This window comes from Clupea harengus, unplaced genomic scaffold (genome assembly GCF_900700415.2).
Source record: "Clupea harengus unplaced genomic scaffold, Ch_v2.0.2, whole genome shotgun sequence".
NCBI lineage: Eukaryota > Metazoa > Chordata > Actinopteri > Clupeiformes > Clupeidae > Clupea > Clupea harengus.
The window spans coordinates 1-57215 of NW_024879881.1; the positions used below are offsets into that span (position 1 = coordinate 1).

General features: G+C 40.2%; 4 protein-coding genes across 6 annotated transcripts; 3 read left to right on the plus strand and 1 right to left on the minus strand.

Annotated features, from left to right (window-relative positions):
• Positions 1 to 6: 6 nt before the first annotated feature.
• Positions 7 to 3522, plus strand: LOC122130612 (mitochondrial glutamate carrier 2-like; the record flags this gene model as incomplete). The annotated part of the gene is made up of 4 exons (XM_042705343.1): positions 7 to 101; positions 485 to 657; positions 1374 to 1449; positions 2687 to 3522. Coding segments are annotated over 4 exons (486 nt in total), but the record flags the coding sequence as incomplete, so codon positions are not given.
• Positions 3523 to 9823: 6301 nt separating this feature from the next.
• mpi (mannose phosphate isomerase) lies at positions 9824 to 18490 on the plus strand. The gene is made up of 8 exons (XM_042705344.1): positions 9824 to 9950; positions 13535 to 13662; positions 13918 to 14118; positions 14409 to 14550; positions 15986 to 16165; positions 16475 to 16648; positions 16755 to 16963; positions 17649 to 18490. The coding sequence occupies exons 1-8, from the start codon at positions 9935 to 9937 to the stop codon at positions 17865 to 17867; spliced, it is 1269 nt and encodes a 422-aa protein (XP_042561278.1). The 5' UTR covers positions 9824 to 9934; the 3' UTR covers positions 17868 to 18490.
• A 1365-nt stretch (positions 18491 to 19855) lies between these two features.
• Positions 19856 to 24460, minus strand: ciao2a (cytosolic iron-sulfur assembly component 2A). Its single transcript, XM_042705345.1, has 5 exons — positions 24267 to 24460; positions 23005 to 23169; positions 21124 to 21173; positions 20587 to 20632; positions 19856 to 20454 (listed from the first exon to the last, which is right to left on the minus strand). The coding sequence occupies exons 1-5, from the start codon at positions 24385 to 24387 to the stop codon at positions 20354 to 20356; spliced, it is 483 nt and encodes a 160-aa protein (XP_042561279.1). The 5' UTR covers positions 24388 to 24460; the 3' UTR covers positions 19856 to 20353.
• A 1698-nt stretch (positions 24461 to 26158) lies between these two features.
• spg11 (SPG11 vesicle trafficking associated, spatacsin) lies at positions 26159 to 55296 on the plus strand. 3 transcript variants are annotated; one of them, XM_042705348.1, is made up of 35 exons: positions 26159 to 26557; positions 26701 to 26888; positions 29600 to 29827; positions 30258 to 30435; positions 32744 to 32881; positions 32982 to 33358; positions 34340 to 34485; positions 34604 to 34736; positions 35369 to 35524; positions 37296 to 37471; positions 37661 to 37837; positions 37959 to 38030; positions 39398 to 39513; positions 39625 to 39800; positions 42726 to 42930; positions 43009 to 43209; positions 43295 to 43389; positions 44148 to 44293; positions 44988 to 45152; positions 45309 to 45375; positions 45485 to 45650; positions 47746 to 47954; positions 48074 to 48188; positions 48284 to 48443; positions 48607 to 48876; positions 49075 to 49275; positions 49792 to 49899; positions 50350 to 50515; positions 51278 to 51492; positions 51685 to 52399; positions 52855 to 52991; positions 53299 to 53503; positions 53915 to 54052; positions 54423 to 54556; positions 55002 to 55296. In XM_042705348.1, exons 1-35 carry the CDS (start codon positions 26328 to 26330, stop codon positions 55140 to 55142), a joined length of 6450 nt encoding a protein of 2149 aa, XP_042561282.1. In that variant the 5' UTR covers positions 26159 to 26327; the 3' UTR covers positions 55143 to 55296. The 3 variants fall into 3 exon arrangements, with proteins under 3 accessions (XP_042561282.1, XP_042561280.1, XP_042561281.1); XM_042705346.1 differs by having other exon boundaries at positions 52840 to 52991; positions 55002 to 55295; XM_042705347.1 differs by having other exon boundaries at positions 26160 to 26557; positions 49078 to 49275; positions 52840 to 52991; positions 55002 to 55295.
• The last annotated feature ends 1919 nt before the right edge of the window (positions 55297 to 57215 follow it).

Sequence of the window (57215 nt, forward strand, 5' to 3'; positions counted from 1 at the left end):
ACCCCGGGGCCACGGTCCTCTGCCACCAGCATCACCATCAAGCTTCTGAGGACTCAAGGCTTGGCTGGGCTTTACAGAGGAGCAGGGGCCACTCTACTCAGGTGCAGTCTTTTAAAGGCAACAGAATATTGCTGCTCTGGTATTACAACTTGCATTTCATTATCAACTATAAGGACATGTTATTACAACACGAAATACTTCACCTACAAAAAGATTAATCAGGAGTCTCCTTATTGAGTTACAATTTGAAAGTGACCTTATATATGTAAATAAGACTAATTTAACAAAACACATTTGCAAATCAGATGTTATCACAAACAAATATCCGTCCCCTGCATACACTTACCCACAAATAACCCCATTGTGTAATCTGTTATAGTTTTCTTAATTAGAGTAACCTGAAGTTAGTTATGGACAGAGTACAAACGAAACTTCTGCTGGGACACTGAAGCCCTGTCTTGCTGTGTTCTCTTTCTGTTTTCAGGGACGTCCCCTTCTCAATGATCTACTTTCCCCTGTTTGCTAACCTAAATAACCTTGGTCGAAGTGAGCCAGGTTGCCAGGGAGACGAACTAAAGCGAGCCCCCTTCCTGCACTCCTTCATGGCAGGCTGCATCGCCGGATCAGTCGCAGCTGTGGCCGTCACACCATTAGATGGTAGGAGGATAGAAGGGCCATGTGTGCTAACAATCCTTTGTGAAATATCAAAAGCTATTTAACATTCATGTTATTAACGCCAATTAAAGTGTACATTTCCATATGAGCCATGCCATGAAGGTGTCAAGTAGTTAAAAAACACAATAGAAATATGGTTGTTATTTCAATGCAAAGGATCTTGCAAAGAAAAGTGTATTGTTATCTGGTTGTTATTGTTATCTTTAAAGTATTGTGCAGAAATTCTCAATACCAAATATGTTTGTCATAGTGCTTTCAAGGAGAGGCAGTGCCGAGCTTTTTCTTATTATAGTGCTTACACAGAAAAGTTTGGCAAACTTTGCAATGGTGACTATTAGCCTGGAATCAAGTTAAAATAGCAGCATTTTCACTTTTGGGTGAACTATCCTATTAAAATAAAGGTTTAATTGAGCTGTAACTATCTTCCCGACTATTAACCGCACTGTATATTAACCGCATGACAGTATTTTATGTAGTTTATGTACTTACTTTTTTTTTTTTTATATATATATTTCTTGAACTAAAGGGAAAAAAAAAAAGACTCATAGATGTAATCAAATCAAATGTGTAGTTCTTCAGATACATTTATGAACTCTAAGGAAGAACTGTTTTTTGTTGTATTGCCAGACAGACAGTACATTTAATATTGATAGGTGTTTTCTGATGTACTGTTTATTTGTATCTTTTGTTATCAACAGTTATTAAAACTCGTATACAGACCTTGCAGAAGGGTGAGGGAGAAGACTCCTATCGTGGCATTCTAGACTGCATACGGTAGGTCTTCCGATTATACCTGGCTTATTTTCCAAGATATTTTTTCATTCTAAATCATAAATATTACGACTGGAATGAACAGCATAGCATATTCAAAAATGATTTAGGCCTAAAACCATCTCCCTTTGCACTCTTAAAGTTCATAATTTTACATCTATACACTCAAACAGCATTGGACTACATACTGTATCTGTTGTATTTGGGGGTACGTGGGTTCCAGTATGAGGTTGTTGTCGCTGGAGTTTGTGGGTAATGTGTGCCAGAAGTTAGAACAATGAGTGATGGAACGCTCTATCGTGACTATTTCTCCTTAACTTAACCCTTTTAGGACATCTCTCCGCCTCACTTCTTTTGTGAGAGATTTCATTGTTGACATAACAATATCAGTAAACCATATTATGTTCTGTAAAATCACCAGCAGTTGCATGTTTGTTACAGGAGTCACAGTGAACATTTTCACATATCCCTCATCCCTAACAAACTTTATATGGACAACCTGTGTACCAGTTATACAAATGGGCGTGGTGTGGATTCAAACGCTGTTTTTTTAAGCTTGCAGTTGGTTGCACAAGGTTGTACAAGTTCAACACAAGTTCCATCTTTGCCTAGTGTGTGGGATTACAAAGCAAAACTGCAGTGACCAACAAATGAGATTCCATAACTGACTTGTGCTAGAAGTCTAACTATGATCAACTGGCTAACTTATTTTAGCAGTTACGGTGTTAGCTTGTCAACGTTACCAACTGTGACTTTCTGTGTAGGCCTACTTTATCTTTATGATGTCCATCTTTCACCTCTTTGAGGCGCTCCAGGATCATTTAATCGAACAGAATACAGATCCTCAGCATACCACTAGAGACTTCCCCCCATTCATTTCAATGGGAAATAAGTGATAACAGTATTAGAATTAAATTGACCTATCAATTAGCTGCTCACAAGCATTAGGACAACCCTGTTAGTGCTGCAATGGAATCAATATTGTGAAAACCGTGGGAGTTGAAGCGGAACCGTCCGGAAGAATAAAAATGAAAATAAGGAAACCTAAGAAGAACACTATGCGAATCCTTGCGCAATCACATAATTATCCAAATCTAATCATCCCATTATTCCCTTGTTGTTGCTACCTTCATGTTCCATTACTTGAATATTTGAATTATTTTGTTTTCAACTCAAAATTTTGTGACAGTATTTCGAAATTCATCAGATTTGTATCAGTTTTCCATCTTTTTCTTTCCAGACGTGTCCTGATTCGAGAAGGGCCTACAGCTTTCCTAAAGGGAGCGACGTGTCGTGCACTGGTCATCGCCCCTCTCTTTGGCATTGCACAGGGTGTCTACTTTCTGGGTGTCGGTGAAGAGTTGCTCAGCCACCTGGGATAGCAACAGGAACACTCTTCCCAACCTTTCAAACTGTACGGTTCCTTCATGCAGTGAGGGGGGAGAAGAGGCCTGCCTACCTGAGTTACAGTAGAGATTCTTCCACTCACTGCATCAAAGGAGGCAAAGGATGGAGAGGGAGAAAGATAACTAAATGCTAACATATTTTCAGAACCAACACACTCATTGTGTCGTTTTTTTTTTAAACTGTAAGGGTTTACTAATAGGTCAAGGGTTCTGTATGCTCTGAATGCCCCGATCAGACAGCCTCCTGTCTCAGACAGGGAAGCATTTTATCTAAAGACAAATCTAAATTTAACAGAATGAATGAATGAATGATTGAATGAATGAATGACACCTCTGTAGTGCTTTTCTAGACACCCAAAGCGCTTTACACATACCACAGGGCACTGATATAGATACTACTAATGTGTAAGACCAACCTGGATGATGCAATGGCAGCTTATTATGCTGGTATGCTCACTATTCATTGGCTGCCCAATGGGGAGGAGAACAGACAGAGAACTAGCCAAAGGACTTTTTTTAAGTCCTCAACTTAAATGTTGAAAATATATAGCCGTTATAAAGACAGTAAATACTTAAGTTTAACTCACTCATTGTAGAGATTTCATCCCAATAGTTGTTTCTGCCCTTGTGAGGCCAGTGACTGTCCATAATGAGGCACCTTTCCACTGCAGGAACGTTTTCTGGTGGCTTTTTGGTTAAACGCGATGTGATTGGAACACAACAAGCGCCATTTTAAATACCAGCAAGAATGTTTTTTCTTACCAGATGTGATAACAGCAAGGGAATTATATCTTATTGAGTTAACATGTTGAGGTTACTGTCTCTAAATGAACACAACCAAAACATCAGATGAGATGTAGGATTTAATTATTCAACTGTGGTGCTGGTATCTTCATTTATCATGTAATTACAGCTGCCATGAAGCCATTTCATTGAGTGTTTACAGTAAAATGAAACTGTTAACCTCGACCTTGAGGTAGTCCTAACGTTATCTAAAAATAATCTGGTTTAGCTGTCTAATGTTGGTGCTGCTGCTGGAGAAATGTATTGTTATTTTGTCATGCTTGGAATTGAAGTTGTGATTGAAGAGCAAAATGAATAGGCCACATCAAAATGTCGATCTGGTAGTTCCAGCACAGCGGTGGAAAAGACAAAAAGGGCAGAGTAGTGGGCCATTGGAATCACTCTAAAGCTCCCCGAGTAACTCATGAGTTCCTGCAGTGGGCCATTGGAGTCACTCTAAAGTTCCCCGAGTAACTCATGAGTTCCTGCAGTGGGCCATTGGAATCACTCTAAAGTTCCCCGAGTAACTCATGAGTTCCTGCAGTGGGCCATTGGAGTCACTCTAAAGTTCCCCGAGTAACTCATGAGTTCCTGCAGTGGAAAGGCACCTATAGACTTCATCACCGATGCCCATGACTGTATGGTCTGCTTGTAATTCCATCAGTTTCAGACTCATTTCCCTTTACACAGACTTCTAGGTCACAGTGTATGGCCTTCTCTTTCTGTTGTCCAATTCTCTCATGGCTGAGGCTATTATACAATCTACGGTTTGTCAGTTAAATCATTTTAACGCTTTTTTGAAGGATTGCGCACAATAAAAAGAATGCATTAAAGCCTTACCACTGCCCCCCAACATTTTTAGTTTGTAAATCAAACAGCTAGCATCACCATGACACATTTCTAATTTTATAATGTTTTTGAGTAATTCTATTGCAGCTCATTCAACTCATATTGTTGGTTTTGTGTATCAAAATTCTTCACAAAATGTGTTGCTTAGGCAACTGCAAAAAAATAAAACAAATCATGAATTTTTAAATCTATCTGTTTTTTGAAAATCCACTTCACACTCCAGTCACACTGCATATAATCATCATAGGAAGACCATTATTAGAAGATGTATTGATTGAAAAGTGGGGCAGACTTGAATCAGAACCTTTCAAATCTTTGCTTTGCATATACCTGAGGTGTTTTCTAGAAAAGCTATTTTCTAACAATGAGGCCACTATCTACATATCCACATTACCTACATATTCACATTTGAAAAGTATTAATTGTTTGAAATTGATTACACAAACTGTTGTATGAAGAAGTTAACTCAGATCAAAGTATCTTACATTCCGGAACTATTCAGGAATTGATGCAGGCTGTTCATTATATGGCACACCAGGCAAGAGTAGGCTGAACTCCGGCCGATAAGCTCTTTAACCAGGCAAGAGTAGGCTGAACTCCGGCCGATAACCTCTTTAACCAGGCAAGAGTAGGCTGAACTCCGGCCGATAAGCTCTTTAACCATCATGATTGGGCTGAACTCCGGCCAATAAGCTCTTTAACCATCATGATTGGGCTGAACTCCGGCCGATAAGCTCTTCAACCATCATGATGGGGCTGAACTCCGGCCGATAAGCTCTTTAACCATCATGATGGGGCTGAACTCCGGCCGATAAGCTCTTTAACCATCATGATGGGGCTGAACTCCGGCCGATAAGCTTTTTAACCATCATGTTCTGTTCTCATCAGGTTACACTTGTTGTGGTCAGAATTGACCGGCCTGACATATATGTTAATGTAAACATTGTAAACATTTGATTTTTATCTATTTTGATTTAAACCTTTCTAAATATCCCTAATTTTCTTTATGACTTATATAACAATTATATATCATTTCTAGATTTTTAGCTTTTTCTTTTAATGATGTTGTACCACTCGGTTTTATTCAAAATAAGGAAAATTCACAAAATATTTTAACATACATGGAACTAGTGCAATAATCTCAGTATTATTAGTATTTTGTTTATTTGACAATGTATTGAAGAATGAACAACACACATTTCAAATATGCATAAAATATACATAATAAAATCTGCCATTTTACAGCATAATAACACTTGTGTCTTCGGTCAGTGTGATTTATGACGAAAAAGGCACACCTTTTCATATCAACACCCAACAGACTGCATTAAATGTGACATCTGACAACTTTGTTACATTTGTCTCTGGTGAAAATTATTTGGAAGTTTGAGTTTAAATGAAATGATTTGGAATAAAAAAGTTATATTATTTTCTTTATCCATTCAAGTAGGTAGGGTGAAAAGGGTATATAAATATAGCTTGTGGGGAATATAACTTTAGAAGAGTTGACATTAATGTATGGGAGGCAGGGAAACCACCAGAATGGAAACATAGCATTCAATCAATATGATATTATTAACAGAAACTACTTCTATTATATACACAATGAAGTGCTTACTCCTTCAGTCACTTAGGAAGTGACTGTAGCTTTCGACCAGGAGAAGATGTCATCAGGTGGTGACCAACTTTCATTGGACGTTTCGACCCTGAACCACAACGCCCTCGAGTTGGCGGGCCGGCAGTGATGGCCAGTCACTGCCCATCTTCTCCTGGTCCCCAGCTTCTCTCCTCCCTCCTATTCCAGAGCCAGCAAGAGGCTCTATCTGCGGCTTCCCCCAACCTACGGACAGCTGTCTTCCTCTCTCTTCCATTTATTCCCAGAGCTGTGAGTGTATTCCACACAGACTGTGCCGGGAAGCCCCTGCATCCGACCTCCACTGGGAATAGCCAGGCCTGCCATCCCTTGTCCCTGCATTGTTGGACAAGGTCCTGGTACTTGGTGGCTTTCCTCTCGTAGGCTTCACCGCATCCTTCTTCCCACGGGACGGTCAGTTCGATCAGGATGATCTTCTTGGCCTCTTCTGACCAAATGACCATGTCAGGCCTCAGGGAAGTTTGGACGACCTGGGGAAAGTGTAGTTTCCTTCCCAGGTCTACCCTCATCTCCCATGATGGTGCTGTCTGCAGTAGGCTCTTCTTGGTCTTCTTGGAGGATGATGGTTTCTCCCCCTCCCTGATGAACTGGATGGATGGTGTTATTCTCGATTGAGGCTGGTGCTTTTTCCGTCTCTCCTGCTCCAAGATGTCGGCTAGTGCTCTGAGGACCTTGTCGTGGCGCCACCGGTATCTCCCCTGGCTAAGAGCAGTCTTGCATACTAAAAAAGAAAGTAGGCTATAAATATTGCACTCACATATATATTCAGTAACAAATAAACAAAGGGCTTTTCTCTCCACCAAGCTCTGTTTGTCCTAGCCTATTAAAGTTGGAGCACCACTGCTCAAGGTAAAGCATTCACAAAAAAATTGCTGTAATTTCTACAGTAAAATGTACTTCTTCTGTCATTTTACAAAGTTTAACTGTATATCACAATGCACCCTGGGTCCAAAACAACTGCAGTAGCTGACAGGATTTCAGGCAAATTACAGGCAAGTTGTATTCTGACTGTAGGTGATCCGTACCTCAGTTAAATACTGTTGATATCGGATTGCGTTGCACAAGGTGGTTTGAAAGAGGCACTAGAGCATTTAATGACAGAAGCAGTGGAGTAACAGCGGTGTCCAGCCACTCATCCATAATACATAAGTTGAACGTGTTAGTTAAAGGGGACATATTATGAAAATTTCACCTTTTCAGTGCTTCTACACGAAGATTTGACAAAAACGCTGAAAAAAGACAACTCAGTCAGTTTGTTATGGGCTGTTTATGTCAGAAAATGTGTGATTCAGTGAGCCCTTCAGACTTTCTCCCCGCTGTGATGTCCCAGCAGGTGCTCATTAGAGGTAGACCACCACAGAGCCGTGTGGGGAGACAATGTGTCACTGTTGGCAAGCCAATGAGGCAGATCCAACCTTCCGTGAGTTGTCACAAGCTTTCATTGAAAATTACATGAAGTCAAACAATGTACAGACAGTTATTATACAACAAGGGAACCATACATAACATATAGGATAACTGTTGTCTCTAAATGGCCTCCATAATAAATAGAATAATGAAAATAATAGTGAAAAATGTGCAACAGGGTTACTGAAATATTTTAAAAACTAGACAAATCAAAGGTTTTTCAGGACCCAGTCCCATATGTGGATGAGGTGCTGAAGATCTCTCTGCTCAGTTTGCCAACCCAGACAAGCTGGAAGTGATAACCAGCTTCGTGTTAAGGTCAAATAAAGGGCAGGTCTGAACCCCTTCTGTTTAGTATGTGACATGTTAACAATTGACACATGTAAGATGAGTAAACAAAGTAAGACAGAGGGAACAGTCATTTATAGTATTTTCTTCCTTAGTCATTTTTGTACTAGAGAAATGACTGACAACTCATAAGCATCAAATAATTACTGCTATATTGCCCTTAGATCGAATGGCCCATAATCTGCTCTATAGATGTTGAATGCATTCTGTAAAGCGAACACATTCAAGCATACAGGTCCGAGGAAAAGAAGAAGATCAACCATGCATGCTGGTTGGTTCTGAAGCTGCATAGTCTTGTAACTATTGGTCGACCGATTAATCGGCATTTTGAGATAATCGGCATCAACCGATGCCTGCGTTCACGATGCCGATTATCAAAAAATGTCTGCAGACACATCTGCAAGTGTAACTGTGAAGCCTTTAATTGTTGGTGAGCATGTGGTCTGCCGCTGTTAAGCATGTTACATAACATAAACATATTTTCTTCATCGATGGAGCTCATATACATGCGCACGCCAGTGCAAAGTTTGCCAGCAGTAGAGTAACATTAATAGCCAGCTAGCAGAACTATTCTCAAGTGGGCAAAGCCAGCAGCACCTGCTGTCAGCTGAGGACAGGATTGATGAACCTCTCCTCTCATCTCAAGTCAACAATCTGCTATCGTAAGCGATTGATTTGATATAAGAAACCCAACGTTAGTTACAAACGGTTGCATTTCCTAATGGGCTAGAGATAGCTTCGCTTCAAAGAGTGGGTTTACGATAAAAGCAGTCCGAAAGCTAGCTTTATTGTTATCAGTTTACCAACAACGTTATGGGGAACGAATGTTATGGCCTTCTGGCTAACATAATGTTTCTGCACTTGTGTGTGTGTTTCTCTCCCTCTCTGCAGGTGTTTGTGTTTGTGTGTGTATGTGTGTTTGTCTGTGCTTCAATATATCAACCTAACTTGGCAGTGTTTAAAACCCTCTGGGGTCTTATCAGTCGTCTACGATTGCAAAAGCACCCGTTACTTTTACTTGTAACGGATGTATGTAGCGACTTAGTTTAAAAACTGTCCTGAAGCGATAAAATAGATAGTTTTATTTACTTATTTTATCCACTGTACAGACAACTCTACTGTTTTGGGGAATGAGATCGCTGGCAGCAATGTTGACTTTCTCTCGTCTAATCACAAGTTATTGGGTGGTGTGGAAAGAGCTGAACCACTGACGGTTGTAAAATGGCATATCGCCAATTTACAAACGGGATTGTAGAGATCTATGCTGTGTCCTGAGAATTTAGAAATCTACTGAAAGATGGAAGCGACCTTCAGAGAGTAAATAACATAGACATACTCTATAAATATATAGAGTTTATTTTTTTGATTACTTGTGGAAATTACTTTTTTTATTTATTTAAAATAGTAAGTAGAGTGCAAAGTGCATATCTACATAAGCAAACAGAGACAATGTAGACAATAACAGTATTAAATATATGTACATAAACCTACATGACATCGGCCTTATATATCGGCCATCGGCCGCCCTGTTCTCTAAATATCGGCATCGGCCATTGAAAAACCCATATCGGTTGACCACTACTTGTAACCTTGATCATTTGAAAGGGTAAGTGACATTAAATATAGAACAGATGATGACTGCATAATTACAATGTCATTCACAAATAATTAATTCTACCTTTGGTATCTCCTAGGGTTATGAATAAGGCACGAAATGACAACGAGTTCAAATGCAATCTGACTGGCCACCGCTAGGCGAAATTCCTCATTTGCATAGGATTCAACTTCTCCCACATTTTTTCGCTCGCATCGCCCAATTCGCTCGTCTATCGCTACGTCACAGTCACCTGCCTCCAGCAGAACCCAGATTTGGAGGAATGTAGTTCAACCCGGAAACCGTAGCAAAACGGTGCACACCGGTTTCAGATTGAACATGCCCTAGGTCTTGGGTCTCATTTAGCCCCTCCCCTGCCATTGGTCACGGAACGGGACACTCCACTCATTCCAAAGGCAACCTGGTTTGTTTGTATTTGCGGCAGTCATGGAGGATATAAGGGGTAAATGGCACGCTGTTACACTTTTCTTTGTAAAAATGATCTGTGTTTTTGTTAAACATGCCAGGAAAGGGAATAGGGGTGGTTGCTAAGGTGGAAGCTAACGCAGCTAATCTTATACGTTGTTTTTAATGTATTTTGACATTGGTTCCGGGAGATGATCATGATCCTGTTAACCATTTGAAGCTGTAGGATAACGTCATTCGATCCTTATGTAATTTTCATCCATTATAACTTATAGGATGTTTCCATCATACAACACTTCGATTCGTGATTTGTGCTTTGTGATTGCCTGTATTACCTAGCTACATGTACAGCAGCTGAACAAGGTTGTCGTATCTCGGCTTGCCGACTTCTAGTGCTGTTAGGTGGTGACGTTTTTTGCAGGTGATCGAGTGGATAATGGCCTCTTTTAGCTTCTGCTGTCACCTTGTCTCCTTTCATCACTTTATAGTGCGTTATGGAATCTCAACATGAATCTTTTAATTCTGTGGCTGGTTAAGCGATGTCATGTAGGGGAGGACAGGAATTTTCAAAAGTCGAACACACCACGCTGTCATCTAAAACAGTTAGTCTAAAATAGCCTGTTTTTACCGACATTCGTTTGTCTTAAAAGAAATAGTGGGGTTTTCGATGTCGCTAGAAGATGAATTAAGATGCTTTGCTCCATGTAGAACTGCATCTCCCGTAATGCCCTGGGTCTGTAGGCAGAGCACGTTCGGGATGAAGGCTATTGGCGATTCAGTAAAGCTCGCACAAACCCCCGCATACCCGTGTGTGTCTTATTTGAAAAGCACTACACAGCCTACGGTATTGCTCAATTGTGTAAATCACTTTGGAGGAAATGTGTATGTCTAAATGTAACGCAGCGCATAGTTATAACATTATTAGTTCAATATCGTGGAGGGGACTTGGCCTGCAAGCCACTATAACAACTTCCTGACAAGCTTTTGCTTGGTTGTCTCTTGACATTTAAAAGTCGCTTAGTTTTCGACATACTTGACTGACTTGACTGACTTGACAGACTTGATGGTCAGCTAGTCTGGAGGAGGGGTTGGAAAAGACAGTGAAGCCCAATCTTTTAATAGAGTGTGGGAGTGACGGTCGTCATTTTGCATGGAGAGGATTGAATAGATAACTATTAATAGATGAACTGTTAATAAATAACTGGTAATATGTTGCATTAAGCCTTCACCCAATAGCCTACGTCTGAGCCTAACTAAACACAATGGTCTATCTATGTTTCTTTGTTGATTGATTTATTATCTCGAAAGCATAAGTTGTTATTGCTTTTATAAAATGTAAAAAATGTAGACTAACTCCAAACATATAAAACATATATAAGAACAACGTGTGTTAGGCTGCATGATGTAGACTACACAATTATTGTGGTTGAAATAAGATAATGTTGTGAAGACACTTTCAAAAGTCAGAGGTTTCAAGGTCTCAAAGTTTCAGTTGCAAGAAAATGCGTTTTGAACCATTCACTGTCAGTACATCCAGTTGGGCTTGGAAAATATGCAGGAATTCTAGTATTGTTTTGTCCCTTTTCATTAAAATGAACATGACTGACAACATTAATTATAGTGACTATATAATAAATCATTGTGGGATACATCAACAGGTTGGCATTGCATGTCACAAATTGAGTGTTGAGTGTTTTCAGCACATTTTTATCTTAATCCTACACTATAGCATAAAATGATAGACTAATAAAAGGTTTTCAGTGACGCTGTTGCAAAAACCACATATCAGACACATGTATTTCTTTAATTTGAAAACTATTTACGCATCAGGAAACACAGTCATGTTTATCATGGTAGATTCTAGCATGTTCTGACAATTTCCAGCATGCATCATGTTAAATCGTATGAACCTATCGTTACTATCAACTTTTATAATTCCTTGTGAAAATGCAATTATATTTTCTATTCATTGTTAAGCTTATTTGAGTTGTACAAATATTAACATGGAAAACATGACATTTTCCAGTAAAATCCAGATCAATCTGTAATATTAGAACAAAGATTTTAGTCTTTTTGTAATGCTTTGGCTAAAGGTTTTCGCCTTTATTAAAGAAACACTATCCAACAATTTGCCACTCGTTGAGTTTTTTGTTTTTTTGTGGTATCAGTTACTATGTGCGATAAGTCTAGCGCCCCTGATGGTGAGCTGCAGTACTACTGTGCTACTCAGCCCATCCCTATGTGTTTCAATGACAAGTAGCCTATTTTTCACGTCACTTTTCTTGTCTAAACTGTCTTTCCATCTACAGTGTCTAATTCCAACAGTTAGTTTTCCCGATGCTGATATCTGCAATTTTTTTATTTCCCCACAGAAATTAGTCGTTAATACATTATTCTACTATATTGTAAGGAGGCGTGGATACACTTGGGAATTAAGTGATTGACAGCCTTCGCTGGAAGAGACCAGTTGCTGTACCTGTTGTTTTATCATTTCTTGTAACTGTTAAATGTAAAGGTTTTGACAGTCATGCCCTGTTGTGCTGTTTGAAAGTTTCTTCTTTCTTGCTGTTTTTTCTGTAAGTCAAATGTTTTAATGATGAGTTATTATCTCTCATTGCACTGCAGGAGCATTCCACACGAGTAGCTACGATTAAAGTAACACTATTCAACAATATGAAACTTTTTGAGGTATGGTTTTTATAGGCAATTAGTTTTTGGTACCATCCTCAAATTCATTTTGATAGCATATGGTCATGTGAAGGACAGATAAACACTTGTGTGTGTCTTTCTTACTAGCCATCCAGGATATGCCCTATGTAGTTCTGTGTACCGGGCTGGAACACCCTGCAAAAAGGGAAGAAAAGCTTACACAGCATGACCTTGCCAGCTATACTGCCAAAATACACCAGTTTGTGTGTTGGCAAGCTTCTAACAGTGTCAGCTGGGCTGTTGGTGGTGTTTGCAAGGTCTTTGCATGCCTTTTAGGTAGTTCGCTTGCTAGTTTTGGAACAGAACTCCTTATTGCTGCTTTAATGGGTAACATTTGCCAAAGCCCCAGTAGAGATGCGCGTATGTTAATATTTTAGCCGTAATGTCACACAAAAACCATGAGAGCAAATAATAAGGAATAGGAAAATAATTTCACTGACAGCACGACAGCCGTGGCCATCATGACCCCCCTCCTCTGGCTTTGGTGCCCTTGTGAATATCGCATGTTCCTCAGCCACTATGACCTTGGAGCCCTGCATGTTGAGCTTTCATTATTCATTATTTATACATTTTTCTGAGAAACCGATATATAACATTACTGACATTGCCATTGTAAACGTATCCGTTGCCTACTTTTACAAGCTAATTGGGAATGGCCTAAGACGCAAGAAAAATGCTGCTGGCATAGTTTTGATCTTATAAGCAATGTTATCTCGTATTCTTGTTAATCAAATTAGGTTTGAATTATGCGAAGGTCTATGATTAAATAGTGTGTTGGAGAAGAGAGCTGTTTTGCTGCGTGCAAATACAACATGCATTATGTGCTAATGGGCAGTTAAGCAGGCCTGCTTTAATGTTTTATGATTCAATCACAACAAACTTATTGCTGACTGATATTCATTTACTTTTCAGTATTTCCTTTGTCATGTGTGGTACAAAATTACGCCTGGGGAAAGGTTGGACTGGAAAGTGAAGTGGCCAAACTGGTGATTGGAGATGATCCCCAAGCAGTTATTGGACATGATCAACACTATGCTGAGGTTTGACTTTATCTTAGTTCATTCTTAATTAGTTATACTAATGACACTTTTTTCACTTTACGCAAAAGAATGTGCAGTGCCTGATAAGGATGAAATAACAATGGTGTCTCTCTCTACCTATCTCAATTTAAACCTGCTGAATGAAAAGAAAATACTGTTCAAAATATGTTTTTTCTTTTTGGTAGTGGCATAGAAGATGAGTAATTATGCTTAAAAAATGATTTTTGTCTTCACTCTTCTGGGGTGTGTTTTTAGCTCTGGATGGGTGCGCACCCAAAAGGGGATGCTTCCATTAAAGACAACAGGATACCACAGAGGACACTTGGACAGTGGATTGCAGAAAATCCAGCATGCCTGGGGTTGAAAGTCAAAGACACATTTCATGGACAGCTGCCATTTCTTTTTAAAGTCCTGTCTGTGAATACCGCATTATCAATTCAGGCTCACCCTAACAGAGTAAGTACAGAGGTATTGTAGATCAGTTTAATGCTTTCCATATGTTGTTTCTTCTGCTAAAGTTGCAGCGAGAGGCTGTATTTATAGGTGGTATGCACATATAAGTTCCATTTTAGGTTATAAATTAGTAACTTAGTAAAAGTCTGGTATTAATTGTAGACACTGTGGCTGTAGGTGCTGGTAAAACAATGCTATCTGACCATACTGGCAGGGGGAATATAATTTGGTCTTTTATCCTATGATGCTGGAATAACAACAACTGATCACCACTAACTCTTTGTTTGTTATAGGAGTTGGCTGTTCAGCTCCATACCCAGTTTCCAGAGCACTATCCCGACAGCAACCACAAGCCTGAGATGGCAATAGCAATAACACATTTTGAGGGTCTGTGCGGCTTTAGGCCAGTGGAAGAAATCTCAGCCTTTCTGAAAAGTAAGTATGCTTGACTACACATTATCAGAATTTTATTTATGATTCATTATGGGAACTATAATCATTTTAAGTACTTGGCAAATGCTTTTGTTCCAAAGCAACTTACAAAATATGATAAAAATAGTAAGAAATTATTCATGCGTGGTTTATGCACTGCCAAATAGTTTCGAACAAGTGATCCCGTCCATAGCGATTGTAATTGAATACAATTGAATGTAGGGGCTACTGTTGTTTTAGCTGCAATCATTACATGCCATTTGCAAGATGGCTGATATTTCATGAAGTTTAACAAATGTAGTCAATTTACTTACATGTCAACGATTGAGATGCACTCCACGTTCACATATTGTAATGTATTAATTGTGGGGAGGCACTTGGTTAAGATTCTGCAAAAGAAATAGTCTAAAATAAATAGTTTAAGTTGTGCTTAATTTTCAAATGTAACCGTTCAGTCGCTCGTAGTTCTTAAAACAGATAGGGTTGCATTGACTGTTCAGAACTCCAGCTCCATGTGCTGCCATACTGGAAACAACTTCCATTGAAGTCAACAGGTGTGGCGCTGTTCTGACCTCAGATCAAACTTCAAATAACTGCCACACTGGCAAGCTGACCTGTGACCTCTGACCTGGGAATTTCTGCCTTGCTTCCTTCCTAACTGCACTCATCTTCTTACGCGCGTTCCATAAATGATTGGCTGTTTACATGTCACGTGTGGCACATGGCAGAATCAAGGGCTGTTTCTGAGTCATGGAGGGACACCCTCAATGTTTGTTCATGCACCTGAACTTTTGACAATTCAATATGTGTGGTTCTGACACATTGCATTTAACCAGCTAAACTTATTGAACCTGTTACCTACCAGTTTTCTTATCGGTATTGAGGAAGTGTCTATTGCAGTACGTATTGTTATTGTTTTATCGCCCAGGCCTAATAGAGGGTGAACCTGACAAGACTTTGAGATAGAAGCCACATGCTCAACGAAATTAAATTGGTCATTGATCATAAATTGTGAAACTGAAGTTTTGGGCAGAAAGACAAGTACTGTGTCATCTGCATAGCAGTGGTAGGAGAACCAATGGGAGCGAATCTCGCCTAAGAAAGTGGTGTAAGTAGAAAATAGGAGAGGTCCTAAGGTACACTAATGGAGAGGTGGTAGATTTTGAATATTGTCCCTGCCAAGTCACACTGAACGAACGTCCAGTGAGGTATGATTCGGCTTTCCCCGAAATGCCCAGATTGGACAGTGTAGAGAGGAGGATGTCATGGTTCACTCAAGTCTTTTGAGTCTTCAGAACTTATGAATGAGCAGAGGCTCTTGCTACTCCCAGTGCCTCGTTATAATAAGAATATTGTAGTTAAGAAACAGATTGAATATTGAAGTTCATAATACATTCTAACAAGTTGGTTATTAAGGTTGGTTGTGTTTGTTTTTCAGCTGTTCCAGAGTTTCATACACTAGTTGGAAATGAAGCCTCAGAGGAACTACAGAACAATGTCAACAACTCGCACCGTGCTGCCAAGGCTTTGAAGATGTGCTTCACCAGAATGATGAACTGTGAGAAGAAAGTATTTGTTGATCAGCTCAACATGTTGGTAAAAAGAATCACTGATGATGGTGAATATTTATGTCTTTTTTCAAGCCTTGGATATGTACTAGGCTGCCAACTGTGTAATTTGCGTAGCTATTCAACACCATGCTACATTAACTGCTGTTGGTATCAGATTGCCCAAGACATCAGTTTTGGGAAAGGGGATAAAGAGAATACCCAGTTTCAGATGGGTCTGGTTGTAGTTGATGCAGAATACCAACATAAATTAAGCTCAATAGCATAAAAATGTTTGTGAATGGTGAACTTTGTACATCAGTACACGTTTTTCTAGTACGAATACATTTAATGTGTGAAATTACTTTTTTTGTGTCCAGAAGAGGCAGGTAAAGATACCTTGGGAAGTTACGGGAAGCTTTTACTGCGACTAAATTCTCAGTACCCAGGGGATATAGGATGCTTCTCCATCTTCTTTCTCAACCACATGATTCTGGAGCCGGGTCAAGCCATGTTCCTGGGGGCCAGTGAGCCACATGCCTACTTGAGTGGAGGTCTGTATTTAATAATAGCCCTGCAGACATGTCTCTTATTCTATCCTGGTGCATTGGATTGAAAGCTGCCAACTGAACTTCAACTGGTTCTCTTCTCTCCTAACAGACTGCATTGAGTGCATGGCCTGTTCAGATAATACTGTGCGTGCTGGATTAACCCCGAAATATATTGATGTCAACACACTGTGTGAGATGCTGAACTACACCCCGAGCCCAGCCAGCTCTAAGGTGTTCCCCTGCACGCAAGACTGCTCAGATCCCTTCGTCTACCTCTACGACCCTGCTGTTCCTGACTTCTCTGTTATGAGGATTGAGGTAAATAGACTATTGTTGTGAATTTACCTATTATTTACCTTTGTCCTTTGGTGATTGCAGGCCTCTCTCACAACACCGCGTCCAACATGTTGAACCATCAGAATTATCTGCTTTTGTGGTCCACAATTTTTGTGCTTGTTTGCTTGTTTTTTTGTCTGTATACCAGAGCTGAAAATGAGCAAATGAAGGTGAATTTGTGAAGTGACTGGGTGAATTTGATCAACCTACCTGCTTCATTTTGTGCAATATGTCCATTTGAATTAGTACATTTATTCTGCACCATCAGCAAAGTGTTTCTAATATTTTAACAAGAAACACATCAACTAATACCATGTAGCTCTGTAAAATGAAGTAAAGGGTTCATAAGTACTATATAATTTATAGATCCTTTGCATTGTAATTGTATCCTATATTGATGTACTATGGCTCACGACAGCAGGTATTCGTGAAATTTTTGTAATGATAGTGATAAAGGGGTTCTATAAGCCTCGATAAGCTTAAACATAGTTCAGTAGAAATACTCTGTATTTAGATGGCTTTCAGGTGCATTAATATTCAAGTACTGTAAACTCGTAATGAAAGCAGTGCTGTGGCCTAATAGCAAGATTTTGCTGTTTGGTTTGCTTAGTCAGTTTTGCATTTGTTTCCTTTAACACGTCTTGATATTCACTCTATTAATGAACAGATCCCAACCACTGTGAAGGACTACACCGTTAACCCCGTGGACAGTGCTAGCATCCTGCTGGTGGTCAGTGGTGAAGCCACCGCTACTGCTCCACCTTCCCAGACTGATCTGATCTTGAGGAAAGGCTCTGTGATCTTCATCTCAGCCAATGAGAGTGTCCTTCTGCGTGTGACTTCGACATGTGGAATAACAATGTACCGTGCATGCTGCCTTTTATAGCAAACCCTTAGTACAACATTTGTAACATTTAGAACTATAAATACATTAACACAATGTACTGTGCTCTTCTGAGTTAAAATGTCTATTGCCGTGTTAATGTTCTGGGCTGATATTTGATTATATAATTGGTGTCGGTGAAAAGTATAACTTTCCTCCGTTGTTTTGCACTACAGTATATTGAATCTTCAATGAAATTGCTTTCATGAACAGATTTTTTTTAGCATTGCCTTGTAATATGATTAAATCTGAAACATATAGCATCTGAGCATGTGCACGGAAATGGAACAGATTTCAGCCTTGTGTACATTTATACATGATCCAGAATACACTGATTTCTGTAACTCAACACATTCTATTTGACATGTGAAACTGAAGATAGTATCATTTCTTTCTTTCTTTGTTGGTAATTTGAGGCTGATGAACTGGAGAGCACATGAAGCACAAGAGTTCTCCAATCTAAAGATGTCATAAAACAATTAGGATGTACATAAGACATAAGACCCTATTCCCAGGTCCAAATTTCTTTTCTCTTTTCTTTCGTTTGAAGTACTTGGTTTAGTTGTCTGACTATTCCTTCATGTGTGTGGGTAAAACATAGAAATAAAATGTATTTTTAAAATGTACTTTTGTAGCACACATGTGCATGCACATTATGCTGTGATACTGCTTCATGTGTGAGGCTGATGACTAGGTGCCAAGGATAATCACAGCCATGCTGATATACATTGGTGAAGTAAAAGATCAAGTAACAAATAATATGACTCCGGGCACCAAGCGTTTACAATCAGTACTGCATTCCAAATTCAAAATGCTCCTCGCTACCACATTAGAGGAGATCTTTCCTTCCACATTAAGTGGACTGATGGGTCAGAGTTAGGTGGCCTATGGTTACTGCGCTCCTTTCCCTTGGAATGAAAATACCACCACAATACAATCACCATGTGTTTCTAGATATTTCAAAACATCGGGCATTCCTATACCTGGGCCCAAATGGACCTGTGTTGGTTTACCTCAGTAACTGTAAAGAAACTGAAAATGGCTGTTTTTACAAAAAATAGTGTGAACACAGTTCTATCTCTGTAGGAGTCCTGTCCATGTAGTCAGACACCTAATTACATTCTGAGCCTGTCAGTGGTGGAATACTCTGACCCGGAGCATGCCATTTTGTGGAGCTGGACCCAAAAAGATCTAAAAATCGGGCCCAGGTTGAAAACCAGTGAAGTTTCCCTTTTAAATGGTGAATTTGGGGAAAACAAATTGAGAATTTACAAATTAGGAGACTAACAGAGTCAAGGTATCGCATAGTAATTAATTGAAGCATTAAATGATGCGACTGGCAATTGTCAAATGACTACAAAATACTGGAATTTTCACTTGGATGTCAGTTCAACGTTTGTGAATTAAGCGAATTTAGTGTCAATCTTGCAGTTTCTGTCGTATATTTCTATCTCACTGATTGTTGCCGAGGTAGTAAACACCTGTGGCTCCTCCAGTGTGCCTGATAGCAGGACATTAGCATGCGTTAGCATGACGCGTTAGCTAGCTCTACTTGGGATCATCAATCAGCATCCATGTAGTAAGTGAAGTAAATAAATTAACACAATGCCACAAAACCCTGTTTTTGCTTTTTCATTATGGAGTATTGTGTGTAGATTGAAGAAAAAAATAATTGAATCCATTTGATCAGTTTGAAAGAAATTGATAGTGATTGTTGTGTCTTATAACATAACTATGTGTGTAATGTTTTGGAAAAATGAAAGGCTGAGACATAGCTTCTAGTTTTGCAGATTTGGTGTGGGGTTGCTCTTCGAGTGACTGGTTTCAGACTTGTTAGACTCAAGTGACATTTGTTTTATAAAAAACTAATGTATATGAGAAATGTTCATAGCACACATCTACCTTTTGAAACTCTACAGAACTACAGAATGTGTGTGGAAAAAGACAGGATTGGGTATGAAAAAGACAGGACATTTTCCAGTCACTCTGAATAAAGGTGGACGGTAATCTTTATTAAAATAGAATTTACACAATAAAAACCAATAAAATATAAATTACATTTCAGGAATATACTATATATGTAGCTTACTGCAGCAGCAGTTAAATCACAGGAAAACCTATGACAAAGCTTGATTTAAACGTTTTAATGTAATATACTGTTACAATAAGTCTGGGTGAAATCTGCATGTCAAAACTACAGAATTATTCCACCTCACTACACCATGGAATTTCACTTTTTAGGAATTTTCTTCTGCACTCCGCAGACTAGATTTGAAAATGTATTATGTAGCTAGAGGAGCAATGCTTCAATATCATTGCACGCCACAACCAGTATTTATTTAGATTTAAGCTCATTCATTTTGATATAATTTGAAGAAAAGAGGCAGCATCAGAGAAACAGAACATGCCTCTTGGGAACAGACAGAGCACAGACGCCTCACAGTTGATATGTGATTCCAGTGCTTAAAGACGTAACATGGACGGCAGCACTAGTCATCAGGCTCAATAACACACTGTTCCACAATTTCCTGCAGATTAGGATTTTCCATTGCAGCAGCCACCCTCTCTTTGTCATTGATTTGTTTGTTAACTGCAGTGGAACAAAAGTATAAATCCATGACTTAGATTCCGACCAGTTTCAAACAACACAGCATTTCTCATTAAGATATTTAGGATATTTATATTTAGTTAATATTCCAAAAATATTGAGGTGAGTACTTACTGTCCTCCTCAGTTGAGTGTGTTCCTTCAGAAATGTAAATTTCCAACTGTAAACAAATACATACATACATGTAAACAAATACATACATACATGTAAACAAATACATACATACATGGTAAAGGTGAAAGGCCATAGATTTCCAACTGTACATACATACATACATACATACAGACATACATACATACATACATACATACATACAGAAGTAAATGTACACAGATGGTGATGTGTGGCTTTTAGAACCAAAATACATTGAGCATCATTTCACTAAAATGCAATATCTGCAGGAACCCTCTTACTAATACCACATTGGATGTGATGGATGCTGGGGAGATGTTAGGATAGCATCTCTAACCAGCAGTTGTCATTTCAAGGTATAACACAGGTGGGTAGCTGGTCTATATAGTGCCTAATCCCATATTAAAATCACAGATTAAACATGGGTTACTAGTCTTAAAAAGCCCCCCCCCCCCCAATCATACATCTGTACACTAGATGCTTTCCTTGTAATCAAATGGAAGATTGCACAGTGCTCACCTTGTGTTTAAAGGGTAGGCATCGCTGTAGTTTGACTTGTAAACAGAGGCCTGGACAGGGTGAGAAGCAGGGAGAAAAGTCATTAAAGCTTCATCTACAAAATCCCTGTTTTCAAACAAAAATGTCAAACATTTGTTTTTGTTCATCCAAAGTCCAAACCAATAAAAAAAGGATCATATCCTGACAAAAAAATTGCTGGCCAACTAGATAAACAGCTAAACATATGACCAGCTCATTTGTGGCAGCAAGAAATACAAATCACATTTGACTTTGACATTCACTGACATTACTTTGGTGTTGAAGAGTGGGTGCTCTATTAAATAATGATTTGGCTGGACTGCAGTTCTCTGCACTTCAATCGGCTTCCATTGAATCGGCCACCAAACTGGATATGAATGGAACCTGGCCAGTTTCAAATGTCAAGGCCACTGCATGTAGGTCCTAGCCTAATGAAACTTTTGACTTGAGACCAATCAGAAAAATCATCATTATTTTTGTCAATATTGAGATCTTGATTGTTTAAAACAATTAGTCATTCAGTGTTTCCTGCAGGATTTGTTTTTCAACAGCGGTGTGGACACGAGCATTAGTAGCATCATCATCATCATCATCATCATCATCATCAATGCATATTGTTTATATTATTATGCCCAGACAAGTGTTATTTAAAATCATCTTTATTTAATGATGAATTAACGATGACCTACACTGATTAATTATGCACTGCCCCAAACCAAGCTGTTAAAGTAATTATTTCAGGACTGCAACACTTGGTAAATAAACTTAGCAACATTTCACACTAAACACCATGTCGGATGACTTATCAGATGAGATGCTTACGTTAGGCCTGGGATTTACTTTTTAGGCTAGTCTTTCAACTGATATGCTACTATAACTGAGAAAAACGTTGATCTTGTCTTGACTTTGAACAGGGAAGTAGTGGATAACACTCAGAAACTGGGTAGCTATATCCTGTACAAGCATTGTGTTTTGTCAGATTTGGACACTGAAACATGCATGAGAACCGTTTAAACTCAGCATTAATATCTCCTTGTCTAAGAAATTCCAACCTTACCAAAAGGTTTATATAATAGGCTACTCCTTTACTTAACTTCTGGCTGGCATTAGAATGTAACGGTATGTTTTGTCGTGAATATTAAACCGTGTCAAATTTCAGTAGTGGCGCTACTTACTTATGCTGAGTAGAGATGGCACATTAAGGAGATGATATATTTGACCTCAACAATAACCAAGGTGACTGAGTTTCACACAAGAGTTCTCATATGTCTCAGCTGCTCCAAATGCAGCATCAGGCTGTGTTCACATGTAACGCCTGTTTTGAAGCTGTCAATGTCTGTTTTACACAATAATATGGAGTAGACGATGTTTTGAAAAACATTGTTAGTGTTTTTTAACACCGTCACCAGCATTTTTGTCTACAGATCAGGGAGTCTTTTTCAGTTGAAAATGTTCAACTTCTCAGGAAAAAAACGACCTACTTTAACAGATGACAAGCGACAGATGACAAGCGGAATTTTTTTTGACAGATGACAAGCGAAAAATACGTTACATGTGAACACAGCCTCATTTCTAACCCTCTCAGCCACAGCCACACAGAATGAAGTAACAGAGATAAATACATTATCTTTACTAGCACCTAAACCACCCAGCTGCTGGCGGAAAAAGGACTGATGAACTCCCTTATGTTCTTTTCTAGATTATAATTCTATTGAAAACAGAATAACAACCACCCCTGTAATTGAACTGTGTTATATTACCTTTGACAACTCCTGCATGCACAGGTACAGATAGGTGCACTTAAAATGCTTAATTACGCTACAATCTTTAATAATGTTTTTCTGCGCAAAACACTGTACACACCTATCAACGTTGCCAGAGAGCAGTGGGGTACTGTAGGGGAGAACTTGATAATAATGAGGTATTCATCATCCCCAAGTTCCTGAACTTCAACGCATTTCTCAGACACGACCTCTAGTTCTTCTAGTGTGTTGGGTTTCTCTGGATCCCGAATGGTACGGATAACATCTACAAAAAGATCAAAGATTAGTTTATTCAAATTTCAATGCAACATGTTCTAAACTAGAAGTGATTTGTTCAGGTGTTTATACACAGTCCTGGCTCTGTAATTGAGAAACAAACACAGTGGCTCGGGCTGAGCCATTAACAATTCCAGCCCATCAATTGAGCACAGAAGGAGGGGGTGTAATTTAATTTGCTGTTAAGCTAAAATAACAGACTTTCGCCAGAATGGCATACTGTATCTTTAAACACAATCAAATTGCTCACACTGACACTAAGCTTAGGATGCCTCCAACAGCTAGTGGGAGAGGGCAAGCCAAAGTGGCTAATAATTCAAAATTCAAATTCGCCTATTGTGTTCCCAAAAAATGGCTACAGCCATGTTAACTTGAGAGAGTAACAGGTTAACACAGCTGACCATTATCTGTTGACAGTACAATCTATCCTCCTAACCATAAACACACAGCTGGTGTAAAGTCAAGCCAAGTTTTGTCCTCATTTTCATGGTCAACTATTTTTCTTTTGCAATGCCATGCCTTTATTATGCTTTAGATTTTCAGGCTTGACAAACTGTGACGGAACATCTACAACAGAAGCGCAATTTTATTGTTTTGGTGCTATATAAATGAAATTGAATTGAAGGAAGTAACACCCCTATACTGTACGGGCTCTGATGTAGTACATTCTTTTTCAGCGTTAGCATCTTGACATCTTGAAACACAACCAGAAAATGCTAACACTACAAACTTCCGGTCGACTCAATGCTCAACTCATGACACCTTATTTTAATTCATATCCAATGAGCTATCTTATCAAAATAACAATAATTTGCCATTTGCCAGCAACCATAAACACTGACAAATGGCAATGCAACTACGATTCCCCCCCCCATATAGAATGGCGCAATGTATAAACTAGTGTAGAGATAAGCCAAGTAGAGAGCAGCTAAAATCGGCCTATTACACATTAGATTTGACACATTAGATCACATTATATAGTGATCTCCATAGTGAGCGCGTCGTTTCAGAATGTGGATAGTTCAGTTGAGAGTTAACCTAACAAGCAACATTCGATAACGTAGGTAGTTTAAATGATGATTTTACCATAAACCTCTAACGCCTTTTCTTCCATATTTTTGGTCCCAGACACATTCTTCTTCACGGACAAGCCGGAGAACTGCAATAACTTGCTAACTGTCGCTGTCAGACCGGTTACAATTTCCATTTTCTAACACCGCCATGCTCAAACTAGACAGTTAGCGGTGTCCTTCTGGGCAAACCTAGACGGTCAAGATGGCCACCGAGATCTTTTCATCAAAATAAAAGTGCAGTTCTACACGGGTCTACAGAGACATGAGGGCAATCGCAATGGAAAAATGTTAGCTCTACAAAATAACGCTGTGCGATGAAAAAACTAAAGTAAAGAAACACACAGTATTTAGTGCTGAAGAAACACACAGTATTTAATGCTAAAGAAATACACAGTATTAAGTGCTAAAGAATCACAAAGTATTTAGTCTCTACTAACTCTGTAAATGGAAAACAAACTACTCAATACTCCCTAGTAAAAAAAATGACCCAAAAAGATGGGAAAATAGGGCCCACATTTAAAAAGTTTCCCTTGAAAGCTACAATGCTGCTAACAAAATATGTGTTGTCTGCCTAAATGTTATGCATTCCTCATTGACATCAGTAGAAATAATCTGAGCCTGGTGTGCATCATTTTTACCCCGATAATTACCCTGATCAGAAAGAAACGGACCTTATGTTTCCTGTAAAGTTTTGTCTTGCAACGTGTAGTTTGGTAGCCTGGATACCAGACCGAACTTAGCCCCGCCCACACATTTTTTGGTTGGGAAGTTCGGTCTGGCATTACTCCATTGAGGAGAAATTATCTGCGGACAGATATTGGCCGTACCAATCAAATTGTTAAGGCGGGCTTTATACGATGATGGACAGATGATCAACAGTAACGTAACCAACCACGTCACCAACACACGAGTTGAATTCGTTTTCAACAAACATGGCTGCCGCTGGAGAGCTGAAATGTATAGATTCGAGTCCATTTAGACATTGACAGTGCATTCATTTTGAAAGAGGAACAGAGAAACGCGATTAAGGCATTTGTCAATCGAAAAGATGTTTTTGCCTTCCTTCCTACAGGATCCGGTAAAAGTGTAATGTATCAGCTGCCCCTGGTCACATACTACGTTGTTCTGATTGGTTGTAGGTAACCAATTGAGCGAAGAGGCATTTTTTCTCCTGGTTCGGTTGAAACACGCCCCATAATCACAGCCCAATGGAGCGATATCAGACTCATATTCTGACTAGAATTATGAGTATGACATCGTCAGGCTAGTAGTTTGGCTGAGGGGACAAAACGCGTTTAATGCTATGTCACACGTCACCAAATCTGAACTAGGAGCTAGCTCGCTATTCTCAGTGCGTAGCTGGTTTGCTATGTCTTGTGTTGTACTAGCTTGCTGTTTGGTAATGGTCGAACAGTGAATTACATTCTGAAACCGTAGGGGCCGCCAAAAAAAAAAGCAGCAATAAGTAGTTCTGTTATGCTAACTACCTAAAATTCATGCACAAACCTTGCAAACACCACCAACAGCCCAATTGGCACTGATAGAAGCTTGCCAACACACTAACTGGTGTCTTTTGGCAGTATAGCCTGCAATGTCATGAATGTGAAAGCGTTTCTTCCATTTTTGCAGGGTGTTCCAGCCCGTAACACAGAGCTACATAGTGCATATCCTAGATTGCTAGTGGGAAAGACACAAGTGTTTATCTGTCCTTCACATGACCATGTGCTATCAAAACGAATTTGAGGATGGTACCAAAACAAGTTGCCTATTAAACCATACCTCAAAAAGTGTTAAATTGTTGCATAGTGTTGCTTTAATGGAGCTTTAAAAATAGATGGCTTTTATTTTGACAACAACATTGAGAACTCGTGATTCACACGGCATCATCCGACACATGACATATGTCGCATGATGAGCTTCCGTATCAGTTTGTTTTGAACACTGTTTTTCTAGACTTATACTGATTGCTCACTACTTTCTAACTTGGATTGAATAATTGCGTCTGGAAGGAGTTTCTGGTGTGTTTTTTGACCAAGGCCTACTACTAACGCAGTTATTTAATGAAGAGTACGCTATGTTTGGTTCACCACACTCGAAAAGAAATGTTGTGGTGGATGTTGCCCTTCTACCAGACAGTATATTCAGTATTCAGGTGAACGACATAGCGAAAGCCAAACTTGCTAAAAACCTGGACCAAAAAAGCCGTCCTTTGATTTGTTGTTTGAGTAGCAGTAGTAACATAACTCTAACAGATGTCTCTGAGAGTGGAACATCAATTACCATTTCGGCGGATACATTTTCAGAGTAAGTTGCACAAGTTGTGCAGTGACATGCTTCACTATGTAATGATTGTATAGTATATTGTCTATATGTATTGATTATTAGTCAACTCAATAGACATGATGGTGTTTTTTAATAAGTGAACGTCAACAATCTCTCGTTCTCAGTTTTGCATGGGAAGAAACGACAGTACAGAGAGGGTCCAATGATTTCTATCGACTTATGGCAGTGGGATCAAATTTTGACCTCAGACTATATACAGTCGACCCAGAAAACCTCGAGTCATTCTCTGGGGAGTCTGTCTCTGTGTGTTTACCACATACGCTCAGGAGGATGGTTGAGAGCAAAGACACGGGTGAGTATCACTGAACATTCAACATTTAGGTAACCTTAAGATTAAGATTCTTCATGTACCTCACTTGTAGGCTAAGGTGGTGACATTGGTGTGAGTGGCAGCTTGTGATGGGGATAGGCAGTATACAATACAGGGTGAGCCACTTCAACTTGTGCATGCTGCGTCTTCATAAACGTAATCACATCAACTCCAATACAATCCACCTGGAAAGTGACCTATTATATGATCTTGACACAAATAGATATTCTAACATCTGATCAATAATCAGCATCACAGAGTTAGAAGCCCCCCCCCCCAGCTGCCTCTTCTCCCATATTCCACCAGGCTCTCTTCACAGACACCTTCAGGGATGTACTTTGGAATTCTTGCAGACTTCCTCCCCCTTTTCCCACAGACTGTAATACGCTAGCAATCCCATATTGGTCTTGTTAAGTTGTATTAGCATTTTTATTCCAGTTTTTGGAGCCGTTTTATCTCATATGCTTTTCACAATATCGATTCCATTGGAGTGCTACCAGGCCTGTGATAATGCTTTGTAGTGTGCTTGTGTAACAGGAGTGTACTCTCCTTCTCTGCGTTGTGTTGTGTTTTAGTGATAATTGAGGTGACGCAGCAACCAGTCCTGGGTCTTGCTACAATTATTGCTCTTTGATTTTAAAGGAAAAGAAAGAAAGAAAAAACTATTCAGGCATGGAGTGAGCCAGACGCATCACAGCTCCTCTCCCAGTGGGAGAGTCGCAAAAGAGCACAACACGACACACAACTACAGTGGAAGTGAACTGCCAGAAATATACATAAAGTACATGGACAATACAACTGAAAAGTAAATGCAGAAAATGTGGCATACCTGATCCCAAAGATAAGAAAAGTCAGGCAGGGAGCAAGCTTGCTAAATAAAACAAGTAAACCACATCGAAATTCTAAGTATTTGCTCTGCACATAATTCTCATGCTAGTTACACTTAGCATTTGTAACGTTGCACCAGCTAACTAGCATCCCACCGCACCTGCTGCACTGCTAGTACGATGCAGTGCGGGAACCTAAAACTATTATAATAAAAAAAAAATAACATTAAACATACACATTTGTGCAGTTGGTCAAACATACATTATCCAGTGTGGTACACAAGATTACAATAGACACAAGATTACAACAGGGGGTAACATCAAAGCGTAAGGCCCTACAGAGGCATGGGGAAATGAGAATATACACACGCTGTATTTAACACTGACAGGGACCTCTGACCTGACCCAACTAGATTTCGTCTAGGCTGCCTTGTCAGAGGAGACATACAGCTAGCAAGAGCGCGCTCACACACCACCCTCGCTTCAGACCCTCTTTCCGCCCTTTGTCAGAGGCAGAGATGGGGACTGGTGGCTGGGCAGAGACTCTTGAGCGAGCCAGAGCTTGACCGAGACAGAAGACAGTGCTCAAGAGATTACTCAAACATGACACATACCAAATCAAAAAGAACTCAATAAATCAGTTTTCAGTGGTGCAGATAAATACTAAGTCGAAAAAAAACCCTGCTAAAAATGTAAAACGAACAAACAACAAGACATGGGCAAGGTCTCTGCTCCTGACCCCTGAGGTGGTCATGCTGGAGTGTCGGGTTGTCGTCTTGCTGCTTCTGTTGTCGTCCTTCTCTCCATCACTGTTTTTGTACAGTACATAATGGGCTGCCACTCCCAACTGGTTCCTTAGCCTTCTCTGTCCATGTTTAGATGTTCATGAATATGTGTATTACCATATGCATATCCTAATCACCGTAGGCGACTACCCTCAAAAGTCCTGGTTTGTCTCTCTATGCACGTCCCCCAAACCCTTGTGAACAGAATGTCCCCATGGCGAATATCTTGGGCTGCTGCCAGTTTGGGCGCCTTTTGGAAGACAGCCAGCATACTATCCACAGACTCATGCCTTGCTCTGTGTTCTAGGATATAACATGTTTAACTAGTAGATTTTCACAGGTAATATAGTTTCTAACATAATGATAGGTTTAAAGAATGATAACATACGTTTACCCATAATAATAGACACACAGGTCAGATACATAGGCTATTATATATGAACATGCCTAATACTTGATAATGGAGTTTACAGATTACGAGTGTGCAGGCATTCTTGACCACCTTGCAATATGCAATATGTCAATATTCATTTGGTTGCCAAAATGCAAAATAAACATGGAACACTTGAAGTTCATTGACCAGAATTATTATTTGAACAGTAATGATCAGTGTCCATCACCATGTAAACCGCTGAGTCTTATATTTTGGGCGTAATTTTCTCACTTTTTCACCTGGACCTTTTCACCAAAAGTCATATTCACTAGACATCAACAGGTCTCAGAGATGATATTTTTGCTAATCCAACGGGTGGTAGGAGAGTCAAACTTTCTTTCATAGGTCAAAGTGTTAGCATTCATGTAATTGCATTATGGTCTGCAATGAGTGCTGCAGTGCAATCACATTTGCACTTTCTTGTGGGAATGCATCTCTAGTTTTTGACACTCTTGGAATTATGAGAAAGCCAGCATAATGCAATCAGGCAATATTACATTAATAGGAAAGCGTTGAATCACTGTGCAGCTAACCAGTATAATAGGTAACAGCTCTTGGTATGTTTTGTGTGCTTGGTATTTGGGTTTGGAGAACACAGTGATAGTTATGTCATTTGTGCTTGATATGTGACTTAACATCTCATTGCAGGTCTGACTGATCTGGTGTCTGTGAGGTTGCTGTCTTTTGCTGACAGCAAGTGTTTTCTTCTGCTGAACTCACATGTTTTGGTGGAGTTGTTGTGGCAGAATGGATGTGTGGCGCCAGAGATGGCATCCTGCTGCAGCACCACTCTGCCACTTAACGCCTCCCAGAAATGTTCAGACTTCCAAATCTGTCAGGGAATACTCTTTGTTCTGACCAACTCTGGAGTCACTTGTATCCTTCTATTATTGTGACCAGTACTGTTTTGCTTTTCTCTATAGTGAAACAGAACATTTATATTCATTTATCCTGGCTGTGGTGCCCAGAAAAATGCATTATTTTGTCTTAACTAGTCTTAACTTTGTTGATATGTTTTACACATATTTCGATGATTAATTTTGTGTAACTGATTGTTATTACTGCTAGAGGCAGTGGTAGTCAAAATTAACATGATCAAGCAAGCTCATATATTGTCAGAGGAAGTAGTTACCACAAGCTCAAAGTAACAGGTTTGTAGGAGAAATCCATGTATTGTGCTTCTAGAGTATTCTGAAGCAATGTACTCACACCATTGTGCTAACAGTAATGTAATACAGTTCTGCCATGTTTAATGCTGTATTCATTAGAACAAGACACAGCGTTGTCTTTAACATCTTGCTCACAGATATGTTTGACAGCACTGAGGGACAGCAACTGGCCATTGTGGACTTTGCATCGTTCCACACAGATGCACTCCAGCCATCTGCTTTCTGCCTCCTGCAGATATCAGAAGATCTCAGCACAGCCGTTGCGGTGACCAGCCTTAACCTGGTTATAGCGGTTCACCTAAATGAATATTTCAGGTAATTAAGTCGAAAAATGTAATGGTGTCACAGCTTGAGGCAGAAGTTACTTGGAGCTCCTGTAATTCAATACTTGGTGAGCTCACATACTGATGAAAATGGAGGTGTGTCTATAAGTGTGTCCTCTATAAGGACGAATGTGTCTGCTAAATGAGTAAATGCAAATGTAAGAATTTTACTCACAGATGAATGTGTAAAAATGAAGTCGCTGTGTAGTGCTTCTATGGGGAGAACTCAAGTATACAGTATGTGCTTGAACATGCTAACTTTTGCTCACTTTTAATTAAGCTTCGGGCTTAGTTATTTTCTCAGACATGTTTCCACACTATAAAATGTTTGTCTCAATCAATAGAGATACAAACATTTAGGGTCTGCAATTCTAATCCTATACACTTTGCCAAATTCAGCAAATAGCCCCTTCCGGTCCTCTAGCTGTCTGTTCAGTGTATGCGCTCTAAATCCCTGTATTAGTACACAGTCCTGACTATCAATGGGAAACAAACATAGTGGCCTGGGCCGAGCCATAAACAAGCTAATTGAAGCTAATTTGGCAGTCGAAAACTACTACATTTACAGTGTAGCTCCTTCTGAAGCGTAATGACATCCTCAGTCTGGAGCTGATGCTAGCACAAAACAGAGGGGTGTCCCCGCTCATAACCCCTAGCACTGTGGGCCCTAATTTGATTGAGGTGCAACACATAAGTACTAAACCTGTTTTTATTACTGGGCAAATACATTTTTATTCATACCACACCCAAAGCCTTAGGCGAGGGCTGACCAAAACCTCATTTGGGTGGAATTGTGTAAATTGTTCATTTGAAATGTAACCTACTTAACCTAACAAACCTAAACCAACCTTAATTTTAAACCTTTGACAGCCACGTCTAATGTCTATTCAATTTGACCACTCAGTTATTGCATTGACAGGTTATTTAACTCAACAGAATATTGTACTAAATTACTTTGCATAGGCTAATCAGTTAGGCACAACTAAGCCCCTATTCCCACATACATTTAATAAAATAATCCAGTGTCATGCATCTAGGGCCTTTGGTAACGCACAACACAAAGTGAGACACAAACATAAGATTTTGGTTTGTATTTTATTACATTGTGATATACTCACTCATTTTGGATGAGCTAAAGCTAAATGCTTTCACTATCCTTTTCTAAAATAGCTTAACAGTACCGTATGTAGTAGCAATAGAAATGAAGATAGGCATACAGTGAGAAGGAGCAGTATTCTTCTGTCTGCAAGTAGGATATGTGCCAAAAAAGGTTTGTTTAGTTTTCACTACTCATTAGATATGTTTACAAAAGTCCTTTACAGTATATTGTAAAGAAATAATATCTCAGAATTTTCTTACCAAGCTTGAACTTAGTCTTGTGTAATGTTGCTGTGGTGGTTTGGCCTTCTGTCACATGCATTGGTGTCTCCTACTCCAACCACAGATCCGTCTAGTGCAGTTGTCATTTCATCATGCCTTCATGACTTCCCCTTGATAGCTATGATTAGCTCAGAACACACATAAGACACACAGCAGTCACGTGTGTCCTTTAACAACACACCCTCAAATGAATATGCACTGTTACCAGTACCATGCAGACCATTAAGGCAAATATCAATTCTGCTCAAACTCTCTTTTCCATTGTGTTGTGGACGCCTTGCCTTGCACTTTCAAATTAGGACCCTGTGTTGGATTTCTCCTTCCCTAAATAAGAAAGTTACATTGGGGTTGGTAGAAGCAGGTAGTCTGTTGAATAGCTCAATATACAGCAAGAAGTCTGTAACACTATGTTTCTCACCTCAGTAGATGCATTCAAATAGGCATACCACAAACACTGTGATATTGTACTCTTTACCCATCTTTTCAGAATTGCATTGTTATGGAACTCTAACGTTTCCATTTTTGACCATAAAAACTGCATTTTGCACTTTAATGGTTATGTTGATACTAATTGTGACAATTGTACGATAGAGTTAAATGGAGCTTTCATTTGAGATTCAAGATAAAATGGATCTCATTTTGCTCAGCGTGGCAGGCAAAGGGCAGAACGAGTGTTACGCAAAGAATTTTAGTGCACTGGTATTTTAGTTATTCTTTGTTTATCAGCTTTTACTAGGGTCTTTTTTTTTATATTCATTGATCTTTTCTCAAGTAATGACATCGGGAGCATTACAGTGTTGCACATATTTTATTTTCATATGAGACAATAAAGTTTAACATTAAAGTTGTGATACAGTGTAGATTTTTGCCTGATGAAGAGCATCAGGAAACTCCATACTGACCAAAATGTTCTTTTGTAGGACTTACCCAGATCACTTGCTTAGTCAGAAGGTTATCAGTCACCTTCCTCTCAAGCCTCAGGATGCAAGCGATCAAGAGGATCTCCTCAGTTCTTCTGACAGTCACTCTGTGCTGGACTTCACCTTCCACAGTGACTGGTAGAGTGTTTTACTTCTGTTACTGTTGTTTTAAATGAGATGATTGTCTTAGTTCCATAGCAGCTGAAATCACCTCCATGTTCTTTACTCTTATTGTCAGCTCCTGGGAGTCTCAGTTGACGTTGTTGAACACCAGAGCCAAGATACCCACTCCTGTGTTCCAGCAGAAACTCATTTCACCGTGGTACAAGGATTCGCCTCACATAGAGTGCAGACGAGCCACAGCAAAACTATCAAGGGAGAGTGAGAGACTATGGTGTGGGTTTGAGATTAAGGAGGTCCCAGCTGAAGCCACTCCGGTTATGCTTTCGGTTTCTAAGTTCTCAGCAGTTGTTACTGTTGTATCTCCATTCAACAAAAGCACCCTGGTGGCCTACATGGACCTGGAGAGCCAAGATATCACTTATCATTCCACAGACACAGCATGCCTGCCTGTCCAGCTCTGTTTTGGAGAGCAACATTGTCTACTGCTTAAAGGTAAGCTGACAGATCTAATCAACTCATCATCTTTCTAATCAACTGTCTGCTCACTGTGTTACTGTCAGTTATTTTCCAGGGCCTTCTGCTTCTTGAATGCAAGAATACTATAAACTATACCCATTTGTGCCTCAAATAAAACGAATTTGGTATATAAGCTTTTGGCCTTTTCTTTTTTTAAGTGGTTTTGGCAATTTGTTTTTAGTGACTTTGCATTTGTAAATTTGTGTTCTCTTTAGAATAGGGTGACCAGATATCCCGTTTTTCTCAGGACAGTCCAGTTTTTTTAGCACTTGTCCTTTGTTTCCCTCTTCCTTAAAGTTTAATAACGGGGTTAAGAGCAATAAGATAAGGGTTAGAATACAATTTACTCATGGAAACATCATTTATTGAAGGTCGAGAAGACATAGGTACCACACAGGGGTGTACACCTTCCCAAGTTTGCAAATTGGAATTTAATTTAACCGTTCATTTGTGAACCGGAATCGAATCAAATCAGGGCATATGTGCTAATACCCAGCCCCCTGGGTCACTAAAACCTGCTTGAGTCGATACGTCCACTCGCCTGTAGCTGCTAGTGCAAGTTCTGAAGTGGAGCATTTGCGTTTGTTTCAATCTCACACAATTACATACAATGCAGCAACCATCTGCCTGACCGAGATTTGATCCTGTATTTAAGGATAAGACACTATACCTCTGACTGCGATGCTATCAGGACACTGTTGTTGGTATATTTTGTGTTTTCTTCAGACATGGTTAGGTAGACTTTGCTGTCTTAACAGGATCTGGTTAAAATAGTAATTTTGTCATAATATACTACATATATATATATATTTTTGTAGCATGGCCTGAAAACTGTCTTTATGGTGGTTATGCTGTTAATGACAATTACAGCCATTTCACATGGGGACATTTTTGTATTGTTATTGGACATTTTATTCTGTTCTGTTAAATACATGTGTCTTCTGTAATGTTTTCTAGATTCAGGCCTTTCCCTGGTCCTGTTTCGTGTGTCCCAGGAGGAGCTCCTGAACAGGCTAATGATCTTTGGCAGTGCTGGCACCGTCGACTCCCTCTGCCACCTGAACGCCTGGTGCCGCTGCTCCATCCCCATCCATGCTCTGCAGGTCGGGGGGGCGATTCACACCTTATTCAGTCTTCTCAGTCTTCTCAGTGAGTCTCTGTGGCATCCCATTATCACCACAATGTTACAACACAAATGAGGCTGTTTTCCTTCTCTTTTAGGCAGGGCTGAAGAACCATCAGTTAGACACGGTTGACTTCTTCTTAAAAAGCAAGGAGAATATTCTTTTTCCACGTAGTGGATACAGCGCCCTTGAACAGACACCTGCGGTCTCCACCCATCTATATGTTAAGAGTAAGGAAAGCATCTATTCTTATGTCATGCATCCTCGAGCTGTAACATCTCTGAGATACTTGAGATACAAGCCTAATTTTTGGTGTGCAAGCAGTCCGGGTACTTTACAGTGTCATCCATGTGTCGGACACCTGCCATCTGTCATATCTGTCAAATGACAATGGCCTAAACATAGGTTTACCTGTAAAAACATTAAGGGTTAGGTCCAGAAGGGTCATAAAGATGGGTTTACCTGTACAAACATTAGGGGTAAGTCCAGAAGGATCATAAAGATGGGTTTACCTGTAAAAACATTAGGGGTAAGTCCAGAAGGATCATAAAGATGGGTTTACCTGTAGAAACATTAGGGTTAGGTCCAGAAGGATCATAAAGATTGACGTTTTTACAGGTAAACCTATGTTTAGGCCACTGGGTATACGGGTATACTGTAAAGTACTATAAAGTATCCAGACTGCTTGCACACCAGGATTGTATAAAATTTGACTGAATTGACTATTTGACTATTCAATTGGACAAATCTGAATTTGACAAAACTGCTAACGGCTACTGTTCTAAAATAGTTGATTTCACATGGAATAACCCATCTCCCTTTCTGTTTGTTTGTCTATATGGTGTGTATATATGTTGTTCAGATGTTCAGGAATTGTGCCCTGCCCTTGACCTTCTGTGTTCCGCAATCAGAGACACACATACAGAGTCTCAGAGCAAACAGTTTTCTGAACAACTGCTCAGTATCACCTACACCTTCCTCAGCACACAAGTTCGAAGCATTCTGTCTGCAACAGAAGGTAGGAAAGCTGTTCTTGTTATTCGTAATGTACTACATTTTTAAGTATGTTTTGTAAGATGCTTTGGATATATATATGTCTATTTAGTAACCTTAAGGAAAAATAATATTTAACATAACATCTAAAAGTGATCAAAATAGGATGAATAACAGAAAAATAAATGAAATGATAAAAAGCATAAATATGGATAACAGAACAGAATAAAACTGCCAAAACGATAAAAACACAGCAAAAGAAAAACAACTTAGGCAGTGACCAAAAAGCTAAAATAATGTGTCACCAAATTAAAATCCAGTGAAAGCCAGTGTATAAAAGTAAGTTTTCAATCTGGTAGAAGTGTCCAAACAGACAGCAGATCTCACATCAAAGGGGGAGACTATTCCATCATTTTAGACCAATGAGAGTAAAAGCTCGACCACCCTTTGTTTTAAAATCTGACCGTGGTTAAGCCAGTGAAAGTGCCTCCGAGGACCTTGATTGAATGTGTTGTGGTCAGAAGGTTAGAAATGTAGACTGGAGCTAGTCCCTTCACAGCCTTGAAAACAGACACGAAAATCATCAAATCAACCCTGAACCTTACTGGGAGGCAATGTAACATAATCTAAAAGGCTTTCTGAATATCTGGCCGAAATGCAATAAATAAAGTGAGCATAGAAAGGGGGCCATCTAACCCTGGGACTCCTCGTGAGGGGGGTGCAACATTTGAAGAGATGCCATCTGTATTGACCATAAATGTCCTATTAGATGCATAAGAGGCAAACCACGTGTTTCCCCCTTTACCTCAACTCAATACTCCAACTGCTCAAGCAACACTGGAGTACCAGAACTGAACAAACCTTAGAATTGTTTGTAACTTTCAAGGGGGCAGACTCAGGGCTGTCCAATGCACAGAAACCAGATTGATGCATATCAACGATCTCATTCTCATTCAAATAACTTTGTAATTGATTCAAAACTGCCTTTTTGAGTATTTTTGCTTGAAATGGGAGCTTTGAGATGGGTTTAAAATTGGAAGGAGGATCAGGATTCAGGTTCGGCTTCTTCAGCAAAGGATGGAAACACTGCATGTTTAAAAAAAGTGAAGGAGTCTGTAGGACAGGCAGTGGGTTTCACATGAGACACTAACTCAATAAGGCAGGAAAGTGATATTTTATTAAAATCATCCAGAGTGGAGGTGCCATTACATTATTACAGCCATTAGCTGCGGTTGGTGTTGATTATCTGATTTTGGAATATTTTCAAAAAAATAATTTCAAAAGTTATTACATAGGTTTGAAACTGGCTATAGTTAGAGAGCGTAGGGGTAATTGCAAAATTAGCAGGTGGGTTAACAAAGTTATTGATTGTAACTGTAGTACATGTACCTCTAAGCAAATTGTAAGTTCCAAAACTAAATCAAGAATAAGCACTGAAATTGCAGATTCAATTGTTTTGTAAGCCCCCTTTATAATTATTTATGTAGATAAGGGTTTCTGGGACACACTTTTGGTCATCCTCATGACAGTCTCTGTAGAATTGTAGTGTAATTGTAGATGTGTTCACTTTAGGGACTGTTGCATATATTTTAATTAGTCTTATTATTTTATTTATTAGTCAAAATGTTGAGGTAAGAATGGTATTCCGATTAGTAATGCAGTATCTACAAAGATGAGCAGTATATATGAGTAAAAGTCAAGTTTTGATGAGTCTGGGTAGGGTAAGGATCTGTAATGGTAAAGGCACCTAAATGTGAAAATTCTTGTAATAATTTTGTCCCCATCTCTGCTTACAGATTTGGATGAAAATATACAAGATTGTGTGAAAATGCTAGATGGGTACATATCTGAGTTGCGAAATTATATGAGGATGCTTCCTTGGGATCCAAAGGGTGAGAGTCTGGCCACCTTACCGCCGTCAGAAGAAGAAGAAGAAGAAGACATGGAAGAGATGTACAACCTACCTATAGAGGTACAGAAACTTACTGACACACTATTGAAAATGATTTGGGTTAGGAACAGAAAGAATACTTTCAAGTAAAGACAGGGTTTTCATCTACTCATCACTATGGTTTACTGTTAATACTATTTAAAGATGGAAAACATGGTTTTACTTGAATGGAACAGCAAAAGATTGTTTGTTTTGTGTCTGGCCCCTCAGGAGGTCGTCCAGCGTGCCGTTACAGCGTGCCAGATCCCCTGGGCACAAGCGTTTCTGAGACGGCAGGCCAGCCCTGAGTTGTGCCTCGAGGAGCTAAAGAAGAGAGGGCTGCTACAGGTCTTTCGTTGCCTCCAGATTAAAGATTTGGGCCAGGCCACATCTCTGCTCAGGAACATGGTGAGATGGGCACAGACTGAAGGGGTTTTTTCAGTGTCCTTAAACATAGCATACATATTAACTTAAGACTCCCTGTAGCCATTTTCCCAGGCCTTATCCCAAGCCTTTTGTTTGATCTTAGGGCTACTGTGTGAAGGAACAGCTCCACAGCATATGCCTCCACACAGAGGACAAGGCCCTACGATATTTTGTGGTAAGTTGTTGTAATGTTATCATAAATATATAAATGTTAACTTACAATGTAGAAATATACACTACTTTTCAAAAGTTTGGAATCACCCATCCATCAAATAAGGTTAAAAATAAATAGAAAATATATTTCAAGAGTTAAGTCAGAAATAATGCTTTCTGCTTGAAATTACAATTTTGAGCTTGAATCTTTGCTTTCCTCAGAGTGTCCTCCATTTGCAACGGTTACAACCTTTACAGCCCATATCATTAGTGCTTCAACACACACAGCCCATATCATTAGTGCTTCAACACACACAGCCCATATCATTAGTGCTTCAACACACACAGCCCATATCATTAGTGCTTCAACACACACAGCCCATATCATTAGTGCTTCAACACACACAGTCACCAGTAGCCTAATTCATTCAAAGTGAAAAAAAACAAGTAGAGGATACAATTTCAATGTAATTCATGTCGAATACCATATTTAACTGAGACGGACCTAACATGCTGTTGCAGTAGCCTAAAAGCTTAAGATCATTCTTTCGCACACAGTATGTAGTCCATGCTATTGAGGAAAGTAGTCATTTTGATTATTTAATTGAATATGTAGCCTCATGTTACGCATGTTTGGACATTTTATATTTTAGTCTGAAATACATGCTCCAGAATGTATGGGAGATTAAAACGCTTAATTGTTTTCAGGCTCAAAATCACATAGACTATCCTGATCAACAATGTAACAGTCAGTTCAAAGCCATGTGGTTGGGAATTTTCAAACAGCTCTACAATTATGTTTCAACAAATATATTTGTTTACAAATACAACAGAAGAAGCAGTTAATCCTTGCCCAGAACCCACGGCAATATTGCCATCTTCTTACATTGGAATCTCGTCTGACGCATTCAGTTTAAAGGCATTGCTCGACAACGCGGTCGGCTTTAACCAAACATTTCATTAATTAACTTCGGCCTGGCACTGCCCACTTAGTGCCTCTGATCACGCCTTTACCACTCACTTAACGCTTGTGCAACAGCACGCATGCGCTGCCATTTCTGCCAGCCGTTATCATCCTCAAAATACGGGCCAATGACTCCTAATGAAGAGTTATGTAACTTCATAAAATAAAAGGGCTGAAGTTGCTTCGCATTGCTGTACACTCAGAAAGGAGTTTCTAGCTAGCTGGCTCATACTGACAATGTGAATCTGAACTGTGTGGACTCTAGTGGCCAAATGCTACATTGTACTCCTTTTAAGGCCTTTAATGTTTCCAAAAAGAGTAAAACAAGTGTCTTTGAAAAGCAGGCATGGCAATGCAAAATATTTTGAGATTAAAATCACTGGTGAAGCTTTACAGGTGTTTCATAAGTTGTCATCACTCTGCAGGTTGAGGAGTTGGGGAGACACGGGTATTTGTCAGAAGAAGAGCTGCTAAGGATAGAGCTCCTCAGGAAGATTGAAGAGCCTACAGCACTCTCCTGTCAGCCACTGGAGAACAGGAGGTCGGGCAGAGCTGTTCCTTCCAGCATTTATTACATTTAGTGTTCAAACATTGCCACAGAAACTCTTTGTATAGATTTGAAGGTTACATTTACAATCAATGTTTTTTGCAGGGTTTTGGACACGGGGCATGTGGATCCAAAGTGTTCCGGTCTGCTGCAGCAGTTTGCATGTGAGCCCGCTGACCTGTCATCACACAACCTGTGTAGTCTACTGCGGCTGGATTGGGTCAAACACTGGGACGGCTACACCCAGAGATCAATCCTCTTGGCACAGAAGAAAGTCCTGAGTGAGTCACATCCCTCTCCTCTCCCTATCTACATGAGACATCAATATAGAATGGAATTAATATGTGTGTTTTCTTTAGTTGATTATGATGATTATTGGTCAATGAAGAGGCTAAAACGAATGAACTAACTAGTTAATGGCCAATAGACTTGCATTGGAAAGGCCAAAAACTGCATAGTTGGCACTGATAAAAGCTATCTAGCTTGCTAACTGATGTTTGGTGATGTTCTTACATTAGGGCAGTGTTTCCGACCTGAAGCACAAAACTACATTGTGAATTGCCTGGGTGGATTGTGGGAACAACAGATCTATTTATTCCCCAAAATGAATTTAAGGACATTATAAAATCTAGTTACACAGACCTTAAAGCCCCATTCGCTGAGCTTCCCCTAATGTTCCGGAGTGTAGCTCACTTTTACACCACTGTTGTAAATACAAATTGCGATTCGAGACCCCCTAATGGACAGTGTACACATGTGTTTGGCACAGAAGACATTCTCCTTTTACCTAAACAAGATTGTCGTGTCGTCCCCATATAAGGCAGCATTCGCAACTCTCCCACAGACCTCACTGAGCTGTCCTTGCTGCCTCTGTCCAGTTTGTCCCCTTCCTCTTCAGCTCTGCTTCAATGTCTCTTCTCCAGCTGTGTCTGGGTCGTGCCCTCTTCCTGTTTCCCCGCGGGTTCCAGGCCAGAGCCTGACGGGTGCTATTAGATGCTGGCTTCTGATTGATGGGATCTATCTAGGCCCAGTTCCTCCTCACGATCTGGGCTACATTTAGGTTAACAAGACATACACATGGTCATTTAGATCACTGCCCACAGTTACAGGAATGGACCAAAGTAATTAGCAAAAATTAAGAAATGTAGTTAAAAATGAAACATAGAAATTATTAGTAGGAACCACACATGGCTTGTGGGAATATTTTGGGGGAATCAAGGCATTTCATAAAATTTAACAAATACTCTTGCTGATGCTTACATTCTAACTGCATTACTAACTAATTCAGAATCACCATAATCCTCTTTTGTATTTCCTTTTGCTTAGAATAATAAAAAATAGCCCCCCAAGTGGCAAACGGTTGAATGATTTGAATGCTTCAGATGAAAGAGGACCTTTTTCATTTTGGTAATGTTTCTTAAGGATTTAAAGGTAAACTGAATTTTGACAGGAACAGAGGAAGACTTGTAGCTTGCTGTAGTGACATCCTATGGCTGATTTGTTTGAAATTGGGTAAATAGCTTCTATATGCCATCATGAATCAGCCTACTAAATTTGAAGGACTGGCCATTCAAAAAATTCAACATGCCGCAGAAAGTGATGGTCGAGTTCTACACAGCCATCATTGAGTCAATCCTCACCTCATCTATTACCATCTGGTTCGCTGCCTCTACTGCAAAGGACAAAGGCAGACTGCAGAGGATCATTCGGTCAGCCGAGAAGGTCATCGGCTGCGACCTGCCGTCTCTCCTAGACCTGTTCCACTCCAGGACCAGCAAGAGAGCATGCAAGATCATTGCTGATCCTTCCCATCCCGGTCACCACCTATTCCAAAGACTCCCATCTGGCAGAAGGTTCCGGGCTATAAAGACCAAAACCTCGCGCCACCTGAACAGTTTTTTCCCCACGGCAGTGGTGCTCACAAACAAGCCCCCTGCATCACACTGACTCTGGGTTTGCCAATTCCAATTCACAATTATTTATTATTATCTAATATTCTGTATTTGTCTTTTATTCTTGTTTTTGCTATTTTGTTGTTATGTTATGTGTTTTATGTCCTATGCACCAACCACCAAGATAATTTCCTGTATATGTAAATATACTTGGCCATTAAAAGAATTCTGATTCTGATTCACACAGGCTTATATGGACTGCTGACATTTAATTGGGTATTGGCATCCATTTTGTTGAGCAGGCCAAGTGAAACTTTTACTGTAACTGTAACCCATATGGTTCCCGAGGAAAAATGTAAACTTGCTTATTATAGCGCTCCCTACTGGCGAAAATCTGTCATTTCAATTGCGTGAGAAGATGTACTGATTTGGAATCTATGATTTGGCGCATGTGCGACTGTTTTTGCTTCAGGGGAGAAAAATAACAACGCAGAAAAATCGCTTACCTGTTTGGACCCCCAAAAAATCTCCTCTTTGATGTAGATCCAGCACCACCATGTTAATCAAAATGTGAACATATACCTGCCACTAGTCTCCAGTACCTACAGCAGGAGTTGTAGTAAGGGCAAAGAACAATCACCCCATCTGTCCTTAAGCATCTGTGCTTCATAGATCTCATGCATGCATCCAGAATACATCCATCCAATGGATGGTGACTTCTTGGATGAACCCATCTCTAAGCAAACACTTACTGGAGTGTGTCTTGCTCAAAGAACTAAAGTAACACCATAAGCACATGTTCACTGGTCTTTCTACCAGATGAATGGGGTAAGCTGGAAGACATCACAAGGCCTAACCTTTTTTGCGTAGCTTCCCTTGCAGGGACTGACTTGATTGATTCAAAAACTGAAAAACTATCTGTGAATGTGCAGATATGAAGCACTCCATGCAGTCAGCCCACATGTTCATGTTGTGCTATACTGGGACGATTGGCATAGCCAATACACATGATGGTTGTGTAGTGGCCTACAATGTGAAAAATGTAACTATATTCACTATGTGAATAGTGTTAAATCGATGCCCACATACTAGAGTCTGTAAAATTACCAAGAAACATGGTATAAGTTCGTAGAGGCCTAGTCACTGCGCTGACCGCTGCATTTGTATTTTTTGTCTTTGACTGCTCTTCTGCGTTGTGTTCATGTGCCATCGGGTAAATAACATGTTTGTTTTTGTCCATCCGATCCCCTAGTTGTGAATCTCTGACTTGGGTATCTGTGGATACATAACACAACACATTCTTTTCTTTCACAGAGAGCTCCTGTGAATCTGAAGTCTTGTGGGCCTACCTCACCTCACACCACGATCATCAGAGGGTCATTGAGTGGATCGAGAGCCTTGTGAGCGACAGAAACTCCTCTACGTCTCCTTCATGGCCAGCTTTAACTGCGGATGTTGTCAGCAACCACACACAGAGTAACATGTTTCTGAGGAACCTCATCTTGGACATGTTGGCTCGGTAAGAAAGCCATATCCCTTGGACTCTGTTTGATATCAGGTGTTTCAGAGCTCGACCAACTCATATGTGTCTTCACAGACAGGGTGAATTTGTTCAGACAGAAATGGACAACTTTGAACAGCTGCTGTGGAGGTTGGGGCAGGCTGGAGGAGTGATGGAAGTGACAAAGATTCCACAGTGTTCCTCCTCTCAGATGCACACTTTTAACACCTCCTTCATTAACCACTGTCTAGAGATTGGACTCTGCTACCTCCTCTACACCTACATCAGGTCTAACAGGTAATACATCTTCCTTTTAAACAGAGATTTTGGTTTGGAGCATTTGTTGTTTCCTCATTTCCTCATTTGACCGTGTTTATTCCAGAAATGAGCCAGTCCTGGAGGGAGAGCATTCATGTGAAAGTCATCCATGCTTTGAGATGCTGTTGAAAATACAAGAAATAGCAAAGGACATAACAGGTATTTCACCCACCACTCACTGAAGTTTGTCTTGGAGTTGTTAGGTAGCATAGTTGACTGCTGACCAGGGATGGGCAACAATACAACAAAAAGTGTTACGATGATAAAAAATACTGAATTCTCCGTATTGAAACTAATAAAAAAAAAAACTATGAAATTACTCTCTCAAAACAATCAAAATAATATAATGAATCAATCCAATAATATTTGGTGTTATTTTAAATCATGAACATTTTCCTTGAAGATCATAGTGCCCTTACAGTATATATATAGCCTTGTATCAAAAGTTTGAAAAGTCTTTGAACGTTTGTACATAGCCATAGGCTTGAGCGTCTGCACTTCTCTATGTTCAGTTATTACTGAAGCTTTTTTATGTAAAGGTGGACCCAGGTGTGGAAATCTTGTTACTGTTACTGCTTCTTTGTTACTGAGTTTAATGAGCATCGTACACAGCCATTAGAGATTTTTAGCTTTTTGCTTCAGTTCTCTTGGCTATCCCCTGTCAAGCAAGCGCATACACATCAACTGGGCAGTGGATTTCAGACAGCTAGGTGCAGACCTGAAACACAATCGCACGTCAAAAAGGAATGAGATTCGTCTCAATGAGTCAGAAGAGTGGCCATTTACTGTATTTGGCCCTGCAAGATATTCCACAATGACACAGAAACTGACTTCAGTGAACCAGGAGAGATTTCAACTGGAAGCATTACACTGTGAGCTTTGGGCTGATTGGATGTCATGTTGTTGTAATCCACCAGAACCAGGGAGAGTCTTCCAGGGCAGCTTGACTAGTGCCCGTGTGCTCATCCCCGGGAGCCAGGGCAGTGTGAGCAGCATGCTGCTGGAGGGCCACAGCCTTCTGGCCCTGTCAACAATTATGTTTGCCCCCGGCGGCATAGACCAGGTTGGGCCCTTTCTGTCTTTCTGGTGTTGCTGTTATTTTGTCTCTCACTCTCTGTAGGTTGGCTCTTTTGTTACGGTTGTCATTCTAATCATTAAAGAAGTACTGGCCTGTTCATATGGTCCAGCATGGATGTTGTCCATGGAGTGTTCTTTACTGTTGGAGTGACTTCTGAACCATTCCTGACCACTTTTGGAGCAGTAGGGAGTGCAAAATGTCGAATGAATATCAGAGCAGAGCAGTAGCAGGGTGCAGGAGGATCGTCTGTGCATACAAGATGGAACACAATACTTCAATCATTTCCTGATTTAGAAGTAGAGAATGAATATGGAACCTAAGGGTAGTATGCTAATGTTAATAATCGCTAGCTGTAAAAGCATCTCCCTTCTCCTTTGAGTTACGCCTGCCTATGTAAGTCTTGTGTGGTCAGATGTGACTTTTATACTTCATGAGAATAGTCTGTGAACATATTTGGTATATTATCTGAACCTCTGAAAACCTCCTATTGATAAATAACATGCTTACCTTGGCTGTTTTGTTGGAATCTGCAGCACCTAGTTTTAGCTCATCCCTGAAAAAGATTGGATTGGTTAAGAATGGTTAAAACGCACTCCATGCCAACCCACATTTAGACACATTTTGGGAAAATAAGTCTTCTGTCATTCAGTTTTTTGCAATTGCAATCTGCTGTCCTCAGGTTTCTCAACACGTCCTCCAAGTGGGTGAATGCCCGTGGAGAGCTGACCCCCAGCTCCTCAAGATGGCCCTGAGCACGTATCCCAAACTCAAGTTTGCCGTCTTCCCACCCAGTGGGCCATTTGGCATGGGATCATCAGATATATCAGTTTACCATCTCATGCAGGTACATTGAACATTCTGGGGTGTATATCTTAGCATAAATGATGCATGCAATGGCATGTGTTTTTATCATTTTATTGAAACAATTGTTTACAATTGTTCAGGCACCTGTAAGCGGTGAGATTTGAAAGTTCTAAACCTTGCCTTTTTTCATGAACAGTCTCTAAATCCGTTGGATTCCTCCAGACTCTTTTGGTGGCAGTCAGCCAATACACTGGGCATTACAGGTGGGTTTCACAGGCAATACACTGGGCATTACAGGTGGGTTTCACAGACTTCCCCTAAAATGTCATCTTTATCGTTTGTTAATGATTTAATCACCTACTCTCTTAACAGAGATGTCTGCAGAGCTGCCTCATTTCTCCACCCCATATCTTGTAAACAAATTTGCCCTCCTTGAAAACCTGGACTTCTTGCACCACCTGAGGCACGGCAGGCCCTCCTTTGCCTATGGAACCTTCCTAGTCCAACATCTGGCAAACCTCAAAGATGACAAACTACTGTGAGTCATTTGCCATTTTCAACAATGTAAAATTTTCAATAGTGGTTTGTTGAATAGTTTTGGGATTACTTCCTTTCTATCATGCTTCTCTGTATAATGACCTATAAGATAATCTTTAGACTTTCAATAAAAAAAAAGTCTACCATAACATTAACCCACACCATGCAAGGGCTAATGTTAGTTCTGCTTCCCAGAGACATAAGGTCTTGCATGCGTTACTAACCATGTTCCTCTTCTAACTTGGCATCGTAATCACACAGATTACACATACATTGGCCTTGACACAGCCACACACACAAAGGGAATACTTAAACATCGCGCTTCACATAGACTTGCTCTTTGTTCATCTCGCATGTATGTTCATTAGCGTGTACACACATATTCGCCGAACTACAGTGACCGAACAAAGGAACACACACACACACACACACACACACACACACACACACACACACACACACACACACACACACACACATTCTTTCTGGCGCGCACCCGACAGCGCACACTCGAGCACACAAGCTCCCGCCCTCACACACACACACACACACACACACACACACACACACACACACACACACACATTCTTTCTGGCGCGCACCCGACAGCGCACACTCGAGCACACAAGCTCCCGCCCTCACACACACACGCACACACACACACACACACACACACACACACTCAGTCCCTCTCTTTCACACACACACTCCCCTTTAGTTACATTAAATTAGATTACATATTGTGTGTTTTATTTTTGATAATTGTGTGAATAAATGCCTTGAATGCTGGTCAATTTCATGTTGCACAAGAATAAAGGCTGCCAATCTTTTCTATTCAGAACTCATAAGACCTTCAACCTTTACTCGCCATTAATATGGTAACTTTGATTAATAATTAAATTATTAACTACAACCAGAGTTCCAAATTGATAGTTTAATATATCTTATCAGACTGATATATTCGATTGATTTATGACTGACCACACTATGTGTGGCGCCCCCATGTGCTCAGCTTAATTGATCTGCTGTTGAGTTGAATGGTTGATGCCTGTCCAATCGGGTGAGATCACCAACATGTTATTGGTGCTGTTATCAGGATAGTACCAATATAATCTTGGTGGCTCTTGTCGGGAGAGTATTACTATTTACTCAATTGCACCCACATGTATTCAGCGCCCACTCAAGGTAAGGTACCTACATTATTCTGGTGCCTGTGTGAGGCTATTGCACCTACACAGCCTGCATATTTATAGCTGATCATACCGAAGGGCAACTCTTGACCTGCTTTACAAACTCATTACAAATGCTTATTAAGTTAATGTTGTGTTCTGAGACTTTGACGTGGAAGGGTGCCCAAACTTTTCCTCTGCTGCAGGGGTTGTATTTACTTCTTTTAACTTCCAAAATCAGCAAAACATGAATATTGCTCAAGGGGTGAGCAAGGTTTTGCATACAACTGTATCCACACAGGCTCAAAGCTGTAATTGCTGCAAAAGGTGTGTCCACCAAATACTGACTTGAATGGGGTGAATACTGATGTACTCTATTATTATGTGTTTTATATTTTATATTCATTTAGATTCATTTGTAGAGTTCTGTTTTCACTTGGACATGAGCAGGTGTTTTTCTACCGCTCAGCTCAAGGCCAAATGAAATGGACCATGATTCAATGTTATATAACTCCCAAGTGGGTTGAATACTTTCTATAGGCACTGTATATGGAACCTCTACTGTTATTGATTTGGGGAGTAAATAACCCCTCATCTTCTTCGTCTGTCACTGGACAGCTTTATTTTAATGGTGGAATTTGGTCCTGTTTTGGGTTTCACTCACTTGCACTGTATTATTTGATCACTGTATGTTTATTTTGTAGATAGCCCCTTTTAAGCTGTCATGATGTTAATCTTGTCATCTTTATTGTTCAGAAACCAGCTGTTTCTGTATGGTGTCCATATTCAACAGATATTGCCTCTATAATGCGTGCTGCCCCTTTAGCCCTGCATGTACTAAAGGTGTTACCATGATAGGATGTTTTTAACCTGTTTGGGGGCAGAGAGAAATACACAATCATCTAACCAGTATGTCATGATTTACAGCTTAAGCCATGCTGCAGGGCTAGCTTACGGTCTGGGCCTTCAGCATTTCAACACACCCTTTGTGGCGGCTGCCTGTGTCTGCTTCTGTGAGCTACTGGGTGTCTGCAGCCTGAAACTACGGGTAGACATTAAGGCTCTCAGTCTCATACTCAAGTTCTTGAAGAAGAACTCTGAAGGAAACAATGTGAGGTCTTTGAAGGAGTGCTTGGGTAAGTTAGAGTGCTAGGGTAAGAGTATTGTTGGAAAATACTTTATATGATTCACAGATTTGTACTTTTCATATCACAAATACATTTTCTAGCCTAGTATGGGTTTGTTTGTGTTTCAGTCGGAAAATGTAACCAGCTGCTGGAGTCCGATTGGAAAAGGCCGGGGGGTTGGGAGTTGCTGAATGACTTGGAAAAAGCTGTGAAGAACACCGTGGAGCACAGATGCATTAGCAGGTCTTTTGAACTACGGAGACTTGTGCAAACAAACTCAAACCATTTTCGTGATTTGTGAACAACATCCAAAATGATACATTTGTGTTTGTGTTCAGGTCATCTCATGAAGCTCTGCTGGAATGGGCATTACCTGTACAGTTCTCCCAGCTGCATGGTCTGACCCTGACTCAGATATACCCCTGTGATTGTGCAGCGGATGGAGAGTGGCTTTACCTACTGCTCTTTGTTCAGCAACACAGCTACCCTCCACGGCAGGTGTGTTTCTGCCTTATATACCCTAGTTAATATGCACGCAGGTACATAGTGCAAATCCACCAGTACTGCCCATTCTGCTTCTGCAAACTGGGCTCAAACATGGACATATCTGAGGATAAGATGAGTAAATTGTGAAACGCCATGGTTGGTTCTTTGTCTCCAGGTCAGAGCACTCGTGACCCGTTTCTGCCCAGCCCTGCAGACTCATCTTTCACTGGCCTTCCAGGACCTGCAGGCCCCTCTCCAGTCAGCCCATGAAGGCTTGCGGGACCACATAGGGTCTCTGGGTAGAAGGGAGCACCTGGAGCCCCCCAAAGAGCTGTTTCAGGTGGTCCTCCAGAGCCAAGGGCAACCCTGCCCATGGAGATATCTGCTGGGGCAGGCAACGGCCCAGCACTGCCCCCCACTCACTGTGTTTGCAGCTTGTGAAAAGGTATAATTTATTATACTTTTATATAAGGTGGTATAATTTATTATAATTTTATATAACGTGGGCAGTTATATTGGATTTCCATTTTACTATCTAAGACAATAATCTAAAATGAGCAGTGATCTTACTAAAAAGCATTAAAACATGGTACAGTAGTCTTTTAACCATTTCCTATTGATTTGTTTTTTGTTTGATTGAAAGCAGTCAGAGCTTCTGCAGTTCCTCTCTGTGTGGATTCTGACCTCTGTAGATGCGTCCGTCACTCAAGAGGCCACTGCCCACATTGATGAGAGTCTGAGCCAGCATGTGTGGAACCTCCATGACCTGGCCATCATTTGGAAATTCTTCTTGAAGAATCGTAATATCAGGCCACTTATACATGGATTTCAACTCTTTCTGAGGGTAACATTTTACTTTTAGTTTTAGGTCAAAACTTGGAACATGGAATCAAGAAACAAGCAGATCATTTGTACATACATACATATTGGCATACATGGTGCTGATGTAAATGATGCGTACATGCAGACATACTGGGTGTACAAATGGAGAGAATATAGCCAGCATTCAAAAAGAATGGCCATAGAACATACTGAAGGAACTCAATAGTACTCACAGGGTTACTATCCTTAGTTTGAGTGGATGTTTGTGATAGTACATATTAGCAAAGAAATGGATTGGGAAGCCGATCAATATGTGTTTTATCACCTTTGGGTTTCTTAGAGGCACCAATAAATACCCCATTAGCAGTTATTGTCAGTTTTACTTGCCTGAAACATGAACCTGTCATGTTGACTTTGCTACTACGTCACCTGATTTACCTGTAGAGATCCCAAAGACACAGACTGACTCAGAATTGGACCTGAGTGTAATGCTATTTTCACTAAAATGAATTTAATTTTGCATGCTCTTCTGTCACAGAAATCTCCTTTGCTCCACATGCTCAACATGTATCAACTCTGCTGTGATGCCAAAAAATATGAAGAGGCGAAGACAAAGCTTCAGGAGTTCCAGAAGTGTCTGTTCAGCGTATGTTCTGTTCATCTACCTTTGCTCTCTACTGATATTTTATCATTTGTTACTAAATGTAATACAAATTTTTCGATCTTTTTGGGTCCAAACTTTTACTAAGGACAAATTAACGATAAAAAAATGGTCCAGTATTGAGTTATAATGCAACCACGAAACGGCTATACAATGGAATCCTATGAGGCAAGCCAGCATGTCAAAGTTATAAGGGTCTGACAACATGGATGGGATCCCTAAAGAGATACCCTCAAAGTTTCCCTTTAAAGCTCGCCTGCCTTGCCATCTAACTAAATTAATTATTCTTCGTGGTCTGGAATTACTTGGGGGCTGTTTGTTTTTCCTTCCTCTATACTAGACTGATGTGATATCTGAACAATGCTCCCGATGATTCTTCATGTTATATTTCAAATTGAAAGTGAAAAACTTTTCGTTTGTCCATCTCTGCTTTAGCTCCGGGAAGGTGTTGTTCAATCTCCTGTGGGGATCCCTGTTCAGTGGGTTGAGAGTCAGGCCTCAGTCCTCCTGTTGACCATGATCCAGCAGTGTGGCACCCAGTATGAGCTCAGGAGACTGCTTCAGCTGATGTCTGACATGGGGCATCTGCTCAAGTCCAATGGTGAGACACTGTTCCTGTAGCTCAAGTGGTGGAGCAAGAGGCTATCAACGCGATGGTCATGGGCTTCACTGTTAGCTAAGATAAGTGAAGATAAGACTGGTGCTTTGAGGGGACTATTTAATAGTTGCCTGTGGACCCTTGAGACATCCGTTTCTCAGACTTCTATTCTGGTTCGAACCAGCTTACACGTTCTGTGCCGTGAGTTGTGTTCACCTTTTGTAAGGTATCTTCAATTTCTTGGCAACTTTTTGGATTAAATATCCTTCATGTCTCAAAACAACTGACGAGTTTCAGAAAAACGCAATCCCTTCTTCCTGTTTTATACCATAATCAAACAAATGCTAATGCTCCCGTTACTCAAATAGCCAGTTTTTTTGCTTCCTTGAACAGCACAATGCTTTTCAACAAAAATATTTGATAATTATGACTTAGCCTTTTAACATGATAACTTAGGATCAGCTAACATAATGTATGGAACACGAGTTATGGTTGCAGAAAATGCAGTCAAACTTATCAACATTTTACAATGTCTTCTTAATCTTCACGTTGCTAAGATGAAGCTTTCCATGAAGTACATGCAGCCTACAACTCCAGTTAACATATTTGAATGTTAAATGGTCATGTTTGACCAAACTTACTTCTGATAAAAAAGCTACATACATAGCATACATAGTGAAAATGTATCTCTAGTTTATTTTGCTGCCTGTTTTAGATTGCCCTTTTGGCTTACGTTTTGTTTTACCTGTCTGTCTATGTGTGCAGGTCCAGACTTTAAGACTCTCAGCCAACTCAGCCAGATTCTCCAGGACACTCCTGTGTCCCTCTCTCCGCACCTGCTGGAGCGCTGTTCCTCTGATGTCCTGCAGAGGGAGTGCCAGAACATGCTCCAGGAGCTACAAGCTTTGGGGTATTTCAGCCAAGCGAGACAGGTGGCAGACCTAGCAGATCTGTCCATTGATGCTTTAATAATCACTGAGGTCAGTTCATGTTTTCATTCACCTTTGTGTGTCCGATGAAAATACATACGTTTTAACTCATGTGGACAAGAACATATTAGTTTTCCTTTTTGTAGTTGAATTGTGGCTTTTTTTAGACCATCATTTAGTACTTACTACTGACTCTCATTCTATTATTAACTGCTGTATTGTTATATTTCCCTCGGCATGAAGCTACTCCAACAATTGCACACTCTGAAGAACAAACATCAGTGGGAGAGAAAGGATGTCAGACTGTCATTCCTAAGGCGGTGTCATGACGAGTTCAGGAGTAATAGTACGAACATAGAGGCTGCCTCAAGGTTCTTCCTCTCTCTGGCTGAGCAGTCCCAGTCAGAAACTCATTGGGCCGTGGAGATGGAGCTGCTGTGCATGCAGGAGTGCTGTGTGCTCTTCTGCCTCGCTGGCTTCTGGCTTTCCCAGCAAGAAAGTCCACCACTGGACCAGCTGGAGCAGGTTGAGGAAAAGCTGTGGAGGTGTCAAGTGCACCGGCAAGTTCTTGTCACTGACCTAGCAAAGGACAGCCTATTTTCTACGCCACTGGCTAGGAATAAGGACTCTTTTGAGGAAATGATGAAGGAGTTTTCCTTCTCCAAAGTGCCGGCCCTTGGTGACCCAAAGTACCTGAGCCTAGACGGCATGCCTTCATCCTCCACTGAGGAATCTTCAGGACCTCAAGATGTTGGAGAACAGAGTGCATTGTCCATGCTGGTGGGGAACCTTCTAGATGATGGCTGCATTCATGAGGCCAGTCGAGTCTGCCGCTACTTCCACTACTACCATCGTGACGTGTGGTTGGTTCTGCACTGCCGTGGTCTTGCTTCTGGAGAACACCAGAGAGGCATCCAGGATCTACTGAGTACTGAGACAAAGAAGGGCCTCCAAAGCTGTGAGTTTTCCTCAGATTACTGTTTATAGTCTGTTTGTTCCAGACTTATCTACACAGAATAAACACAGGGGTCAATTTATAAAATCGTACAACGGGTTGCTAAAACACAGGAACATTGAATTTAAGTGATTTATAAAGGCAACATGCCAAAAAAGATCCAGATCCCTTATATCCCTTATAAAAAGCCAGGTAGTTGGAAATTGTTGAAAAGTTCACACTATCGCAAGATGTAGTCAAAGGTCTTAATTGTCATATCACTGCTTTATGGATCACTAGCAGCACATGTAAACGAGGGGAAAAAATGAAGGGGATCTGGGGAATTGTGACAGAATGCCGGTGTGTAAGGTTTATTCATTTTGTGTTGGCCGTGACACTACTTGGCCTGAATGTGAAATATGATTAAATATGACCCCACATGAATTGACCCCACAATCTGCCAGGCCTCTCCCTTCCAGGTTCTAGTTTGGGGAGTTTTGTGGTGGTTCCCTCACCAGAGGACCAGGTGGCGTCTCAGCTGCAGGGACTTGTGGAGGAGTGCCGTCATGGGAAGAACTATTGTAAACAGGTTCTTAGCCTTTATGAACTATCCAAGGTAAAGAGGTCTCCCATCACTCTCTCTCAACCACATTTGGATTTGTACTTTCAAATCCCTGTACAATAAACCAAACAATATGCTTGGACCAAATCATACTCTAATTAAAATGACCCTCAAATAGTAGAAATGGTCTCAAATGGTGTTTAGGAGTGTGATCACTTAAGTGTTCATATAGTTGAGGAAAAATGTAAACACCATAATGTTACATTTACATATATTCATTTAGCAATAAAAAAATACTTGGTTAATTATAAAATATAGCCACTATAAATGTGATTGGAGTGATACTCTTCCACTTCCACAGGAGCTGAAGTGTTCCTACAACGAGATCTCTGCTGCAGAGCCCGAGGCCGTGCTGCAGAAGATACTGTTGTCCCAGCAACAGGACCGCTATAAGACAGCGCAGGTCTTCATCAATGTTCAGGGTCTGCAGCCAGACACTGTTGCGCAACTTGTATCATCATTTGTAGTTCAAGGGATACAAGCATCTGGGCAAGACGGAGAATTCGGTGAGCAGACTCTGGTTCTTTAGTGATATTTGCAATAGTTAAAGCAGCAGTATATAGGAGTTTACCACTTTAATGTATGTTTTTATTAGTATCATCATCAAATTTGGTGGTCCGGGTCAGAAAAGTTGCCTACCATATCGCCAGAGGACACCAGTTAGCATGCTAGCAAGCTTTGATCAGTGCCGACTGTGATTTCCTGGTGTTTGCAAGGTTTTGCATGCGTTCTAGGTAGTAAGCTCTCAAATTTTAGGCCAATGTGTAACCATAAGGTGTAAATCCATTCACTTTCTGGGATAAACCACTAGTAACGTTAGGAATGCTGTGTGAATTAAACAAATTCTCTCAGGTCTTTGAGTAGTGTTATGGAACTATGGAAGATTGCAGTTACTCAAGAACTGACTTTTTCTGCAGTGGACAAGCAAATGTACTGTTTGACAGAGGGGAGAGAGGCTTTTCGGCAGCTGGCTAAGCTTTGTGGAGACCCCAACCTGGTGGGCATCAGACTGCTGGATCACATCTCCACCTTGCCGCTGTCAGAGCTGAGCTGCAGTAAGATGTTCACTGCATTCACATTTATTCTGGTCCAAAGGGCCAAAGTGTTTATGTCCAAAGTGACTTACAGTACAGTGCAGATAAACTTTTGTATTGCTAAGCAGCTTGAAACCATTGCACACTGAAATTAAATCACTCCAAGCACAGCAAAGATATGAGGGGAACAGCCCAAACCATAGTCTGGCATATGATGAACAGTGACAACTTAAAGATGTTCAATTGGAGCACGATAAATTGATAAATTGTTAGTGATAAATTGAAATGGGTTGAAGAAAAAGCTATGGGATCTTATTTAGCTCTAAAGATTCAGCCAATACAAGGGATAAGTAGTGCAGATGAACTGATGCTTTCCTGCCCTTGCCTTCAGTGGTAGAACTCCTCATCCTGGCACATGACTGCTTCAGCCTCAGCTGCAACATGGAAGGCATAGTTCAGGTCCTTCAGGCAGCACGGCATGTCAGCCATGTCCACCTGGCCCACAGTGACTGCCACAGTTTATTGGTGAGTAACTTCAGGACTGAAACATTGAATGAAGGATTCAGGGTTTTCCACTTATGCAATGCAGAATTATTTATTTGAGTATGAGGTGGTGTTCAGTGTTGGAAAACTGCTTACAAGGGTAATCTATAATACTAGCTAGCTGTCGACTAGTGAGCTAAATTATGTCATAGTCCACACTCCAAATTAGGGGCAGCATATCCCTAGCTCCTCTCGCTTGTGGGAGCAACCAAAAGTGTGACCAAGATCGTGGCTAAAGGTTCCTTGTAGCAAAAAACATTTATCAGCCATTAATAATATTATTTATCACTCAAGCTTTTGAGCTAGCTGATAGGCTATCTGTAACTGTTAATGTTAACTGATTTACAAGAACTTAAGTGTTGTTATTTAATGTAGTGTTTGTAAACCAAAATAGTTTGCTGCTAACTGTCACATGTAAATCCTACAGGTACGACTTCTCACTGGCATCGGGCGGTACAATGAGATGACATACATATTTGACTTGCTGAACCAAAATCACTGCTTTGAGATGCTGCTCAGGAAGAAGGTGGAATCGGTAAGAGAGAAGTTTATAAGGCATCACATTTGACATTTAGAAGACACTGTTATCTAAAGCAGTACTGTCATTTCACAAACCCATGGACATGCTTATCACCTTGCCTGACCAGTTGAGCTACATGAGTATCACATACACATGCAGAGGGAATATTTCTTGCCCATCAGCTCTTAAAGGTCATACCATGCCAAATAGGCTTTTTTGACCCCTTTTTTAAAATGTTTTTTTTTTTAATTTTAATTCTGTGCCAATTTTGGTGCAGATTGGAAAACATGCGTGGCCTGTGAAACATTTTTAAACCTTTCAATGAAATCCAATATGGCAACCACATCAACTAGGTTGACATGACAAGTAGGCCTTGGGATTTAAGGCAAATACATGAACCGTTATTAGCCAAAATGCATGTTTTATTATTGTAGCGATACATCAAAACATTGCTGAGATACGACCTCACTCCTGTTTGTTATGGGCAAACACTTTGGAAATTCTATCTATATGAATGCATTTGTGAGGCTTGGTCTGAAGATCAAGATGCAAAGTGAAGATTGTAAAATAATAATGGCCATATTTAATCCAATCTGACAGGAATCATAGTCTGCATTGAACCCTCATTTTTCTTTTTTATTGGGCTTACAGTTCAAAGGATGCGTGAGTAAACACACCTCAAAGTTTGACAGGTTGGTTGTGCTAGAGTGCCTGCTAGAGGCACAAGCATGAAACCTGATGAAAAGCATCAGGGTCCTGTCCCCAGTTAATGTGCTGAATTTCAAAACGTTTTACCGTACGGTTCTAGAGGCTGCCATGGACTCCAGTGGCAGAAGAAAAAAAACTAAAAAGATGAATAAGAAAAGGTAGGAACCCTCAGGATGTGATATCCTTTCCTGATTGGTGGCTTGGCCTCTGATTTCATTTGGCTGTGACACACAAACGCTTTCGCAAAAGGCAACCAAATACCATTGTTAGGGTTGGTCTGAGGATCATCTGTGCCAATGTTGGTGAAGATTGGAAAACAATTGTTGCCTTTGAACATTTTTTAAAATGTTCAAAGAAATTGCTGTTATAGTGTGCGTCGAACTCTGCTTCATCATTTTTTTTAAATCTGGGTTCTATGCGTTTCCAGACTATTAACTGCGGCTTATACATTGATTTTGTAAACTTTCTGCAGCTCTGTGGATAATACTCGAGGGCAGCCTATACATGGGAATGCATTTAGTAACGTGCACAGTAACTCTGCCAGGTAAAGCGTAAATGGGTTTCTCTCTCTCTCTCCCTCGTTCACATACGAATCCCATTAATGTATCAGGTAAAAACAACATGGAATAGATGCAAAAAAAATTATTCACACTCGGTCTTCCATAACGATAAAGTACCTTTTCCCATTATAAGTTGAATTGATTGAGAACATCAGCTAGATAACTAGCTATCATTTCATGTAAATGGGACTCATAGCAACTACACAACATAGCAAACAGGAAACAATGTTTGCTGCATAGCCTGCATAGATTCAAAGTGATCACAACCACTTGCGGATGATGTTAAATGGCTTCACATAGACATTAAACAATCCTGAGAGAAATAATGGAACATCAATGGAGCACAAGGGCTCACTCTGATATCAATGTAAGTTAGTGAATGAAGGCGGGTGCAGTCCCCCCTCCCTGCCCTTCTCAAACATGTTCATTCAGTGGCTGCGATTCCCACTATTGTTTTATGGCAACTTACTAGGTCACCATAGGATCAATGAAATCCTAATCCTTAATCATTTAACATCCATTATTTGCCAGTGTAAATGGATGATCTCCTTGAACCCAATAGGCTCATTTATTATGGTACTTAGAAGCTATGCACCAAATCTGAAACACATTGGCCACAAGGTGGCACTGTAATAAGTCATTTACGTTTTGGCTCATATCAACTGCATGGGTCAACAAAACGTCTTCTCCCCACTGATTTTTTATAATTAAAATCAAATGGGCCTATAACCGCCAATGTCCACCCCTAAAATCCGATACATCACGAAAAGGTTGGGAAAACAAACTCGTCCGAGGCACTTCATCCAACTGTCACAACATTTGGCGTGCCTTATCTTCAGACCATGCTAATAAT

Bases quoted from the DNA above. Each gene is read 5' to 3' on its own strand.
- spg11 (XM_042705346.1), top strand. From the start codon at position 26,328: ATGTTTGGTTCACCACACTCGAAAAGAAATGTTGTGGTGGATGTTGCC. The intron at 37,838-37,958 runs GTGAGATGGGCA...GTTTGATCTTAG, and splicing joins CATCTCTGCTCAGGAACATG to GGCTACTGTGTGAAGGAACA. The intron at 54,053-54,422 runs GTAAGATGTTCA...CCTTGCCTTCAG, and splicing joins GCTGTCAGAGCTGAGCTGCA to TGGTAGAACTCCTCATCCTG.
- ciao2a (XM_042705345.1), bottom strand. From the start codon at position 24,387: ATGGAAATTGTAACCGGTCTGACAGCGACAGTTAGCAAGTTATTGCAG. The intron at 21,174-23,004 runs GTGTGTACAGTG...CACCCTGTCCAG, and splicing joins CTCTCTGGCAACGTTGATAG to GCCTCTGTTTACAAGTCAAA. The intron at 20,633-21,123 runs GTGAGCACTGTG...ATTTGTTTACAG, and splicing joins GCCTACCCTTTAAACACAAG to TTGGAAATTTACATTTCTGA.
- mpi (XM_042705344.1), top strand. The intron at 13,663-13,917 runs GTTTGACTTTAT...GTGTGTTTTTAG, and splicing joins ATGATCAACACTATGCTGAG to CTCTGGATGGGTGCGCACCC. The intron at 14,119-14,408 runs GTAAGTACAGAG...TGTTTGTTATAG, and splicing joins TTCAGGCTCACCCTAACAGA to GAGTTGGCTGTTCAGCTCCA.